General features: G+C 42.0%; 3 protein-coding genes across 8 annotated transcripts; 1 reads left to right on the forward strand and 2 right to left on the reverse strand.

Moving 5' to 3' along the window:
• The first annotated feature begins 3559 nt into the window (after positions 1–3559).
• On the forward strand, positions 3560–8168 carry LOC111975283 (mast cell protease 8). The gene is made up of 5 exons (XM_024003487.2): positions 3560–3685; positions 6302–6464; positions 7114–7243; positions 7462–7689; positions 7847–8168. Exons 1-5 carry the CDS (start codon positions 3628–3630, stop codon positions 7976–7978), a joined length of 711 nt encoding a protein of 236 aa, XP_023859255.1. The 5' UTR covers positions 3560–3627; the 3' UTR covers positions 7979–8168.
• A 7023-nt stretch (positions 8169–15191) lies between these two features.
• Positions 15192–22125, reverse strand: LOC111975812 (cold-inducible RNA-binding protein B). Of its 3 annotated transcripts, none has more exons than XM_024004417.2 (7): positions 22027–22125; positions 20980–21094; positions 20754–20860; positions 20502–20652; positions 17350–17440; positions 17070–17104; positions 15192–15729 (listed from the first exon to the last, which is right to left on the reverse strand). In XM_024004417.2, exons 2-7 carry the CDS (start codon positions 21077–21079, stop codon positions 15710–15712), a joined length of 504 nt encoding a protein of 167 aa, XP_023860185.1. In that variant the 5' UTR covers positions 21080–21094; positions 22027–22125; the 3' UTR covers positions 15192–15709. The 3 variants fall into 3 exon arrangements, with proteins under 3 accessions (XP_023860185.1, XP_070303634.1, XP_070303635.1); XM_070447533.1 differs by having other exon boundaries at positions 15331–15729; positions 17040–17104; XM_070447534.1 differs by having other exon boundaries at positions 15331–15729; positions 17040–17104; positions 22015–22097.
• Positions 22126–23525: 1400 nt separating this feature from the next.
• On the reverse strand, positions 23526–31856 carry cirbpb (cold inducible RNA binding protein b). 4 transcript variants are annotated; one of them, XM_024004741.2, is made up of 8 exons: positions 31497–31856; positions 30372–30481; positions 28054–28160; positions 27836–27971; positions 27536–27728; positions 27301–27368; positions 24764–24831; positions 23526–23766 (listed from the first exon to the last, which is right to left on the reverse strand). In XM_024004741.2, exons 2-7 carry the CDS (start codon positions 30469–30471, stop codon positions 24827–24829), a joined length of 609 nt encoding a protein of 202 aa, XP_023860509.1. In that variant the 5' UTR covers positions 30472–30481; positions 31497–31856; the 3' UTR covers positions 23526–23766; positions 24764–24826. The 4 variants fall into 4 exon arrangements, with proteins under 4 accessions (XP_023860509.1, XP_023860508.1, XP_070303636.1 ...); XM_024004740.2 differs by lacking the exons at positions 23526–23766; positions 24764–24831 and adding an exon at positions 26198–26864; XM_024004739.2 differs by lacking the exons at positions 23526–23766; positions 24764–24831 and having other exon boundaries at positions 27263–27368.
• Between the last annotated feature and the right edge of the window lie 19982 nt (positions 31857–51838).

Below are 51838 nucleotides of genomic sequence, written 5' to 3' on the forward strand. Positions count from 1 at the left end.
CAATCACGGCCGGTTGTGATACAGCCTGGAATCGAACCAGGGTGTCTGTAGTGACGCCTCTAGCACTGAGATGCAATGCCTTAGATCGCTGTGCCACTCTGGAGCCCCTACAGATTTTATGTCTATTGATTTTTACTTTCTCAACCAAGAATTCCATAGACCACTCAGCTGTCATGTGAGCCGCTTCAGAGGCCACGATGGACAAGTGGCTAAAGGATTACTTCTATAATAAACATGGCATGATATCAGTCAGAGGCTGGAGGCATTGTAGCTAGTTATCTGGACAGACAAATCAAAACTGAGCTGATGGAGGACTAGGAAGTCAGTCTTTAGTACCTCTCCATCCTATCAACACAAATCAAATCACATTTTATTCATCACATGCTTCGTAAACAACAGGTGTAGACTAACAGTGAAATGTTTACTTACGGGCCCTTCCCAACAATGCAGAGACAAATAAAATAGAGAAATAATAGAAAAGTAAAACACGTAATGATAAAAGTAGTAATAAATACACAATGAGTAACGATAACTTGGCTATATACACGGGGTACCAGTACTGAGTTGATGTGCAGGGGTACGAGGTCATTGAGGTAGATATGCAAATATAACTACGAATAAAGTAACAGATAATAAACAGTAGCAGCAGCGTATGCAATGAGTGCAAAAAAGGTCAATGCAGATGGTCCGGGTAGCTATTTGGTTAATTATTTAACTAACTATTTAGCAGTCTTATGGCTTGGGGGTAGAAGCTGTTCAGTGTCCTGTTGGTTCCAGACTTGGTGCTTCGGTACCGCTTGCCGTGCGGTAGCAAAGAAAACAGTCTATGAATTGGGTGGCTGGAGTTTTAGAAAAGGTTTAGGGCCTTCCTCTGACACCGCCTGATATAGAGGACCTGGTGTACTGGGCCGTACGCACTACCGTCTGTAGCGCCTTGTGGTCGGATGCCAAGAAGTTGCGGGGATGCAGCCAGTCAAGATGCTCTCAATGCTGTGGAACTTTTTGAGGATCTGAGGGCCAATGCCCCCCAACAAATTCCTTCTGAGAGGTAAGAGGCGTTGTCGTGCCCTCTTCACATCTGTGTTGCTGTGTGTGGACCATGTAAGAACGTAGTGATGTGGACACAGAGGAAATTGAAGCTCTCGACCCGCTCCACTACAGCCCCATGTGAACGGGAGTGGGCTCAGCCCTCCGTTTCCTGTAGTCCACGATCAGCTCCTTTGTCTTGCTGATATTGAGGGAGAGGTTGTTGTCCTGGCACCACACTGCCAGGTCTCTGACCTCCTCCCTATAGGCTATCTCATCATCTTCGGTGATCAGGCCAACCACCGTCGTGTCGTCGGCACACAGATCCAATCATGTGTTTCTGGGTGTAGCCCTCTTTATAACATGATCATACTACAGAGATAATGCCACATCCACAACTCTACAGTGGGCCAGGAATGAATCCCCTGCCTACCACATATGTGATTTCAATAAGATGGTCAAGGAATGTCCGTTTTTTGGTCCTCATTTTAGTGTTGTCGTTTTGTTTTCTTCTTAATAAACATGTAATTTGCGCCATGATTTATGGACTTTTTACGACTGTAACTACTTTCCCCGCTTTCTACCTCAATGGCCAATGGCTAAACCAGGCGGAGCTCAACCCCCGCGGTTCCAATAAAGCTGACAGACTGACGGTAAAGGCCTCTCCTGCTGGGCTGCCTCTTTGTCCAGCTCCTCTCTGCCTCCTCCTGTGATTCCCATTACGCCATCACACAGCTCCCAGAGCCCATTCACTTCTCCCTGCCACTTTTCTCCTCACAAAATTCACTGTTGCACATTAGTCCAAACAATTAAAATAAAAAGCTTGTGGCTCAGGTATGAAAGGGAGTATTATTCAGTCTAGACTCTGGAAGGTATGTAATAGACATACATGGGGCTATGCGGTCAGTTTATTTGCATACCAGAAACAAATGGGTACCCTTTTCAGCCAAGGGAAATAGGTTGTTACCAAATCACAATTTCTTATGCATTTCTGGTTGGTAGGTTTTACACATCCCGTAAAGGTATCTACAGCAGCTTAACAGGAGGGTCACTTAGGGAGAAAGGAGGTTCATGTGGTTTGAAGGTATCAGAAAGCAGACCTTTGGTTTAGATTTGCATGGCAACCAGAAGCAGCCTCAGCATCCCTGTGTGTGGGTGTGAGAGACAGTACAATAATAGATATGTTCACGTGGGTCACGGGGAGAAGAGGAGCCAACTGTTTCATTGCTTTTCTGGCAAATAGTAATACTAGTAATACCCTGCTATTATTATGTTATGAACTAAAATCAACTGAAGCAATTGGAAACAAATTGCACCATGCCAATGGGGAAAATGCAAAATGTGTAAGATTAATGGACATTCCTAAAAGTGATCTAGACTTAAATCCTTGAGGCAGCTCTGATACTTGTGTGACAGTCCATGATCCAATCATTGACCCTGAAGTTCAATTCCAATCTAAAATAATTTTTCCACTTGAATAAATGGAACATCGTTCAAATATTATTTTCAAAGCGAATAACGATGTTGAGCACTGGTATTTTACGACCGAGGGTACCCATACCTTTCAAGTCAGCTTCTCCTTTACTTTTCCCAAGATACATCATTAAGTGCATTTGATTTATGCCATCCATTAATATTTCTAATAGTGGTATAATTTTATTTGGATTTCTGGTTGGAAGTAGAATGACTGACTGTGATGCTCACTGTCATCTCTGCAGGTTAATATAATATACTGTAAGAGAGTCACTTGATCCTCTTGTTTTCTTCCCAAAGGACTCTAATGCCTTCTTCATACCAGACAAATTACTCAGATCAGAAAGCACTTGGTACAAGTAACCCTTATATCAAACCAATCCTATTTCGATACACTCTCTTTTGACTGGGGTATCGTTGAAATAGCGTTACCTCTGGAGCCCGATGGCAGACAAAGAGGCTCTTATAAGAGCCATGACTTTGAACAGGGAATGGGAATCTTCAAAGCTGTCTGCTGCTTCTACCTCAGAGACATTGAATGGTAAATTATGACGGATGTATTTGGATCACAGTCGGCCAAATGGCCTGATTTATGCTAAATGATGCACCAGTAGACTCAATTATAAGTCAGCCTTGGGTCACACACTAGAAGTGGCTTTTCATATCATATAAACCTATCAAAACATAAATCATCATCATAGGATATTTGTTCAATGTCACCCACAAGGGTCTTCTCTCGTTACAGCAGAAAATAGTTCTCAAAAATAATCCACGTGTCTGTGTTCTTTCCTTTCAGTCCCATGATGTTCCCGAAAGACCCCTATAGTCCATAACAACTAGCCTAGCTATAGTTTCACCATTTCAAATATTTATGTCTTGCCTGTAGTGGTTCAGAGGCAGTAGGCTACATCACAACCAACGTTAAATGAAAGATGCACACAACAGGAAAGGGTTTAAGCTCTGTCATTCATCACTCTCAGTGTCAATCACTCATAATATATGCATAGATGATTAGTTCCTGGTCTGTCTCCCCCAAGGCCTATTTAAAGCTGGAGTGTAGTAAGAGACTGAATGACATTTCTCACAGGTCTCCAACCACATCAATTGCTCAACTGAACTCCATTCACTATGGGCATTCCACTGAACCTGGGTACTCTGGTCCTAATGCTCATCTTCTACAGCAAAGGTAAAGAAAGCAAATACCTAGACTTTAAATGTATGTATTGATTCAGGGTCTTGATGTACTTTTGCAGTCTACTACTACCAATCCAAACTTGTACTGAAGGGAATTCAAGGAATGTACAGTAAAAAACTGTGTCTGAAAAGTGTTGATAAAAGACAGCTGACGCACTCCCCTCCATATGTATTTGGACAGAAAGCCAACATTTTAAATATGGTTCTATACTCCAGCGTTTTGGATTTGAGATCAAATGTTTCGTATGAGGTGAAAGTACAGAAATACTTTAAATAAGGGTATTTTCATACGTATCTGTTTTACCATTTAGAAAATAAATACATGTATCTACAGTTGAAGTCCGAAGTTTACATACACTTAGGTTGGAGTCATTAAAACTCGTTTTTCAACAACTCCACAAATTTCTTGTTAACAAACTATAGTTTTGACAAGTCGGTTAGGACAGCTACTTTGTGCACGACACAAGTAATTTTTCCAACAATTGTTTACAGACAGATTATTTCACTTATAGTTCACTGTATCACAATTCCAGTGGGTCATAAGTTTACATACACTAAGTAGACTGTGCCTTTAAACAACTTGGAAAATTCCAGAAAATGATGTCATGGCTTTAGAAGCTTCTGATAGGCTAAATGACATAATTTGAGTAAATTGGAGGTGTACCTGTGGATGTATTTCAAGGCCTACCTTCAAACGCAGTGCCTCTTTGCTTGATATCATGGGGAAATCAAAAGAAATCAGCCAAGACCTCAGAAAAAAATGCTAGACCTCCATAAGTCTGGTTCATCCTTGGGAGCAATTTCCAAACACCTGAAGGTACCACGTTCATCTGTACAAACAATAGTACGCAAGTATAAACACCATGGGACCATGCAGCCATCATACCACTCAGGAAGGAGACGCGTTCTGTCTCCTAGAGATGAACGTACTTTGGTGTGAAAAGTGCAAATCAATCCCAGAACAACAGCAAAGGACCTTCTGAAGATGCTGGAAGAATAAGGTACAAAAGTATCCATATCCACAGTAAAATGAGTCCTATATCGACTTAACCTGAAAGGCCGCTCAGCAAGGAAGAAGCCACTGCTCCAAAACCTCCATAAAAAAGCCAGACTACGGTTTGCAACTGCACATGGGGACAAAGATCATACTTTTTGGAGAAGTGTCCTCTGGTCTAATGAAACAAAAATAGAACTGTTGGCCATAATGACCATTGTTATGTTTGGAGGAAAAAGGGGGAGGCTTGCAATGCCCGAAGAACACCATCCCAATCGTGACACACGGGGGTGACAACATCATGTTGTGGGGGTGCTTTGCTGCACGAGGGACTGGTGCACTTCACAAAATAGATGGCATCATGAGGGAGGAAAATTGTGTGGATATATTGAAGTAACATCTCAAGACATCAGTCAGGAAGTTAAAGCTTGGTCGCAAATGGGTCTTCCAAATGGACAATGGCCCCAAGCATACTTCCAAAGTTGTGGCAAAATGGCTTAAGGACAACAAAGTCACGGTATTGGAGTGGCCATCACAAAGCCCTGACCTCAATCCTATAGATAATGTGTGGGCAGAACTGGTAAAGCGTGTGCGAGCAAGGAGGCCTACAAACCTGACTCAGTTACACCAGCTCTGTCAGGAGGAATGGGCCAAAAGTCACCCAACTTATTGTGGGAAGCTTGTGGAAGGCTACCCGAAACGTTTGACCCATGTTAAACAATTTAAAGGCATTGCTACCAAATGCTAATTGAGTGTATGTAAACTTCTGACCCACTGGGAATGTGATGAAAGAAATAAAAGCTGAAATAAATCATTCTCTCTACTATTATTCTGACATTTCACAATCTTAAAATAAAGTGGTGATACTAACTGACCTAAGACAGGGAATTTTTACTGGGATTAAATGTCAAGAATTGTGAAAAACTGAGTTTAAATGTATTTGGCAAAGGTGTATGTAAACTTCCGACTTCAACTGTGTCTAGTACCCCCATCAGTATTTGGACAAATTCACTTATAGTGTATTAAGTAGTTAAAAGTTTGGTAGGTCCCATATTCCTTGCACACAATGACTACATCAAGCTTTTGGCTTTACAAACTTTTTGGATGCTTTTACAGCTTGTTTTGGTTGTGTTTCGGATTATGTTTTGCTCAATAGGAAGTGAATAGTTAGTAATGTATTGAGTCATTTTGGAGTCACTTTTATTTTACGTAAGAATAGTTTCTGAACACATCTACATTTATGTGGATGCTACCATGATTATGAGTAATCACAAATGAATTGTGAATGATAAAAAGTTAGAAAGTTACAGAGGGACAAAGATAATGGGGGACTAGATATATAAAGTTCTTTCATTTCTAAATGGTAAAACAGATATGTATGAAAATACCCTCGAATAAAGGTGACATTCTGGACTGTCTCCTCATGTGAAACATTCTATCTTAAATCCAAAATGCTGGAGTATAGAGCCACATTTTAAATGGTAGCTTCAATGTCCAGATAGATATGGAGGGGGGTGTATTGCATCAAGTATTGCATAACCTTTATGAGGGTAAGATGAAAAATGCACATCTATCGTTAAATATTGTGGGTCCTGATTTTTGGTGCTGTCACAGTGCATGCAGGGCGCATCTATGGGGGCAAGGAGGCCGTGCCTTACAGCAGACCCTACATGGTCCTCCTGGAGAGGGCTACCACCAACATCCTGAAGCCCAAAAACTGTGCTGGCTTTCTAGTGAGAGAGGACTTTGTGATGACTGCTGCCCACTGCAATGGGAGGTCAGTAATGTTCGCTTATCTAGTGAGAGAATACCAGGGGCAAATATATGGGGAGATATAAGCCATTGTCTGCCCTATAAATCATGCAACTGTTTCTCTTTCCTACCTTATATGCAGGGAATTAGATTTCAGCCAAAACAAGTGCAAAATTATTGCTAGTCAAACACTGGTATTTATTGCAATCCCACCTATTAAAAGGACACTTGTCTCTAGGTTTTTCACACCTGAATATTTTTACGGTTTTTAGGCTAGGGCTATCCTACGCTAACCCATGTTTCACAGCTCTTCCTAATTTTGCATTTACCCATTGTGACATTATGCATTTCTAACGTACCCTTTGGAGAATTTAGATATGAAACACAGCTTAGCCCAGGGCTAAGAGCTCCAATAGCCAAACGCTGAGATAAAAGGTGCAGTATGAAAAACCTACCAATACATTGGATCACGCACCATTACGACGTATTGCAGACTGTTGAAATGTCAAGGCACATGCTGAACAAAGGGGAGTGCAAGAATAAACTGTAGATTGACATGACATAGATTAACATTATGTTTTCAATCAGCCTCTGTGATTAACCCACTACTGCCTGCTGCAGATATGTGTAAGACTACAGTATATTGTATTACATTGTGTCTGTGTATGTTACAGATCCATTAAGGTCAAGCTGGGAGTCCACAACGTGCAACAGGAAAGCGCTCAGGAAATGTTTGTGAAACAGGCATTTCCACATCCACATTATGATAATGAAGAACATGATAATGATATCATGCTACTCAAGGTAAATCCCCTAGCTAGGACCTAAAGTTACTCATACTGTTTTTTTGTGAAATTGTGCATGCATGTTGATGTGGCTACAATGTCAAAGTATGCAATTTCTTTGTATCAGACATGTCACAACAAATAATAATAATTAGTTTACCACTATTAAGGTAGGTTATAGAATATCTAAGGGTGTAAGTTGTAACATTTGACATCCCCGCTCTTTCTGCCTCCCAGCTGGAGAAGAATGTGCTTCTCACCAACCGTGTGAGACCCATTGGCCTCCCGCAGACAGAAGATGAGGAGGTGCCCAAGGACTGTCTGGTGTCAGGCTGGGGCTTCAATATCAGGGGAGTAAACAAAGGATCCTCTGTGCTACTAGACCTCAACGTGACACTGGTTGCGAGTCAAGTATGCTCAGACAACCATGCGTTCTGCTCTTCAGGACTAAATGGACCTGGTCAGGTAAGTGGCGTCTTAAAGTATGTAATTTTGCAGGGGAAAGAATATGGGAGTTAAGAAAGAAAACAATACTTTCACCTTGATGGATGGCATGAATCTTTCCAAGTGAAATGTGCCTGTTCATTTGTTCAGTATCGTGGTCTACATGTGTTATTTCCAGGGAGACTCCGGTAGTTCATTGGTCTGTAACGGTGTGGCCTATGGGGTGGTGTCCTGCTCTATAGACGAACTCTACATTTACACGCGCATCCCTGACTACCTGGACTGGATCACCAACACCATGAATAATTGATACGACACTGACCAGAAACCTCTACAGTTTGTTCATTTGGCCACCCAGCTCCCTAGAAGCATGATTATGATACTGCAGAATCTGAATGTGTTTATGATGCTTTCTGATTGATTTAACGGTGCTGGTTAATGTCTGTGTGCCTACATGCAGTAAGCCAAAGATTGTTATTATAACCTCCTTGTTCTGTGTTGAAGCTTCTGAATTCCCATCGGTCAAACAATGCTTTCAAGTCCTGTTCTGTGCTGCAGCTGTTTTAAATCTTACATTATGAATCGTGGGATTAAATAAGTAGAGATGTTGATGTTATTGAACACATTTATTTTGTGAATATCAATATGAGCAAACTGAGAAGAGGTGCTTTGATCAAGTTGTCCCTTCAACAGTGAGGCAATCACATTATTTCTGGCAGATGCTTACTGATTTGGAGTAGGCTATATTGAAAATATATGAGCAGTAAAAGACATTGAGCATACCAAAAATCTTAACAAGACTGCCCCCTTGTGCACATCTGAATAACATACAGTCCATGTAAAATACATTAAAGGCCCAGTGCAGTCCAAAACGTGATTTCCTGTGTTTTATATATATTTCCACACTATGAGATAATATATAAATATATAAATAATAGAGAGAATAATACTGTGAAATTGTGAAAATTATGATAATGCCCTTTTAGTGTGAGAGTTGTTTGAAAAGGCTGCCTGAATTTCAGCCTGCTTGGTGACATCAGTCAGTTAATAGACCCATAAGAGAGTTCCAAACCTCTCTGCCAATAACAGCTAGTTTTCCCCTCCCCACTCAGACTCCCAGACAGTCCTAGTAAAATTCTTGCTTGAGAAACTGTTATTTGCTAAGAATGCGATTTTTGTTCTTTTTTGACCATTTTAATTGAAAACAGGTACTTAAAGGGTCTCCACCCCAAACCACAAATTCCTATGATTAACAGTGTTAAATAACACTAATATGTGAAAACAATATTTTTGGTGAACAAATGTTTCGTTTTCTCATTATAATAAGCTTGGTAGCAACATGTGAAAATCGTTGTTGAAATCTGCTAAAAATTCACTACAAACCCCACAGTGCAATTTTCTCTCTGGGCTGTCTGGGTAGCTAGCTAGCAAACGTATAATACCAAAGTCAATATCAGCATGTGAATTAACTAGCTAGCTGTAAAATCGTCTAAACTGCACTATCAATTTAGGAGTCTATTTCACCCAGATCAAGGGCAGATGAAGTTGCTATGGCAACAATGGCCTTTCCCATGTTTCCCACAGACATACAAGACGCATTGCGAGATGGTAATTGAAGGAGAAACTGAGTTGAATAATTGATTGAGCACATCTAAGCGAAATATATACTTTGTTATAATGATATAAATGGATGTGTTCTAGACACATATGCCCATACTATATATTGGCTGATTTTGCGATCTGGAGTGCAGGTAATTGTTTTAAAAGCTTTATGAAATGTGATAGCATGTTATCCTCTATTTCCAGTGAAGAGAACCATGTACCTATGACGCATTCCTACACGATTTCCTGATTTCACAGTTTTTTTTATTTTTACATTTTTGTATTTATTAATATATATATATTTCGATTTTTTATTATGAACACAAAAACAGAAATATACAAATAAGAGCACATAAACATAACAGTCAAGGGTTATTACATATCGAATACATGTTCAATTTGTCAAACACTTTTATGGTGCGTATTGCTTTTTTGCTTTTACATTTACTGATCATTTCAAAATAATATTTAAATTCTATCTTAAATAATGTGAAGAGGGGTTTGTTCTCTGCCCACTTCATTTTATGGATAAAGAATCTTCCATGAAAAATAAACAAATTAACAATGAAAGTTAAATCAGGGTCCATATCATTTGGATCAAAACAAAACATAATATCAGAGTCTCTCAGATTAACATTAATAGTCGTTTATTTTCAAATAAAATCTAACTCACTCCAAAGTCTTCTGACATAAGAACAGTCCCAAAATAAATGGTCAAGAGTTTCTGGGTCACAACCACAAAATACACATTTGTTATCAATAGCTATTTTYAATCTGTGTATAATAAAGGTCTTTACAGGGTAGATTCTATGAATGAGTTTGTATGATACTTCTTTCACCTTGTAATGGATGGAATGGAATGGAATGCAGCCCTAGGACAAGTGAACTGGAACAAAGTCTTGTTGTTGTCTGGCAAATATAGTATATCTAATAAGGTGCAATTTGATACTCCTCATGAGTAAATATAACATTGTGTGTTCTCATGAATTCTGGATAATCATATAGAATAAAATCTAAATTATTCAATAATTGTTTAACCCAGATAATGCTGTCAAACGAGTTCTGGAAAAACAAAGTATTGTTTTTGATCTCTTTATTACTCCAGATTGTATAACTATGTGGGGAAAAATGGTGTTTGTACATGAGTTTCCAAGTTAGAAGTACTTGTTTATTAAAGTTAGCAAGCTTAATAGGGATTTTACCCACATCAAAGTTGCATTTGAGTAAGAATTCTAGACCACCAATCTGATGGAATATTAAATTAGGGATTATATTCCAAATGCAATCCTTATTTCTTAAATAGTTTTGTATCCATTTGATCTTAAAGATTATATTAGAGGTTTTAAAATACACCTGATTTCACAGATGGACCACAAGTTAAATCATGGGGAAAATTTGTATTTTACCCAATGATAGAACATAGGCTTTCACCAAATTGACAAGAGTTTTGTGATTTGTATTTCTGGGGGTGGATTATCCCTTTAATTGTTACCCAGAAATTATTTGATATTGAGATTTAAAAAAACGTATTGGACCTTCAAAACAGTCTGGGATGTATTCCAAGGGCAAAATTAATTGCAATAAATGAAGGAAGCAACTTCTCTCGTGACTTTACATAGGCCTAACGATAAGATCGCCAATACTGCGACAAACAGAAGAGATACAACAGAAGAAAAGTAAAATATCAATGTGGTTCAATGGAGCATGATAGCATTCCAACCAAACCTACATAATATTGTCCCCATTATCAGCCCTGGCATGCCAGGCTAGATCAGTTGAATACAGGCGAATCATTGGTTTGATCTGACCTCAGGTAGACAGAATACTCTTGAGTTCCAGGGTAGTTTTGTCTGCACATGCAATGGATTACAGGACAACAGCCCCCTCTGCTGGAATTGTTTTATACATGCATGGCTTATAAACCCTCCAACAGTGAACTGATACTTTTCACGTGACTTTCCAGAAAATAATAAACTCTTGCCTGGATGTTCCAATAGCTTGCATGACTTCTATTTATTCATTAGCATGTGAGTACCTTGAATAAATGAATATATATATATACACTGCTCAAAAAAATAAAGGGAACACTAAAATAACACATCCTAGATCTGAATGAATGAAATATTCTTATTAAATACTTTTTTCTTTACATAGTTGAATGTGCTGACAACAAAATCACACAAAAATGATCAATGTAAATCAAACGTATCAACCCATGGAGGTCTGGATTTGGAGTCACACTCAAAATTAAAGTGGAAAACCACACTACAGGCTGATCCAACTTTGATGTAATGTCCTTAAAACAAGTCAAAATGAGGCTCAGTAGTGTGTGTGGCCTCCACGTGCCTGTATGACCTCCCTACAACGCCTGGGCATGCTCCTGATGGATCTCCTCCCAGACCTGGACTAAAGCATCCGCCAACTCCTGGACAGTCTGTGGATGCAAGGTGGTCGTGGTGGAAGTGGAAGCGAGACATGATGTCCCAGATGTGCTCAATTGGATTCAGGTCTGGGGACTGGCGGGCCAGTCCATAGAATCAATAGCCTTCCTCTTGCAGGAACTGCTGACACACTCCAGCCACATGTGGTCTAGCATTGTCTTGTATTAGGAGGAACCCAGGGCCAACCGCACCAGCATATGGTCTCAACAGGGGTCTGAGGATTCTCATCTCGGTACCTAATGGCAGTCAGGCTACCTCTGGCGAGCACATGGAGGGCTGTGCGGCCCAAAGAAATGCCACCACACCATGACTGCCACCGCCAAACCGGTCATGGCTGGAGGATGTTGCGGCAGCAGAACGTTCTCCACGGCGTCTCCAGACTCTGTCACGTCTGTCACATGTGCTCAGTGTGAACCTGCTTTCATCTGTGAAGAGCACAGGGCGCCAGTGGCGAATTTGCCAATCTTGGTGTTCTCTGGGCAAATGCCTAACGTCTGCACGGTGTTGGGCTGTAAGCACACCCACCTGTGGACGTCGGGCCCTCATTACCACCCTCATGGAGTCTGTTCTCTGACCGTTTGAGCAGACACATGCCACATTTGTGGCCTGCTGGAGGTCATTTTGCAGGGCTCTGGCAGTGCTCCACTGCTCCTCCTTGACAAAGGCAGAGGTAGCGGTCCTGCTGCTGGGTTGTTGCCTCCTACGGCCTCCTCCACGTCTCTGATGGACTGGCCTGTTCCTGGTAGCGCCTCCATGCTCTGGACACTACGCTGACAGACACAGCAAACCCTTCTTGCCACAACTCGCATTGATGTGCCGATCCTGGATGAGCTGCACTACCTGAGCCACTTGTGGTGGGTTGTAGACTCCGTCTCATGCTACCACTAGAAGTGAAAGCACGCCAGGCATTCAAAAGTGACCAAAACATCAGCCAGGAAAGCATAGGAACTGAGAAGTGGTCTGTGGTCACCATGTAGAACCACTCTTTAGTGGGGGTGTTTGCTAATTGCCTATAATCTCACTTTGTATTCCATTTGCACAGATGTGAAATGTTTGTCAATCAGTGTTGCTCCTAAGTGGACAGTTTGATTTCACAGAGTGTGATTGACTTGGAGTTACATCGTGTTGTTTAAGTGTTCCCTTAATTTTTTTGAGCAGTGTATATACAGTGGGGAGAACAAGTATTTGATACACTGCCGATTTTGCAGGTTTTCCTACTTCAAAGCATAGTAGAGGTTGTAATTTTTATCATAAGGTAACTTCACACTGTGAGAGACGGAATCTAAAACAAAAATCCGAAAATCACATTGTATGATTTTTTAAGTAATTAATTTGCATTTTATTGCATGACATAAGTATTTGATACACTACCAACCAGTAAGAATTCCGGCTCTCACAGACCTGTTGTTTTTCTTTAAGAAGCCTCCTGTTCTCCACTCATTACTGTATTAACTGCACTTGTTTGAACTCGTTACCTGTATAAAAAGAACCCTGTCCACATTCAATCAAACAGACTCCAACCTCTCCACAATAGCCAAGACCAGAGAGCTGTGTAAGGACATCAGGGATACAATTGTAGACCTGCAACAGCTGGGATGGGCTACAGGACAATAGGCAAGCAGCTTGGTGAGAAGGCAACAACTGTTGGCGCAATTATAGAAAATGGAAAGTAATAGATGACGGTCAATCACCCTCGGTCTGGGGCTCCATGCAAGATGTCACCTCATGAGGAAGGTGAGGGATCAGCCAGAACTACACGGACAGGACTGGTCAATGACCTGAAGAGAGCTGGGACCCACAGTCTCAAAGAAACCATTAGTAACACTAAGCCGTCATGGATTAAAATCCTGCAGCGCACGCAAGGTCCCTGCTCAAGCCAGCGCATGTCAAGGCCGTCTGAAGTTTGCCAATGACCATCTGGATGATCCAGAGGAGGAATGGGAGAAGGTCATGTGATCTGATGAGAACAAAATAGAGCTTTTTGGTCTAAACTCCACTCGCCGTGTTTGGAGGAAAAAGAAGGATGAGTAAAACCCAAGAACATCCAACCGTGAAGCATGGAGGTGGAACCATCATTCTTTGGGATACTTTTCTGCAAAGGGAACAGGACGACTGCACGTATGAGGGGAGGATGGATGGGCAATGTATCGGGAGATCTTGGCCAACAACTCCTTCCCTCAGTAAGCATTGTAGATGGGTCGTGGCTGGGTTTCCAGCATGACAACGACCGAAACACACAGCCAGGGCAACTAAGGAGTGGTCCGTAAGAAGCATCTCAAGGTCCTGGAGTGGCCTAGCCAGTCTCCAGACCTGAACCAATAGAATCTTTGGGGGAGCTGAAGTCCGTATTGCCCAGCGACAGCCCCGAACCTGAAGGATCTGGAGGAGGTCTGTATGGAGGAGTGGGCCAAAATCCCTGCTGCAGTGTGTGCAAACCTGGTCAAGACTACAGGAAACGTATGATCTCTGTAATTGCAAACAGGTTTCTGTACCAAATATTAAGTTCTGCTTTTTCTGATGTATCAAATACTTATGTCATGCAATAAAATGCAAATGAATTACTTAAAAATCATACAATGTGATTTTCAGGATTTTTGTTTTAGATTCCGTCTCTCACAGTTGAAGTGTACCTATGATAAAAATTACAGACCTCTACATGCTTTGTAAGTAGGAAAACCTGCAAAATCGGCAGTGTATCAAATACTTGTTCCCCCCACTGTATATCTATACACATACACTTCTACCCAGATACTCCTTTCAATAGAATCTCAAGTATTCAGTGGTCAGTTTATTAGGTACAATGCCTGCTATATATAGCAAGCCGCAGCCACTTGACTCACGAAAATGGTTCGCTCTTACAGATAGTGAATGGGGTGGTTTACATAATGAACTAGCCACTGAGTGTATAGCTATTAAGTCACCTCTTTTTTTTTTAAACACTTGCAGATGACTAGAATATGGATATGCCTATGTAATGAAACCTGTCCAAACCAGCAACAGATTTATAAATGTTTTATATAGGAAAAATACAACCATGAAGATACAGAACGCTTAAAAAAATCTAATACAAAACCAATCTGATGCTATGACGAGAACAGTTGTGAAATCACTCCATTTGTATCCTCATAGAAAGTATGTTTGTTGAAAAGAGCTTGCAAGTAGTAGAACTGTCCCGCTTCACATTAATTGAACGCTGTGTGTACTTGAAACCATTGTGACTCAGATACACACAAAAAAAATTTGCTTATTTAAAAATGTGCAGCTAATAAAATAAAAACCATTCTCAGAAACCAAAATAAATTAGACAAGAACCTGCCATAGACCGGACAGTCAAGCAACAGGTCAGTGCTCCAGAAAACCAATGAGCAGGTTCTCATTTACCGGAACCCACAGCGATCCTACCCACAGCCCAGTCGATTAGAGAACGTCTCTACTCATACTCTCCTCTCTCAATCAGGAAGAACAGCGCAGACATGGTGGTGATGTTTTCAGACCTTTGTGTGCATTTACCTCATTCAGGCTCATCACCATTATTAGTTGGCAAAACAGTCAATCATAAACAAAATAAGTGCAAGCATTTTTGTACTTTGTTACAAAGCAGAGTTAAAACTACAAAAGCGTTACCATTATCTATCCAAGATATATTCCTTGTCTTTTAGGTTGTGCCTCTTTGCGTGCACGGCCCAAAGTGAGGCAACGGCATACAGCACGAGCCTTGCTCTTTCGAGCTACCCACAAAAACTGTAAATGAAAAAGTTGTTCTCTGCAGTTTTCAATAACAAATAAGGAGGATCAGAAAGTTGAAAAACAAAAACTTGGAATAGACCGGTGGTGGGTGGCTCGGCGTGCGAGCCAGCCCTCCCCGCACTTATCCAGGACTGCTCTTATCTACATGGTCGGTTTCAGAAGATTTAAAGTGTTGCGGAGCAGCAGGCCCTGGGCTGGGACCAGGCCATGCCGGGCCAGGCCCAGACGACAGGCTTCCGGTCGCCTCCGTCCTACCAGCCGCCCTCGTCACCTGTAGAGGAAGTCGGAAAACACACAGGTTACCATGATTCTGTGGAAGGTATGAGGCTTGTTTTTCGAAAGGGGCCCTGCTGCTACTGAACGCTAATCCCTTTTCAAGATACTTAAGATTTGGTAGCAATTTATGCTGGTGTGAATGGCACTGTGACAAAAACATCTGAAGGCAGGCCATCCGAGTATAAACTCATTGTTTCCATTCAGCAAACCCAGTCGCTCCACAAAAGCAATATTACCTTGGTATATTCCATGGACAGAAAAAATGTTGGAAGTACTAAACAAGAGCAGACAGATAGGACAATTGTCCTCCTACTCTTGCAAATAACAGATTACGTCAACCAGAAAGGTGACTGGCTCCACTGTGTATGCAGATCCTAGTACTGCAAGGCAAAGAAGCAAAGTAAAATATACCTCTACAAACAAGCTGCTGCAAGACAGAAAAAGTTTATGACAAGAAAAGCAGGAAGTAGAGAGCTAATGCTATAACCCCTGACAGTTTGCGCCAAGACGGTTGCAGACCGAGAGCCTACCTTGGCTTTTTGCAGTGCTAAACTGGGGCTTCAACATATTGTTTCTTCAGGTCAACATATTTCAACTACAGGAGGCAGCCTCACTGTGCACCACTGAGAACAGCACCGCCTGTTCAGAGAAGAGAAAGCCCAGTGGTTAATGACGAGGTCCCAGGCTCTCCAACAAGGAGGGAAACAAGTACACTAAGGTCCATCTGCAGACCCTCTCTTCCACTGCTGCTCCCTAAAGGAATGGATGCTGAGCTGAAGTGGCATCTTGGGTCTTTCATATACTGCATACCTTTAATGAGCACCAATGACTCATTTTACAATACTAACCAGGTAGGGCATTTGTTTGTGGGAAATGCCCAGTGAACCCACCACTGGGTTCATTTGCAACCCTTCTTTAAGATTAATTATATAGCGCATATTGTGAAAGACAAAAGTGTAACTTGGGAGGGTGTATTTCTTAATATGGTGAGGCAAGAATGGGAATAGGGAACCCGTTTCTCCATTACATATGACTAAAGGAAAGCTTCATACATTGAGAAAATTACTTATTTCATTACTTTAACAGATATTTTCATCCATCGGTTGGCACAACACCATAGAGGGGGCAAACCCAGTCTGGGTGGAGTCCATCCAGCTGCTATACAGGTCAAGGACTTGCCACGGCTCTGGTGTCGATTTGCCGAATACATATCTATGGCAGCTTGCAGTGATGTGGCTGTCCAGGCACCGGATTGGCCACCTATCCTGACTCCCTACACTTGTGTAAGCTTATAAGAAGCCTCACCATAGCTATCGTAGCTGTCTCTGTACGAACCTCCAGAACGATCTCCGTATCCTCCTCCTTGCGCTCTGTGGGCAGAAGAAATGTACATCAGTAAACAAGAAAAGGATGAGCAGTTGAGTAATATCAAATTTAAAAAACATTATTCCTAAAAGTGCTTGCTTACTATCAAAAATAGGCACATAAGCTTCTTGAAATGTGTTAAGATTAATTTATAGAATCTATCCTGTCTTTTCAAATTCTAGCGATTGTCTAACATAGATATGTATATGCAAATGTAACGTCTATGTATCCGAGGTGGTGTATCATTCACCTGTCTTTGTTGTAGTAGCCTCGGTCTGATCCGTATGAGCCGCCACTTCTGTTGTCGTAACGTCCACCGCCATACCCCCGCTCCCCACCACCTGTAATAGAACCTGTGGTCAACAGCTGCCTCAAGGTGGACTAAAAGCAGACATGTATTCATATTATGGTTCAATTAGTTGATAAGAGAATATTGGACACTTTAGTGTTCACATGCAATCACTAGGCTAAGAGATGGTTCAATCAAACCTCTATAGCTACCAGATAACTGCAACAGTCACTGCAAAACAAAAACAAGACACGAGGACATCCCACTGGGCACAGGCGTAAGTTCAACATCTAGTTTTGACTTACAGTAGGTTGAGTTGTTAACTTCTTATGGCTGCAGGGGCAGTATTGAGTAGCTTGGATGAAAGGTGCACAGAGGTGCCCAGAGTAAACGGCCTGCTCCTCAGTCATAGTTGCTAATATATGCATATTATTATTAGTATTGGATAGAAAACACTCTGAAGTTTCTAAAACTGTTTGAATTATGTCTGTGAGTATAACAGAACTCATATGGCAGGCAAAAACCTGAGAAGTTCCAACTTCCTGTTTGGATTTTTTCTGAGGCTGGTAGATTTTCAACCAAGCTCCCATTGAAATTACAGCGAGATATGGATGAGTTTTCACTTCCTACGGCTTCCACTAGATGTCAACAGTCAATAGAACTTTGTCTGATGACTCTAATGTGAAGGAGACAGGAATGATTCCCCACTGCCATGAGGTGACCACACATTGAACACGCGCGTTCACGTGAGAGGCAGCTCCGTTCCATCGCTCAACTGAAGTCAATGTAATTCTCTGGTTGGAACGTTATTCAAGATGTATGTTAACAACATTCTAAAGATTGATTCAATACATCGTTTGACATGTTTCTACTGACTGTTACGGAACTTTTGGACATTTCGTCACATTATAGTGGACGCGCTTTGTGACTTTGGAATTGTTTACCAAACGCGCTAACCAAAGTAGCTAATTGGACATAAATAACGGACATTATCGAACAAATTAAGCATTTATTGTGGACCTGGGATTCCTAGGACTGCATTCTGATGAAGTTCATCAAAGGTAAGGAAACATTTATCATGTATTTTCTGGTTTCTGTTGACTCCAACATGGCGGCTAATTTTACTATTGTTCTGAGCTCCGTCTCAGATTATTGCATGGTTTGCTTTTTCCGTAAAGTTTTTTTTAAATCTGACACAGCGGTTGCGTTAAGAAGAGGTATATCTATAATTCCATGTGTATAACTTGTATTATCATCTACATTTATGATGAATATTTCTGTTGAAACGATGTGGCTATGCACTATCACTGGATGTTTCTGGAACTTGTGAATGTAACGCGCCAATGTAAATATTTTTTTTTATATAAATATGAACTTTATCAAACAAAACATGCATGTATTGTGTAACGAAGTCCTATGAGTGTCATCTGATGAAGATCATCAAAGGTTAGTGATTAATTTGAGCCATATTTCTGCTTTTTGTGACTGCTATCTTTCGCTGGGAAATTGGCTGTGCTTATTGTGGTTTGGTGTGACCTAACATAATCGTTTGTAGTGCTTTCGCTGAAAAGCATATTTGAAATCGGACACTTTGGTGGGATTAACAACAAGATTACCTTTAAAATGGTATAAGACACATGTATGTCTGAGGAATTTTAATTATGAGATTTCTGTTTTTTTAATTTGGCGCCCTGCACTTTCACTGGCTGTTGTCATATCATCCCGTTAGCGGGATTGCAGCCATAAGAAGTTTTAACCTCTTGACGCTAGGGGTCAGATTTTTTTTATTTTAAATAACGTTCCCAAGGTAAACGGACTATTTCTCAGGTCCAGATCGTAGAATATGCATATAATTAGAAAGATAGAAAACACTCCAAAGTTTCCAAAATTGACAAAATATTGTCTGTGAGTATAACAAAACTGATTCTGCAGGCGAAAACCTGACCCGGAAGTGATTTTATTTTTTTATCTGTGTTTCCTTGCCCGTCTTTCTTCCATTTAAAGGGGTATCAACCAGGCTTTAGACATAGTTTCAGGCTTTTATTTTGAAAAATGAGCGAGATTTTTCAAAAGTAGTCAGGTGTCCTTTGATTAGTTCCTGCGCGCGAGAGGGGTAGCTCTCCATTTTCTTTCTCTCTTTTATTGAATAGGTTACGGTCGAAATATTATCGATTATGTTTGTTAAAAAACAACCTGAGGATTGATTATAAAAAACATTTGACATGTTTCTACGAACATTACGGATACTTTTTGGAATTTTCGTCAAACGGAACGAGGCTTTGGTTTTCTAAACATAACGCGCAAACCAAATGGCGTTTTGTTATAAAAGTAATATTTATCGAACAAAAAGAAAATTTATTGTGTAACTGGGAGTCTCGTGAGTGCAAACATCCGAAGATTATCAAAGGTAAGCGATTAATTGTATTGCTTTTCTGACTTTCGTGACCATGCTAATTTGGGGCTAGCTGTTCTAGCATTGATTGATACACTCACAAAAGCTTGGATTGCTTTCGCTGCAAAGCATATTTTCAAAATCTGACACGATAGGTGGATTAACAACAAGCTAAGTTGTGTTTTGGTATATTTCACTTGTGATTGCATAATTATAAATATTTTTAGTAATATTTTGCGCCCTGCAATTCAGCGGTTGTTTAGGAAAATGATCCCGCTAAAGGGATCCGTAGCGCAGAGAAGTTAACTAATATAAAATCAACAACAACAAACAATTCACCATGTCATTGGATTTAGGTTTTTAAAAAATGACAAAATCCAGGTTGATTACTTTTTTCAAATCCAATCAGTTTTCTACATTGATTCAACAATTATTATTTTATGAGGAAACAACGTTAATTCAACCCATTTTTGCCCAGTGGGATAGGAGTGGTTATTAAGGATGAGGGACCAGAGGGGAGGGTCAGAGCACGGGGTGCACGCACTGACTACTTCTGGTTAGTTCTGCAAGTCACAGAATCCCAGGCTAGCGAAGGTGTGAGGACATCTTTGTAGGGTTGGGACTGGGGTGTCTGTCAGTCACTCCAAGGCAAACATGGGAGGGAAACTGGATGCTGGAGGATAGAAAACAACAAACTTGCCACGTGAGAAGCCACGCCCACCTCTTCCACCACCACCACCTCTGCCTCCACGGAAGTATCCTCCTCCCCCTCTGCCACCCGACGAGCCCCCTCGGAATCCACCTCCGGACCTGCCACCACCACCACCAGACTTGCCAGCCTGGTCGACACGGATCTGTCTGCCGTCAAGTGACTGACACATAAGGTTGGGGGGGAAGATAATACACCATTAATATCATCATTGCACAGTCAAAGAGTTGTGTTCCAGGGCAGAGTTTAGGTTTCATTTGTCACCTTGCCGTTCATGGCCAGCATAGCATCCTTGGCCTCATCCGGGTTCTCAAAGGTGACGAAACCAAAGCCCCTGGACCTCTGAGTTTCCCTGTCTTTAATTACAACAACTAGACAGAGGATTTTTTATTTTTTAAAGTTAGACCATAGACATTCAAAGCATGTTCAAATAGCAGACCACATGCCAAAATAAAGAATTACTTGCACCCAATATCCAACAGTTAGTTACCTTCAGATATTTGCCCATATTTGGAGAACACATCTTCTAATGACTGTTCATTAGTGTCAAAGCTCAGGCCACCCACAAAAAGCTTCCCTTCGTCAGACATCCTTCCTTTTAACCACTGTAGAAGGGGATAACATGTGTATTATGGATGCAGTGGTTCAGATTGTTAACTAGTAGCAGGTTATTTTGGATTCAAACACCTGTTCATGTTCTGTTCTTGCAATGGTGCAAATACACGCAGTAATAAAATGTAATTCAAGCTAACAGTTGATGGCTTGATAAAAAAAAAGTATTTTGTATTGCGAAAAAAAAAAAAAAATCAGCGAGATCCTAGCAAAGAGTTTGAGATAGTCGAGCAAGAAGCACAAACGCGTATGGGGGTTTACGTCGGAAAGGCCCAAGATCATCCTGCCCCCGGTAACAAGCTAGTTGTGCTGTCTTCCCTTTCCAATATACCGTAGCTAAAGCGCAACCTTACGGTAGCTAGTGAGCTACCTAGCCAATGAAATGTGCGTTCTCTCAAAAAGCACGCCTCGCTGGACAAGCGGATGACCGTGGTGCGATTTTTATTTGAATCCGTAAACTAGCCAACTGGTGTATGTACACAATGCAGTTCCCCGCCCCCATGTGTACTATGCCTAGCTAGATTCAACTCCCTTTGTTCAACATTGTCCAGCTAAACCACAACGGCCTTTACAATAGTGCTATCGTAATGTAATGGGAGCCCCTGGTAGCCAGCCATCACTGCGTCATTGCATCGACTAGTGAGCGCGCTCGCAGAGTAAAATGGTTGGGATTGCCTTGCTTTAACGAGGAATGCAAGGAAGGGGGACTTTCGCATGCCACCACAATATAATTGTCCATACATTGACTTTGAATTAAATTTACAATCATGAGAATGTTATCGTAGGCTAACTGCTAGTTACATATATAGCCACGTCCAGACTTCTCGGGTGTCAGACCCTAATTTACCGCGACACCATCTTGTTACTGTCCCTAAATTAAAAGCTTAAACACAAAAGGCTATTACACTCTTACCGCCGACAAAACCGTGATACTCTTCCAACCGAACTGCAGTAGATGGGAACGAATGTGTTGCGGGGCCTCCTGGTTTATGTATTTTTGAGACCTTTGCGATTACGCCCATCTGATTAATATTAAGTAGATAAACGCTATCTGACCCAACATATCAACTCAACTCGATTTGCTTTTAATCAGTCAATGGTCGCGAACTCATGCATGTTAAGTTGTAGCATCAACTAGACTGATAAGTAAAAACAAAAGTATAACTGCCCGTGCCGTGGGCTCATTTAAGTCGATGCATTTTTTGGTTCAATGAAGGTCAAATCATTTAGTTGTTCCCAACATCAGGTCCTCAAAAAACAAGTGTTAGATCTTAGTGTCCTGTACTACAACATAGCTAAATGTTGACATTAAAGGAATGTCCTATAACAAATATACCAGAGTATCTTGTTTTGCACACTTTGTACAAAATAATAAAGACAGAGAAGCAAAACGTTCTAAAAAAAATTGTTGACCAACTAAGTTAATTTGATGACTTCAACACCAAAAAATGTCAGTTATGTATACTGGTAATACAGGTATCACATGTTGTTTCTTGTTACATACAGCCAGTAGCAGTGTGTGGTTAAAACCACAACCTGTGTTGTGATAAGTGTGTTTGCTCGATAACCTGTTAATTCATATGCCTTGCCTAAAGGCTGAGAAGACAGCTGCAGAATAAATTCAACTACATCTTTGTTTAATCACAAAACCACATAGCAACCTCTGTCCAGTGAAGTCCAGAGCATATTGCATGTACACTAACATCACCTACAGCATGGTTAAGCAACTTCATTTCAGACAACTAAAACAGATTTAGAACCCGAGTTCCTCAAGTCGCAAAGAAAACAGGCACTGCCTCCTATTCCAGCACCATTTTTTATCATCAAAGCACCTCTGCTTAGTCTAGTGACAAGACATCCCCCCAAAAATTGTCCAATCAACGTAAGCCAAATGTGGCTGTCCATGGTTCTGATTGTCCGCACGCGTGTTCATGCAAGTAAAAAACGTCAACTCACCCTACTTGTAGAGAAACGACAGGGCCACCCTTTACTATGTTGACGAAGCAGTCTCACCATGTCATGTAGTACACACTTATGTTCTGGGCTACCTGGCTAAAATTCTTACTCGCCTAGCTTCCATTCATGGGCAACGTTAGCTAGTTACAGGCAGCAACAATGTCATACTCATTTGGACCAGACAGCATCAGATAACCTACGCATAGAGAGGCGGTGTTTAGCTCGCTCGATGCTTTCTCCTGTAATACAGTCAACTTCTGGGGAATTGAAGAAACAATTTGAAACAGACTAAAATGTGTTTTTTGAATTTTATTTCTTCTGTAGCCTGGCTTCCATGAATACACGCAACTGCATACAGCATTTAATTAGCATGCAAAATGACAGTATTGTGCATGTTAGTACCAGATTTGATTTCCAATCCCATTTTAAGGCTGGTCTTAAAGTCAGGGCCACGGTCAGGTGCCAAACGTCTAACAAAGCAGATAGAAATGCCATGAATAAAGCAGACAGGATTCCTTACTATACTTGTCAGTGTAATGTTTGTTCTACATGGCATATTTCCATCGCATCATTCAAAGACGCTGCATCCTGCTGAACACGCCCCAGGTCCAGTTCAGCAGCACATCTAATTCAGCCTTCAAGATCTCTCCTGGTAGCGACCTCCCAAGGAGCAGTTTGCCATTTCAGGGCAAGCCATCCTGTGCTGAATCTGGAATAGAAGTCACAATTAGCACGAGAAGAAACAGTAAATGACAGGATTTTTGTACATAGCACTGATAGATTTGTAAACCAAGTCAGTTGTACCATGCAGAGTATATGCTACTGCTAATAATTAAGGCTGGTCCACAAAATGTCAAGTCCGTGCATCTGAACTACAACTAATGAGTAATTATCTATTATTCAAGGTGATTTGTAGACCTTGCTGCAAGGTTTCTCTCCAATGGGAGTTATCCATTGCCGGATGAATGACAAGAGACCGTGGTCTGACTTAAAGCCCCTTAAACAGTCCATCTTTCGACAGACGCAACTGCACAAAAATTTGACCTGAGGACAATGTAGGTTGTAAACGATTTAATACACGTTCATGCGTCCAAATGGCTGTAGCCTATGGTAGTGTTCCCCTGCTCAGACTACGCATGCATCAACCAATGGTTGCATGCCATGTTGTCAAGTGAGTTAACTGAAACACAAAATACCTATCCGGGCGTAATTCTGTCAGGCATTAGCCACACCTGTGCAGAGTAACACACCCTCCATACTTCAATTCATTTGTGAGGGCCATAGGGCAAAAGAGAAGTGTTTGAGTCTCCCCTGTCCATAGACTGGTCTTTATAGTTTGTAGGCCAAACCGTTCAGATGCTACAGATGTTTGCGAAAACAGATTCAGGACATCTCATGATAGCTCAACCTTCCACCAGACCCGAAAAGCAAACACCTGCTCTTTAGCTCAGATTTTGATCAGGATTTTTTTATTAGGTTACTTAGATTAATAGATTTAAGGATTGAACATGAACTGATTTAATAAATTCAAAAACCCTTTTTACAGTGATAAGCTACCTGCCTAAAGGACAGATGAAAGTAGGGTTCCACAACACTGCTTTCACCAATCCATTCAGTGATTTCATATTGAAGGGGGAACACAAAACAGGGCCTATGAATTCAGCGGCAAGGTATTCAGTACACATGCCATGCCAGAAAACACCCACCTAGAAAGCATCGGCAGGAACCAGTCGCAGTCAGGCCTCGAGTTAGTTGCTCACATCCAACGCTTAACCTGATCGTGTAACGAGAAGGGTAATTAGTTTTGAGTACAGCTTGAGGGCAACAATGACAAGGCATGCATTTGCTTATCAATATCAACCTAGCAAAGAACTAGATGTGTTGAACAGCATTAACTTTTAGCATTAGACAATATTAACCACAAGTTTTGAAAGCTAGACATTTATACTAAACTGTACATAGTGATACACTTGACAAGAAAAAGGTGAGTCTAGAATTTAAGATGAAGACAACTTTGCAATCACTGGGAGAACAGTACAAAACACTGGTTTCACAGATGGATCAAACGTAGGAGAATATTGTGTTTTACACTAGGGATACTTTAGCAATGACTGCTCATGGAATTTGCAAAAGCTCAATGTTTTTTTTCAGAGGCTCTAGTAGTCCCCTCGGTCTAATGGGGGACAGGGTGAAACGTTTCTCCAAAAACTGGATACTTTACTGGACGTTCTCATGCAACTCTGGGTATTGAACAGTAACATCTAGGGCCTGAGGAAGTGACAGCGGTGCTTGGGCAAAGTTGAAGGTAGATAAGATGGACATCAAAATGAGAACTGTTTGAGGGATGCGAACAGGAGAGCAAAAGTCGTTACCTCACATTACTGGCCTATATCCACTTATGAACTAGCCAAGAGAGCAGCATTCACCAGAGAGGATTCACATGTCGGTAGGCACAACACTTCATTCTCCAAGGACTTTGTTGATTTCCAAAACGATAGTAGAGCTCTTGGGCGCAATGAAGCGTTATAAAAGAACCAGTGCCAGCACCAGGATGACATTTCATTTCTATTCTGCTTCAATACCCCCAGCCCCCCGTACATTGACTAGCTTCAGCATCAGGGTAGACCCTTTAGCATGTTCTGAGTATTAATTCAGAGGACCTCCCAATATTCCTAAATGAGACTTACACCCAGCCACCCTTTCAAAATGAAATCCTGCTTTCCAGCAGACTATGCCATCATTTCGCTCAACCCACTTACTAAATCCCTCACTACCACTAACATTACATAACATTCAGCTGGCTTAGTGAACAGGCTATAGTTCTTTGAAGGCACAATAAATCAGAGCATTTTCAACGGAGTTGTTTAATAGGCTTCATGAAGCCAGGATATACAAAAAAATCTTAGGTGTTGGTTAACAGAACAGAGAGCACATATCCTTGAAGTAACATTGAGAGTGAACGTTCAGTCCATCAGCATATTATGCACATGTTTGCAAAGAGCAAAGTACCTTAGGCCAACTGCAGAAGGCTGCAACTAACACCTAATATACAGCTCAAAGAGCTGAAGTAGGTTCACCAGTCAAAGTAATTCACTCTTTGGATACCGAGTATTGACAAATCTTTAGCAATATCAAGGCGGTCTGCTGGAAACCAGTGCTCCCACTTAGCATTCCTACCTTGCTACACTAAAGGAATGCATTACAGAACTGAAGGAGCAAAATGTCTTTAGAGCACAATCACAGCTTTTCCAGCTTCTAGTGTAAATTTCATAGATCTAATTTTTTAAAGACCAGAATTCACTACAACTCCAGTTAAAATGAGATTAAATGGAAACATGTCGCTACTGATATTTGAGTCTTTCGATTGAGCAGGAACATCGTCAAGTTTGAATTTGTCTTAGAAGCTATCAGGCTGTGTTGAACAGGTTACGATTCAACAGTAGAAACAGGTTTAATTGCAAACAAAGGCATTTTTATAAAATTATCAAATTTGATTCTCCCAGTGCATTCTCCCTGCAACAGGAGGGCATATTGAGCTTAAGGTACTCAGACCCTTACTGAGCATCAAGGCTTACAGTAATTAAATGCTACAGGATTTCAGTTACTGCCATGAGGACAGAGATCCTGAAGAATACTTTCAACACGATAAAAAAGGACTAAAGATGCTGATTTGTTAAAGAAAACACTAGAACCAGATACCACAAACAGAAAAAAAAAAGTCTTCGAAGAGCGCATCTTTAAAAAAACAGCCAGCGATGGGACGATCTTGCAATCAGGAAGTTTGTTTTTGTTTTTACTCGTGTGTAGCTGAGGACAAGAAGTAGGCACAAGTGTAAAGGCACTGCAGCATTCTGACATTTCTCACAGTAGACTAGAGCCTATTTATATTTTGTGCCACAGTTATCATTGCAACAGGAAAGCACCAGGACAAGGGCATTGAAAGAACCTATGCCTCTTCAAAAGGAAACTGAGTGAAAAAAATCTAGGAATGTCTTTCTGCTTTTGGATAGTGTGGTAGAGGGCTGGATATCCATCGTTTCAAAGAAATATTTGATTCTTTGAGCAGACATGAGTATTTTAACATACTAATCCAAGAGGGCACAAGCTTTCGGTTTCTGAGCAACAAAGTCTTACAGGGGTCGTTCTGGGAGTCTATGCAATCATGTCCAGTTCCTCCTAAACATTTCTAGTTCGTACTAACAGTGAGATCATGGCAACAACTAGGCTACATCATTATACTTACCATAGCTGTCATAGCTGTCTCTGTAGGATCCCCCAGAGCGCCCACCATAACCACCTTCTCCTCCACTCCTAAAAAGGGGGACAAATGAAAGCCGGTTAACAGAAACCAAGGAAAATACATGTCGGCTCAGGTACACGATTATCCTAGAAATAACTTCTGTAGCTTAAATCCTATGTTATTAAAACAAGGACTGATCACTTAGTACTTAGAGAACTAAACTATGCAACATTCTTACCTGGCCTCTCTGTAACCTCCGCTGCCACCCCCAGAGGAGTATCCTCCTCCACCACCACCACCACTCCTGTAGCCACCCCCATAGCTGCGGTCCCCGCCACCCCCATAGCTGCGGTCCCCGCCATAGCTGCGGTCCCCACCATAGCTGCGGTCCCCACCATAGCTTCTTTCTCCCCCACTATAACCTCCACCACCTAGGACAAAATTAAGAGGATTTCAGTCAAAGGACCTTCACCTTGGAGCAAGTTAAACACTAAAAAGGAGGGGTGTGACATGGAGCAAATGGACGCTAACCACTTACCTCTTCCTCTGCCTCCTCTGAAGCCGCCAGATCCGCCCCTGAAGCCACCAGAACCACCCCTGAAGCCACCACCGCGGTCAGATCTTCCTCCTGACTTGCCAGCTTCATCCACACGAATCATCCTGCCATCGACCGACTAAACAGGGGNGGGGAATCTATAATACCAATGATTTACGTCAGTCAAAGATATGCATGTGTCTGGGAAACCATCCCCTCACCTTGCCATTCATTGCAGCCATTGCGTCTTTGGCATCTTCAGGGTTTTCAAAAGTCACAAAGCCGAAACCCCTGGATCTCTGCGTCTCACGGTCTCTGACAACGTCGACTGAAAAACAAAACGTCAACCACCCACTCAATATTGACAGTTTAATTTTTTTATCCGTTATTTTACCAGGTAAGTTGACTGAGAACACGTTCTCATTTACAGGAACAGCCTGGGGAATAGTTACAGGGGAGAAGGGGATGAATGAGCCAATTGTAAACTGGCCAGAGTCAGTTTACAATATGGCCAAAGTCCACTCTAGACTGCACAGGTAGAAACAGATGGGTGTTTTCTGGCTCAAAGGGGGAGCGGTCAGCGACAATTGAATTTTGTCGTTACATTTAAACCAACCATTTTTGCCACAAGCAGATTCTCAGCTTGTTTCCTGCAATTATATACATTCTGTTATGGCGCCGAGAGAATTTCTCAGGTGTAAATGTTGGGTGACGAGACACTGACGTTATGCGAGAATTCTACAAACAGCAGTAAACAAATCTAGTCTCTCTACATTCCAACGTAGGCATCAAAATGCATAAATATTTAACACATGCAGTAGTTAGCCATGTCTAAAAGTATCAATACTGTACTTCATGAAATGTATGTTATGAGCCCAAATGAACAGCAAGTGTCCTGCTAAGGTTGAACTGTGGGACAACCCTTTTTGTGAAACCTGCAAAATTGGTACTAATACTAGTGACATATTGCTAAGTAGTTTGGTCCTGAGGGCATTTCACAGTCATCCTTGGATGGAAAATATTTCAAACGTTTATTTCGGTCATTGAATTAAGTGTCTAGTGGCTATAAAATGGAACAGGAAAAACATCAATTTTCACATGCATTTATTGCTTTATTGTAGGCACTAAAATCCTTACACTTCATTTATCGTAAGACTGATAGCAGGGACTTTCAGACGAGGCTTGTGGGCACCAGAGCAAAACAGAGCACCATTGTGTTCTCGAGTGTCTCAACTTTCCAATGAGGTATATTAGTGTGCATCCAAAACCGGTGAGACGCTAAAGACGGAAGTCAGCAATAGAGGCTGTACCCACTTCAGACACCAATGTGTTCGTGACATCTTTTAATTGATTAGTCAGTAGTTTGTAGGCCAAAGCGTTTGGACACTACATACGATTGTGAGAAGACCAATTTTTAGAATCTCACGGTCTGACAAAACCAGCTCTAGCGCTGCCACCCTTCACCGCAGAAGGGCGATATCAGCAGATTGAGAAGCAGCCCATGCAAAACATATCTAGCTTAACCCATCATACTATGGCAGGGGAAAGAGTTCTAAATTATATGGAATTATTTGCAAGTCATACCAAGGATCATTTAGCCATTTGATTTAGAATAAGACGAGAAAACAAATCAATTTAATGGAAAATGCTTGACCTTACTACTATTTGCCCATACAAACACATTGAATAACAGATTCATTACATGGAACAGATGTTTCTTAAAAGGAAATGTGTTCTGGAGTGTCTCACCTATATCAGATAAGACCAGGAAACATTTGTTTTTACATGCATTTAACATCAATTATTTTTTGCATTAAACAGACATTGGTTGGATTTATTATTATTCTTTAAACAGTATACAAAGTAATTACAGAAATTGTTACAAATCATTTCACATAAAAAGCATTAAGATTTGTGATTATGGCCACCATAATTTAAAACTGAGCTTAAATTACTGTAATTCCTCATGTACTGCTAATACGCATATTAATTTCATAAGTATATTTTATTCGAATAATCTGTGTTCCATCACCCTGAATTTCATTATATGCACAACCGAATCTTAAGATATTGGACAAAATGTGATTGGGGGGGGTTGTCATTTAACTGTCCACAACCTTTTCCATCACTTGAAAATAAGATCTCAGCAATGGTAAATGCTGAACATTCTCATGAATTAAAATGTTTTGTGTTCCACGGAAGCTGTTCTATAACATTGAACACAAAGTATATATAACACCAGACCCAAAGTCATCTTTGAACCATTAACACCACATTTCCGGCTATAATGCATTTTGCCATGGCTAATGTGTCATTTTGCGCAAGTATAAAATGAATACTGAAATTCATTGGTTTTGGAATTAAATTCACTGACTAGCTATATTGGTGATTGTTATCAGATTTAAATATATATAGGTCCAGTTTAGTCATTTAATTTCACATGTTTTTTTCCATCCCGATTGTACTCGCTCTTTTTTTCTTTTTCGGCCCGCCCAAAGATGACAATGGCATAAAAATCCCCGATCTGGATCCAACATACCTTTAGCAATGTTTCCATATTTTGAAAACGCCTCTTCCAGTGAAGTTTCATCGGTGTCAAAACACAATCCTCCAACAAAAAGCTTCCCTTCGTCAGACATCTTGGATTATCTAGAAGGGAATAATTTAAGAGTAAGACCTACAAACAGTTCATAAATCTGAGCATGGCAACACATGCTCGCTGTTTGAAGAATGTGACAAAGTCCTGTAAAAAAAAAACTTAGAAAAGCACCAACTGGCTTTCACATGCGGATGGCACCACGATGCCATACATTTTAAGCGATAGAACGCCATTTTCTTCCACCCATCGGTTCGTTTTCAAATGCGTGGAGTAGCCATGTTTTAACCCGTGCAGTAAAGTTAGCTACGCATAATGTATAATTTAGCTGGCCAACTAGCTAGTTACACTGGAATGTTGGAAATTATCAAAGATGGCGATTAACTAACTAGATAGCGACGCTAGACAAACACCCACAGCTCCCAGTCCCAAACAAAGCCAGACCAGTTAGCCAACGTTAGCAGGCCAAACCAGTCAAATTAGCCATTTCAAGCCACTCGGTACACATGGCCCAGATATTGCCCATCCTGCAACGTAAACTAGCGTATTAAAGGGTAGTTAAAGTTAACTAAACAGCGGCAGTAAGTAACATTACTTGCCACGCAGTGCAAAATCTTAGCCAGCTAACGTAGGTGACGGTTTGCTAGCTAGCAGCGTGCATTAACAGTACTGTAGCGAACGGCCATTTTGTAGGGAATGTAGTAACTGACGTTGCTGGTTAACGTTGCTTTTAGATCGACTTTGAAATACCATCCAGCTGTAACGTCAAATAGTGAAAATACGAGTAAAAACTGTCATTCAAAATAGAGTAAGGTTGAAGGACAAGTTACATGCGAAATGGGGTCGAGTAACGTTAATAAAAGGCTAACGTTAATCTATTCTCCTTAATCGACGAGTAAACGTTAGCTTGTCTAAATTGCAGAGCTAGCTAACTTTGGCTAGCAAGTATTTGTCAAAGACAATAACTTCCCATAGGAACGCAAATTGCAGGGTCGAAATTAACAATGCAATTTTAGTAGGCCTATGTTTCCCCCGCTAATTATTAGAATTGGGTGGATCTCTACTCACCTCTGTGTAGTTTGGCGCCGTCTGAGAAAGATGTTAAAATGGCTCCTGTTTATGAGCTCTTCTTCTTCTTCGTGTGGTCTTCCGGTATACTAGACGCTTTGTTGCGTATCGCTGCCATTCACAGGTCAGAGTGTGAATTACACATTTTGTTCACAAAAAAGGATCTACCTGCAGACCGCTGTTATTACATGTTACATTCCGCGCCCACTGCCAAACACACCAAGACAGTTCAGGAGACTGGAAAGATTTGGTATGGGTCCCCAGATCCTCAAAAAGTTCTACAGCTGCACCATCAAGAGGTCCCGTGTGGCTCAGTTGGTAGAGCATGGCGCTTGCAACGCCAGGGTTGTGGGTTCATTCCCCACGGGGGGACCACGATGAATATGTATGAACTTTCCAATTTGTAAGTCGCTCTGGATAAGAGCGTCTGCTAAATGACTTAAATGTAAATGTAAGAGCATCCTAGTATGGCAACTGCTTGGCATCTTGACCGTATGGCCCAGTACATCACTAGGGCCAAGCTTCCTGACATCCATGACTTATATACTAGGCGGTGTCAGAGGAAGGCCCAAAAAATGATCAAAGACTCCAGTCACCCAAGTCATACTGTTCTCTCTGCTACGGCATGGCAAGCGGTAACGGAGCACCAAGTCTAGGACCAAAAGGCTCCTTAACAGGTTCTAGCCATAAGACTGTGGAACAATTAATCAAATGGGCATCCAGCCTTTTCATATTGACCTCACTTTAGTTTATTTAGTAAATATTTTCTTAACTCTATTTCTTGAACTGCATTGTTTGTGAAGGGCTTGTAAGTAAGCATTGCACGGCGCATGTGTCAAATACAATTTGATGTGCCACAGACTAGGTAGATACTGCACCGGATGTATAAATGTGAAGCATCCGTTTGGCGTTTCCACTCACTACCAAATATGGTGATGAGAGGAAGCCCATTGTCCGGAGAGAAGTGGGAGAAGACGGAGCAAGATGGATTTTGGCCGACATTTTGCACAAAAAAAATATTGATTAAACATTTGATCGCCATATAGTTTTCTTTTTCCAAAACTAGAATCTGTAACAGAGTGGACTGCGTTTTGTAGACTTTACCCTTTGCCAAAGTTGACAAAAATTGTGTTTTATTTTATTTTATAGTGCCACGAAGAGTTGGGTTGGCTACGCTAGCTAGCGACTTCCCTCGCCGTAACGTTACCAGAACTGTGGGAAAGCAGTGCTAAGCAGGCGGGGGAAAAGGACGCTAGGGTTTTCTAATTTGGAAAATGTCCATCCTCCGTCCTCGTTAGTAGGCAAACGGACGACTGTCCTCCCCTCCACGATAGCCTCATTTTGACAAGGAAGTGTCCTTTGTGGGAACGTTTTGAAGTCTGCCACACCCCCTGTGAATCAGCGATTGTTTTCTCTAAGGAGAAAAAGCATGCAAACATTTAAAAACGATTACCTTTGACCTTTTTCAAAAGGATGACGGAGGAGTTGTGAAAATACTACTGTACCGGTGTTCCCTAGCTAGCGGCCTCCTTTAATGTTTTTTTGGGGCGGTTGGCATCCAACATTGGTGCATTACCGCAACTGTGCTGTAGTGTGGGCCAAAGGAACCACATATAGTGCGCGGAGCATGTAGTAAAGGACATCTAAATTGACTGGGGGAGGGGGTCAGTGGTCCAAAATATTTTTTTTATTGGGCACAGGGAGTGTGTTTTGACCCTGGTTTACATTCACCCTTCTACTAATATTTTCCCTATAAAAAATGGCTTGACTTACTTTTTATATTACCCTAATAAAGTTTAGAAACGTTTGTGAAGGCTTGGTATGGTGTGGCTATTATTAAACTTTAGCTACTGCATGACTATGATATGAAGGCAGTGTGCCCCGGCGCTCCAACTGGCTCAACACTTGAACTTGAGGTGAGGAAGTCTGTTTCAGGCCTACTAGAGTTACTATTATAATCTAACAATATAATGCTTGTCTTTATAAAAAACATTTAGATAGAATTTTAATGAATTAGCCTCCTTCTGCACGTCTATATCTAAATCGCAGATGCTGTAGCCATCTGGCATAAAGACATCTCAGTGTTGTAGCATGCCCCTGGCATATCTCTCTGGGGTTAGGCCTAAGCTTCTCTTCCTTTATATAGGCTATATACAGTGCATTCGGAAAGTATTCAGTTTTTCCACATTTTGTTACGTTACAGCCTTATTCTAAAATTGATTCAATTGCCCCCCCTCAGCAGTCTACACACAATACCTGCAAAACATCAGTCTCAACGTCAACAGTGACTCTGGAATGCTGGCCTTCTAGGCAGAGTTGCAAAGCAAACGCCATATCTCAGACTGGCCAATGAAAAGAAAAGATTAAGATGGGAAACAGAACACAGACACTGGACAGAGGACCTCTTCCTAGAAGGCCAGCATCCCGGAGCTGACGTTGAGACTGGTGTTTTGCGGGTACTAGTTAATGAAGCTGCCAGTTGAAGACTTGTGAGGCGTCTGTTTCTCAAACTAGACACTCTCATGTACTTGTCCTCTTGCTCAGTTGTGCACTGGGGCCTCCCACTCTTCTTTCTATTCTGTTTAGAGCCACTTTGCGCTGTTCTGTGAAGGGAGTAGTACACAGCGTTGTATGGGATCTTCAGTGTCTTGGCAATTTCTCACATGTAATAGCCTTCATTTCTCAGAACAAAAATAGACTGACGGGTTTCAGAAGAAAGTCCTTTGTTTCTGGCCATTTTGAGACGTAATCAAACCCACAAATGCTGATGCTCCAGATACTCAACTCATCTAAAGAAGGCCTGTTTTATTGCTTCTTAAATCAGCACAACAGTTTTCAGCTGTGCTAACATAATTGCAAAAGGGTTTTCTAATTATCAATTAGCCTTTTAAAATTATCAACTTGGATTAGCTAACACAACGTGCCATTGGAACACAGGAGTGATGGTTGCTGATAATGGGCCTCTGTACGCCTATGTAGATATTCCATTAAAAATCAGCTGTTTCCAGCTACAATAGACATTTACAACATGAACAATGTCTACACTGTATTTCTGATCAATTTGATGTTATTTTAATGGACAAGAAATGTGGTTTTCTTTCAAAAACAAGGACATTTCTAAGTGACCCCAACATTTCTAACAGTAGTGTACATAAATAAGGTAATTTTTTAAAATTTAATTTATACATTTGCAAACATTTCTAAATCCCATGTTTTCGCTTTGTCATTATGGGGTTTTGTGTGTAGATTGATGAGGGGAAAAAATAATTGAATCAATTTTGAACAAGACTGTGACGTAACAAAATGTGAAAAAAGTCAACGGGTCTGAATGCTTTTCCGAATGCACTGTATATATATTTATTAAAATATTTATATCATACAGTGGACACCTAAGCCTATGTATCCAATGCCCTGATACATTTAGTACTCAAATCTCTGACAGCTGAACTGTGAGGTTCATTTTTCTATTTTCATTTTATTTTAAGAATAGTGTTTTTTGTCATTGTTATAGCTGTTTTTAAGGACACGTTAATGTGGCTCATTTGGCCAACATCCCTCGTTTATTGATGGAGCTGTCTGCTCCAGGTCCGATCTGAATGCATATGGATGTCCGTTAAATTTCTCAAATGTCTTGTAAATTAAAATCGGCGCTTCATTTTCCTAAATTAAACTCTGAAATGTTTTTATGAAGATTTTAGAATATTCCCATGAAAATCTGTCGCGAATTGGATGGAAACTTAGCTATAGACACCCTAAAGACTCTGGCAAGTGAACTAGTCCAATGTCACTTTGATTATGCATATCATGGTTCATCAGGAGTCCCAAACATCTAAAGAATAAGTTACCAGTCAAACAATCTTGTAAGAATTGTACTTAAACTCCCCCCTCAGACTTATCTGGAGGTTGAGCATCTTTTGTATCTATCTTTGTAATGTGTCTGTATTTATGAAATTGAATATGTATTTGTGTAAAAAATAGGTACCACAATGGAAATAAGTCCCAACTTTATTGTGCAATCCCAGTCACTTTGAAAAATCATTGTGTATAAATGTATTTTTTAAACTGATAAATAAAGTCAATCAGTTAATCCAAATTGTGCAGTGGCCAACTGATGAATGGAAAGAGACATCTGTTACAAAACACCAAAAAGTTTGACATTTGGAGATTATCAATCCAAGCCTTCGATATTGGGTAAGCCTACAAGGTAGGGAGGGATCTATTTTCTGTTTGTCGATATTGACATAGTCTCTTTATTGTGGTGTTGCAAATGCAAACTGTGATATTAATAAAGTGCCCGAAGTCGGTATGCTTTGTTTAGTGGTTATGTGGTGCATTGGCACAGAAACTTATTGGTGGAAAATGAGTTGCATATATTTTATATCATTGCAAATATTGAATCAAAATGTATAACATCTGATTCCCCCTAGCTGATCATTGTCTGCAGTCGGCTCTGATAGTGAAGTAATGAAACAGGCAGAGAGTGAGCTTGTCTGTGGAGGTCCGCAAACTCTCAATCTTCTGGCCCGTAGTCCTGTGTGGCATCGACAGTGCCACAAAAGCATACTGAAGTGACCATATCCACATTGATAAACACAGGGTCGCTACAGTTATTGTTATTTTTGGCCATAAACATAATTTTGAGTTAATTCAAAGCGGGGAGAGGATGTTCAATTTATTTTACAGTACAAGGGGAGGGTCATGTGAAAATATGTTTAATATTGGGGAATGGAATTGCATTTTGTTTTATGACACTTTGAGTTGGACCAGCGGGTTAGGAACAAAAGTTCTCACTGGATAACATATCCACGCATGAAGCGCTCATTCTTTCTGGGCGGAGGACACACAGAAAATCAACACAAGTCCACTTTTGGTTTCTTTGACTGAGTTAGAAGTACCCAGCTTCTTGTTGCTGATGACGTGGACGTTTCGAGCTTTCACTAACCAATTCCGTCTTGAGTTTTTTTTGGAGAGGAGCATGTAAACATCACTCCCATTGTTGATTCATACGTGAGATTAGTAGGCTTGTATTCGGGAGACTAAGGTTTTTTACGGTTTGCACTTGGCGCCATTCTTTCTGCATTGCGTCATCCTCCCTTCCCCTCCCTGTTTATGAGCATCTGTGTGAGTCATGAATAAATAACTCAAGTTGTGTGTGTGCATGCCTCGAGTAGTTTCTCCGCAGTCCAGTGGGTGGCGGTAAAGCAACAGTATAGTTCACATCATAACCACCCTGTTGTGGACAAGTAGGCCAAATAAAATAAAATCTTGTGGGTAGGCTAGGTCTACCGTATTTTCAATCATTCTCTTAAGACGTGTGGTATTATTGTCATGTTATTTTGACTACTCTTGGTGTAAGAGTTAGACTGACAGTTGCAGGAACCTGAGTTCGAGCAAATATTAAACTAACCCAAGAAAGGACATCTGCTTTGTTTCAAATGAGAGAAAGGACGCACTGTGGGCAGAACAAGCCAGTTTCCCCTTTAATTTATTTGTGATTTGAGCCAGGGTGCTACTTCTCAATTCGCTGCATTGGGGTCTGGGATGGCACCATGAGGTGCACATGGACATGAGAAAATGGAGGTATACCTGGGGGGCATGTTTCCTGAAGATAGGGATTTTACATTTTCACTTGTTCTCTGAAATAAGCCAAAGCTACTGTATGTAGGCTACATTAAGTCTACAAACCAAAGGCAAGGGCCCAAACAGAATAAAACATGCCAAAGATAAGCATGCCATTCAAAATACCTATTCACCAGACCTGTCTGATCAGATCGACAGTTTTGCAGCCCCTCCAATGTTGCTGTTCTTGCACTACACAAGACAGAGGAGCATATTGGTGCCGACCACAGCCAGGCTATAAATACCAGAGCTGCCGGGCCAACGTGAGTGCTGCGATCCTCTGCCTTACCTCCTACACGCTCTGCGGCTTCCTGTTCGTTACCACGGTTTTCCACCCAATGCTGACTGCCTCACCGCCTCCTCATTCTCTCTCTCTCTCAGCTATAGGCTGGTTCACAATGTCCCATTATTCACCCAGGACCCCAAAACATTAGTAATAATTCAAATAATGTGAGAGAAGAGTGATGAATGCCACAAAACGTGCACATTTAAACTTATCTATTAGTATGTGTGTCTGTGCAACCTCAATTAATGGTAGCCTATGGAATGCAGATGAGATTAACAGAATGTTTCATTCTAGTGTAGCTGCACTAACATACAGTCAGATGAAGGGGGTTGCTGTAAGTGCTAGCTGCCTGGACCAGTTCTTCCAGAAGTTTATTGACTGCAGCAGATAGTGTTGTGTCCTGGCAGTGGATTCTCTGTTAGATGTTGATTGCTATTATGTGAATGCAGCATTGCAGAGGCAGTGTGAACCTGGATGTGTTCAGGCTTGGCTGCCATACGTGTTGCTTAACTCATACTGATTATCCCAAACAACAGAACTGTCTGCTCTGGTTCTGAGCACCACTGCCATGTCAAAACGGACAACGAAAGAAAAAACAAGACCTCTGCTAAAATAGGATAGCAATGGTCATTCTTGAATTGCGGTGGCATTTGGGCAAGGCATTTTGGAAAAAATGAACATAATTTATTTAAATGTATTTGGGTACATCTTCCCATTCTAAATCAACTAATACGGCAGAATCATTTTTACCATTATGATACCATTGTGCCACCAGTAGGAGTAGTAACACCTATGATGGTAATACTAATTCAAATGTTTAGGTTATCGAGGATTTTCTTAAACGGAGGCCACATATTCTCTAATATAATGTCTTTAAACCCTTTAAAAATAATTTACTGAAGTGATATGATTAATCATTTTGCTCACAATGTAATTAACGTTCATTAAAATTGACTAACACCAAGTGACACTTTGATTTAGACACACCAATTATCAATGGAATCCTCAAATTTATGACATACTAAAAGGGTGTGATTAGCCAATAACAGTTTGCCACTGGAAGGAATGCTCAAGATCATTGTATGTCTTTGTAATGAGTGATTATCAAGGCTTTAACATTTACCTATGACATAAAACTGAGGGACAAAAATAGTTATTTTAATAGCCTCCTTTGTTTTTATAGATTCTTATAATATATTCAATATTTTTGTTCACTTTACTGCATTCAAAATAATATATCTCTTAATCCCTACAACTTGTCACTACAACTCTACACATCACTACTGGGACATGCCAATTTGCTTACCCCCAGTACTTTAATTAAACAATGAATAAACATAACATTTACAGATATGGATCTGTTGGTCACACAAAAAGGTAGGGACGTGGATCAGAAAACAAGTCAGTATCTGTTGTGACCACCATTTGCCTCATGCAGTGTGACACATCTCGTTTGCATCGAGTTGATCAGGCCATTGATTGTGACATGTTATCCCACTCTTCCTCAATGGCTGTGCGAAGTTGCTGGATATTGGCGGGAACTTGAACACTCTGTCATACACACCGATCCAGAGCATCCCAAACATGCTCAATGGATGACATGTCTGGTGGGTATGCAAGCCATGGAAGAACTTGGACATTTTCAGCTTCCAGGAAATGTGTACAGATCCTTGCAACATGGGGCTGTGCATTATCATGCTGTAACATGAGGTGATGGCGGCAAATTAATGGCAGTACAATGGGCCTCAGGATCTCGTCACGGTATCTCTTTGCATTTAAATTGCTATCGACAGAATGCAATTGTGTTGTTGTGGATAGCTTATGCCTGTCAATACCATAACCCCACCTCCACTATGGGGCACTCTGTTCACAATGTCAACATCAGCAAACTGCTCACCCACACGACGCCATCTGCCCGGTACAGTTGTAGTCGGATTCATCCGTGAGGAGCACACTTTGCCAGCGTGCCAGTGGCCATCGAATGTAAGCATTTGCCCACTGAAGTCGGTTACTACGCTGAACTGCAGTCAGGTCAAGACCCTGGTGAGGACAACAAGCACGCAGATGAGCTTTCCTAAGACGGTTTCTGACAGTTTCATCAGCTGTCCACGTGGCTGGTCTCAGACGATCCTGCAGGTGAAGAAGCCGGATGTGGAGGTCCGGGGCTGGCGTGGTTACAAATGGCCTGCGATTGTGAGGCCGGTTGGACGTACTGCCAAATTCTCTAAAACAATGTTGGAGGTCGGCTGATGGTAGAGAAATTAACATTAAATTATCTGGCAACAGCTCTGGTGGACATTCCTGCAGTCAGCATGCCAATTGCATGCTCCCTCTGTGGCAATGTGTTGTGTGACAAAACTGCACATTTTAGAGTGGCCGTTTATTGTTCTCAGCAGTTTAATCAGCTTCTTGATATGCCACACCTGTCAGGTGGATGGATTATCTTGGAAGGGGAGAAATGCTCGCTAACAGGGATGTAAACAAATTTGTGCACGAAATTTGAGAGAAATATGTTTTTTTGTGCGTATGGAACATTTCTGGAATCTTTTATTTCAGCTCATGAAACATGGGATCAACACTTTACATGTTGTGTTTATATTTTTGTTCAGTGTATTTGTCCATTTTAAAAGGTTTTCATGGTTGCAAAGGAACATTTGCCACTGCAATTCAAGAACGTTGTACAATCAGAAGTCACTGTATGTAACAAAAGTACAAGCACCAATCGCATAAATAGCATGCCTTACACATTTGCTCCCCCTTTAAGCTATATTACACTGACCACACCTCCCAGAAGAGAAGAATACATCTACCAATGTTGAAAACGTTCAGATATACAGCTGAAATAGCAGCTCCTGATGCAAACCATGGCCCTGTCTCTTTAAGAGGTAAAATAAGATCACATTGTTATTCTGGGTTTGTCCACATGCTGCTTGTGGAGGTGGACGGATAGTGGTGGTGTGGAGATGTGTAGGAGTCTCGAAACATGTGTCTCCGGGGGGCAATATGGATTAGGGAGAGAGAGGGAAGGAGAGGGGGGTGGGGGGGGTGTAGACAGCCAGAGAAAAAGAGGATAGTCCTTTCAGTGTCCTCTCTGCTTTATAGATCTTCCATGGTGGAAATTGGATAATTTCCCCAAAGATTCTCCCAAGTGGTGCTGTGCCGTGACTAGTCAAAGCTATTAGTAGACCTCTAATTCTGTCATTATGTGGAGACCACAGCTGATGCCTTGGATGCTACACTTCCCCGATTTCAGCACTGTACTGATCATTTTCACTTGTCAATATAAAGCTAACTTCAACCATTGTTTTTGAGATGTAGGCATATCCTGGAAAGGGCTTTGCATTTTTTCCCCAATCACCTTAGAAAGCCCATTCACAGCAGGCTCAATGCAATAAATCAATGTATTAAGTGTTAAGTAACATGCTGCAGTCCCTACACCTAAGCGTTAGACTAGTGATTAAAGTTAATTGTAATTATTGAAATGCTCTATGGTGGTGCTAGAGTGAATTGAAGGGCTCACACAGATGAAGGGGGGAGAGGCTGGAGAGGGTTGGCAGTACTCCAGGTGAAGAGGAGGTGAGTCATGCTTAACTCAGACAGACTATTTGTGTGTGTGTGTGTGTGTGTGTGTGTGTGTGTGTGGTGTGTGTGTGTGTGTGTGCAGTGTGTGAAATCTGTGCATGCCTCTGTGTATGTGTGTTTTTGTGCCCATTTGATGAGGATGTGTGGGTGAGCATGTGCAAGAAATAGTCATGGTCCATGTGACCTATATCAAACTGCTAAGGGACGGAGGAACCTGTAAGTACAACACACACACACACAAACACACACAAACACCACACACACACACACACACACACACACACACACACACACACACACACACACACACACACACACACACACACACACACACACCACCACACACACACACACACACACACACACACACACACACAGCTTAATAAAAACGTGTATCTGTCTGAGGGGGACAGAAAGGTGACTTGGAGTTGTGAGGCCAAATCTGTTTCTTGTCACTTATACAGATTTACCACTCACCCCCAGGTGCTGTGTAGAGAAGGTCTGTCTGGAACCTGCTACCTGGAGATAGAAAACAGCGGGGACCGTGTTTCTCTAGCTGTCTCATATAAATGGATCTGCAGGAGAGGAGAGGTTTGGAGGCAGTGATCAGTCCTGGGGTTTGGAGAGTCATTGCAGTGGCTGGGTTGTCTGGCACAATAATATGAAGACTACTGCCATAGGCCCACTTGTCTACCGCCCCTCAATAGTAGTATTGGGAGTGTACCTGGACCACAGTGCAAGAACTCTGTCCTTCTTCAACATCTGACAGAATGATCTTCCTCCACAGAGTCCAGACCCCGTTCACTGAGCCCCTCTATCCTGTGTACTTTGTCTGAGATGCATCTGTCTGTGAAGATACTGACACCCATACAGTGAGGAACTTGAATGCCGTATGACATGCTCAAACCCCTGAATCAATTGATTTGAATATTTCACAATGTTGAATTAAACGTTTACATGGATACTCAAGATTGTGTTTTGTCCTTGTGAATTATTGCAAAAAGGTTTATTTTGAAACTCCAAAGTCCACCAAGTCTTCCACGGTCAGCATCAACCCTCTATCAGAGAGGAACAAAAATGCAGGTTAAAATATTGGCCCCATGTCGGCTGCCCACATTGGGGCAATGTGCCCTACTCATCCACTCCACATTAGCGCCAAGGCATTGGCCCAGGGCAGCCCACTCTATGCCAATTCATCAGTTTTCTCTATTATTTAATAGGATTTGTATTTATCACAATTTAACTCAGTGCATAAATTGTATAATTTTCATGTCTTGACCTATTTAGCAAATGTGTTACAATGCATCAGAAAGACAACCAAGTTGTTGTTATCACATAGGTATTTTTTTATAATATTATTATATATTTTTTTAAACGTTACACAACAGAACACTTAAAGGGAAATTTCACCTTAATATGATTCTGGGATTGTTTTGATGGTGTCCGAGGCACTACTAAGTCAGTGAGATGTGTTTCACACATAATTGGCTACCAAGAAGGCGTGTCTGGGTTTGATACACCCACTGACCGCATCCGGTGTATTGACGGAGTGGACGAGATCTGAAAATGAATGTAGTCCTGCTTTGTGGCATTTCGTGAAGCCTCTATGCTATACTGATTGCAGTATATGTTAGTGTGCGTGTAGATATGCTTGTCCTTTTTCGATAGAGCAATTGGACATCTTTCAGCAATGTTAAATGTAAATGCTCCTATTCAGGGGCGCAACTTTGGTTTTAGAAGTGGGGAGGACAACTTAAAAAAATATATATAATAATAGTAATCCAGCCGGGTAAGCACTCCAAACAGCCTACCCGTCCACTCGGAGGCGTCCACATGGTCCTAAAGCACACCGTTGCCTCTTTTTGTATCACATTCCAATGATAACACTGGGGGGGACAAAAATGCAATTTCAGAATGTGGGGGGGACATGTCCCCCCAGTCCACAGTGAAAGTTGTGCCTCTGCTCCTATCGGCATATTCATTGTTAGATATACACTGCCCCACAGCTTGGTGTGGGGCGGTGCTTCCTGCTCTGGCCCCGCCGTGCATCGTGCATTCACTATGAGTGCCGGAATACACAGGAAGTTGAAACTCTTCTGGTGAAATTCAAATTCACTTGTTCTAGCTTGTGGTGTGGTGATTGTTTATGTTTATGACAAAACATAATGTTGTTAATATAGTAATGACTATATACAGTGCCAGAGCCAAGGTGAAATTTCCCTTTAAACTGGAACAACACTCTCAGTAACGGTTACACAAAAAGAACTGTATGCAATCCATGCACAAATATTCAAATGAGTCCCCGCTTCTACATTATGAAGTAGTTGACAAGCTGGGCTTGGTGTTAGCTAGCCTGTGCTGGGCTAGCCCATGTTGGTCTGGTCTAGACTAGGCTTTGTGTGAGCTAGCCAGTGTTGGGGTTCGTGTGGGCGTGCCCATGCTGGGCTAGCCCATGTTGGGCTTGTGTGGGCTTGGTGTGGGCTAGCCCACGTTGGGCTTGGTGTGGGCTTGCCCGTGCTGGGTTAGCCCATGTTGGGCTGGTGTGGGCCAAACAGTCCCAATGTGGTTTGCTGGGGTATTAGTGTTGGAAAACAAGCAGCGTGTCGGTAAGTTGGCTGACAGGGAGGGGTGTGTACAAAGAGGACATTCTGTTCTAGACAAAGCCAGCTTCCACCCCCGCCTGCCCACCCCGGCCCACCAGCCTGTCTCTCTGCCTAATATCTCTGCCAGACCCTTTCCTCTCCACCAACGCCATAGAGGAAGAGCAAATAAAAAGCTGTTGTCATGGAAACCTGCCGTGCCTTCCTCCTCATCCCTCCTATCTGCACTCAAGAGAATGGAGGACATCAAGAGGAAAAACAGTGGAAGCAAAAAGGTCTGTTTGCAGATATAGGAGAGACTGCTGCTCACAGGCAGTGAACTCCTCAAGTACAAGCACATACATTCAGGTGGCCTACTTATGTCTTATCCATTCTGATCTGCTTGGTTTCCACCTGCCTCTATTCATGCCCCTATCAAGGTGTCACAAAAGCAGCATGATCCGGATAACTGCATTTCAATACCTACTTTTCCAAACAAGGCTTTGCACAGAGACAAACATTCCTTGATAGAGGTTACAGGAAATATAATCCTCCAGCTCCAGAGGTGTCTCTCTACACAGCACAGGGAGGAGTTGCTATGTTGTTGTTGTTGTTATGTTGTCCCTACGGTGAGAACATAAGAGTCTTGTAGGAAGCCAGCCAGCCAGCGTCAACGTCACCATATCCTGGCATGGAGGATACAAACAAACAGCTCTGGTTGCCGTGGGTGTGTCCTGGCTGCCTGGCAGCCTGACGCACTACCACTCCGCCCCATACTCCTGGGGGAGGGCCCTCACATATCACTCAGGTTTCCATTCATTCAAGATGAGACACAGCTGACATGAGGGTTGCCGTGGCAACAGTTGTGGGTACAGCAGCACCGCGTGCTCTTACATGTCAGATAATGAAGTCACTCAGATCATCCCCCTTAGGCTTTTACCTCTTACCTCTTACCGGCCTTGTCTCTTGATCTTGATCCTGTTGTTGTAATTTTCCACCTTTTTGTTCTAGCATATTCAACAATTCCATGTTTGTTATTTGTAGGAGTTGTGTTGTGAGGGAGTTTGAATACATGAGGATGTGGTTCAATGCTGATCAATGTTATATGCAGTTCAATGCTGATCAATGTTATATGCAGTTCAATGCTGATCAATGTTATATGTAGTTCAATGCTGATCAATGTTATATGCAGTTAAATGCTGATCAATGTTATATGCAGTTCAATGCTGATCAATGTTATATGCAGTTAAATGCTGATCAGTGCTATATGCTGGTCAATGCTGATCAATGTTATATGCAGTTAAATGCTGATCAGTGCTATATGCTGGTCAATGCTGATCAATGTTATATGCAGTTAAATGCTGATCAATGTTATATGCAGTTAAATGCTGATCAATGTTATATGCTGGTCAATGCTGATCAGTGCTATATGCTGGTCAATGCTGATCAGTGCTATATGCTGGTCAATGCTGATCAGTGCTATATGCTGGTCAATGCTGGTCAATGCTATATGCAGTTCAATGCTGATCAAACCTATATGCTGGTCAATGCAAAAATCAACGGCATTTGTGATGATGGTTTGAGAATGCTGCTTTATTCAGCACAGTTTATTCAAAATGAGGCAGCTACACTTAAATACAGAATCATTGTCACAAACAACAGATATATTTCAATCCTGAATTTAGCTAGGGTAGATGAGGCAGCAATTCTCCACACTTCCCTCTGATGCATGGAGCAGCATGATTGGCACGTGGAAAAAAAGCTTTAAAGAAAACCAGAAGAACAAAGTGTTTGTCAAATGAGTCTATCATCCCCAACAGCTAATATATTTGATATGATAATTATGTTTGTGTTTATTTTTTTTCCTGCAACTTGTTAGACTAATTAGAGTTTAACAAGCCAATTAAGCAGAAGTTTGTGAAGGTAAAGAGAAGCATCTCTTTTTTCCAGAGTTTCCCTTTCATGGTTGGGAGGTTGGTTATTATATTCATATTTATTTGATGCCACCCACCACAGCCTTTTATGATATTAATTGATAGGCTATCCTGAAATTGCCATGGTTGATCTCAGATGTATGACTGTTGGTGATATACGTAATAGAGCATTGACTTCATGTCGGTGACAGTTGCTTTTTCAGTACTCAACATTACTTTTTTTTGGCCTGTTGAAACAAGATGAAACATGTCTCTTCAGTGCAAATTGAGCCTCTATATCAACCACCGTCTCAACCCCCTCTACTACTCTCATGTCCCAGTGTACCAACCAGTACAACACCAATGATTTTCAACACCCCTTTCTATTCCTTCCTTCTAATATATAATAATAATAATAATATTAATAACAATACTGTATGTGCCATTTAGCAGATGCTTTTATTCAAAGAAACTTACAATCATGCGTGCATACATTTTACGTATAGAGGGTCCAGGGCCTCTCTGTCTCCTTCTAAAATGGTCCTCTAATGGTGTTTTCAATAGACCCGCCACAGCCATTTAGATAAGAGGATACATTCCCTGTGACATTCAAAAGCAGTCACTACCCCTCATCCACCCTTCCATTGTGACCATCTTCTGTGCCCTATAATGAGTGTGTGCACGCCCATGCCATTATAAATAGCCAGTGTCCTGGTTAAAAGCAACACCTCTCTCTGCGTGCCGTATAATTGGCCTGTATGATTCACCATGATAAATCATGCCAGTACGTGTTCTGTTCTCTGAGCTGGACGGGGGGAGGAAGACTGTAAAATGTACTGGAACATGTGTCGTGTGTGTGTGTGTGTGGGGGGGCGGGGGTTGTTTGTGTCTGTGACTTCAGAAAGTATTCACACCCCTTGACTTTTTCCACGTTTTGTTCTGTTACAGTCTGAATTTAAAATTGATTACATTGAGATTTTTTGGGGTCACTGGCCTACACACAATACCGCATAATGTGCAAGTGGAATTATGTTTTTTAAATGTTTACCCCACACATACAATTATCTGCAAGGTCCCTCAGTTGAGCAGTGAATTTCAAGCACAGATTCAACCACAATGACTAGGAAGGTTTTCCAATGCCTCGCAAAGAAGGGCACCTACTGGTAGATGAGTAAAAATGAAAAAGTCTGACATTGAATATCCGTTTGAGCATGGGGAAGTAATTAATTACACTTTGGACGGTGTATCAATACACCCAGTCACTACAAAGATACAGGTGTCCTTCCTAACTCAGTTGCCGGAGAGGAAGGAACCCGCTCAGGGATTTCACCATGAGGTGAAAAAAAATGTGAATATGTTGCACAATCCAGGTGTGGAAAGCTCTTAGAAACCCAGAAAGACTCACAGCTGTATTCGCTGTCAAAGGTGCTTCTACAAAGTATTGACTTAGGGGTATGAATACTTATGTAAATTAGATATTTCTGTATTTCATTTTCTGTATTTCATTTTCTGTATTTCATTTTCAACAAATGTGCAAATATTTCTAAAAACATGTTTTCACTTTGTCATTATGGGGTATAGTGTGTGTTTAATCAATTTAGAATGCAGGTTGTAACACAGCAAAATGTGTATTAAGTAATGGAGTATGAATAATTATACGACACCAGGTCTTTTTGTGCAGACATAGTTCTATGACTAGACGTAACAATAGTAAAAGAAAACAACCAGAGAGCGTCTGAAAGTTAGTGTGAGATTTACATTTGGTATGTTACATAGACAGAATGTTCCAAGCTGTAAGCCCATTTAGAAATGTGTCAAAGAAAATTGTTGTGAAAAAAAATACCGCTTTAACGTGGAAATCACAAATATATAATAGATATCGATTTCTATATATATGGGTGCGGGAATAAAAACATTGAACTCTTGAGGCACAATGTACTACAATGCTGATCTAGCCATGTGAGTAATCGGCTTTGAATTAAGAAACAAGGATTCGCGACTTGATACTGGATTGTACAACAGACACGAGTGGCACATACGGAGAAAGTGTTCTAGAGTATGTGCTTTAGGTTCATATAGGCTGAAAAGAGGATAAGAACAGATCAGGATACATCAAGAATATATCATTTTACACACAACACATGAATATTTTAATCCCCGTTATTTTATCCCCTTATCTCCATATAGTACTTACGCATTCCACTCAGTTCTTTTTTAACTGGTACCTGCCTGTGAAGACCTTCAGAACCTGATCAGTACAGAAGGTTGGCCAAAGAGGTTGCAAACGCAACGTCAGAGGATTCTTGTGAGAGCTTGTGGAGCCGCCTTTAGAAAGCAATAAACGGAGAGAATCACATCGTTGTTCGTTGGGAGTTATAGATACATATCTGAAAAACAATAGATGCATAGGAAACCTGGTTGGAGATACATAACATTACGCACTTCTGTGAAGGATAAGACAGATTTTGGGTGAACTGTCCATGGGTCAAATGGTATACAAAACAACTCCCTCGCACAATGCTCGATGCTCTGCTCCACCGATTCACACCCCATGTGATGCGGACAGAAATTTGGCCGTGCGACTATTCGCGCTGGAATGCGGCCGCGTGAGAATGTGCAGCATGCTCGAGTCGCAGATGCAAACCAGAAAACTGTTATTGTCCTTCTAGCTTTAAGAGCAAGACCATAGATTTGACGCAGAGATGGCTGCTACAATTGGCTCTATGATAAGCTTAGAGTCTGAGTTTAGCCTGCCAGAGGCATCGGTGGACCATATGGGACTAGGAAGCATAGAGGGTAAATACACGGAATAATCCCACCCTAGCACATTGAACTGCTTTGCAACCATGGTAGTTTTAAAGAAAGTGATTTATCTGGCAGCGTTCATGGAACTTTGAAGGACCAATTTGAACAAAATAGTATACTTTGGGGTGGCTATGATGAATTATACTGTAGACAAGTCATGCCTAGTATCCAATATCTGATTGTCTGGGAGTACAGGTAAATGAAATCGCGTATATTATAACTTTTCAATAATGATGTAATCAAGTCATATTGTCTATGGTCTAGGGTGGATTATTCCTTTAACCTTAGATCTACAGGTATTGGTCACCTCGAGCGCTAAACTCTTAATTTACAATAATAAAAACATTGCCGTCATACATCAGTCCCTTGTTTTAAGCTAGAGATATCAGTTTTTTTTGCATGGGTGCAAAGTCTCAACCCAGCCCATCCCGCCAATTTCCGCCCTTGCGCAAATGCTTGCGGGTGGAATGGTGGCACAGAAGCCTCGAGGCGCGGTGTTTGGTCAGAACGCATGAGACATCGAATCTGTCTTCTCCACAGATCGGTAATCGTAGTATCAACCTGATCATTTATTTGAAGATGAAATTCAAACGAACACGATGGTGTTCTCCGTTTTTGGCCTTTAAGCTCCGCAAGCCTCACAAGACTCCTCTGAAGTGTGGTGGCAGCCTCTTTTGGCAAACCTTCTGTCTGTAGGTCTGAGGTTGGGTTAGCCGAGTTAAAAAAAACGAAATGTAAGTATATTGGAGGATAAGGGGATAAATAAGGGATAAAATACAGTGTAAAATATATACATTGGTTGGTGTTTCGCTGGATCTTTCTTATCTTCAGCTATAGAACAAACACTTCAGAAACACTTTTTGTTTGACTGTCGCCCTGTTGTTCGCATGTAGTGAATCTGTTATTCAAATGCTTTCTAGTTGCTATGAGCAAGTAAGATGGCAATTCAATGTGTTTAAATCCTCCACAAAATAATATATAATATTTTTATTACACTTATAAGGGTCTTGAACTTTCTAAAATGGGTAAGTACTTTCTGTCTGATGTTAACCATAACAAATGTAATTCAACCTATTTCAGCGTCGGGTTTTCGTTTACTATGTTTAGCGTCTAGTCTAAGCAACTAGTCTGGCACCAAAAGACTGTGTGTCAAACCAATACCGCAACAATATTCAATAGCGCTCCTCTACATTATGAAGTAGGTGGACTTGGTATGGCCTAGCCCATGCTGGAGCTTCGTGTGGCTTAGCCGTGGCTGGCGTTGGTGTGGGCTAGTCTGTGTTATAGGGATCCGTGTGGGCGTGCTGTGCTGGCTGAGCGCGCACTGTTGTGTCACGTTTCCTGACCTAGTTTTCATCCTTGTTTTTGTTTATTTAGTATGGTAGGCGGTGAGTTGGTGGGTTGTCGATGTGTGATTTTTTAATGTTGGGTTTTGTGTGTTGGCCTGGTATGATCCTCAATCAATGGCAGCCTGTCAATCTTGTCCTGAGTTGAGAATCATACTTAGGCAAGCCAGGGTTTCACGTTTTGTTTTTTTGTGGGTGTTTGGTTCTTGTGTCAGTGTTTGCGCCACACGGACTGTCATCGGTAGTTTATTTTGTATCGCATATTGTTTTTTTTGTTATCATATTAAAATCACTATGGAAAGCTAACTCTGCGTATTGGTACCGATCGTCTCCGCCGTCTCCTCGTCGCGAGGAGGAGGAGAAAATGACTATCGCTTTACAGAAAGACACCCAGCCACACAAGGAGACCAAGCGGAGTGAACAGGGCAGCGACAGGCAGGCAGCTAGCCAGAAACAGACGGAGCAGGACTCCTGGACTTGGAGGAGAATCCCTGGACCGGCAATGGACTGGCTCAGGGCCAGGGGAACTCGCCCGTCCAAAGCGGTAGTTGTAGGCAAGCGAGCAAGTAGGGCGCTGGGGTATGAGGAGGCAGCGCGGCGAAGGCGGTTGGGAAGCCGGGAGTCCAGAACCCCAACATTTTCTTGGGGGGGGGGCACACGCGAGTGTGGGCAGCCGGGTAGGAGACGCTTGAGCCAACTCCCCGTGGCGTTCGTGGAGTGAGAGGGCGTCGGTACTGGGTCCGCACCCGTGTTTTTATGCGGTTGGGAGCGCCGGTTCCCAGTACGCTGTGGCCTTTAGCCCCAGTGCGGGCTAATTTCACTCGCCGGACTGGTAGGGCTTTAGGTTGAACATCGAGCCGGGTGTCCCAGTGAAAGCCCGGGCCCAACGCTATGCTGGTCTGCGGCAGTGCATCTCCTGTCGGGCGCGGCGTCATGGCAACCAGCTTCAATGGTGTCCGGTTTCGCTCAGCACATAGCGCGCATGGCGGGCCTATTTCCACCTCGCCTGCAACTGGCAGGGCTACGGGGACGATTAACCTGGTAAGGTTGGGCAGGCTCGGTGCTTCAAGAGCGGTGGTACTGCCTTCACGGTCCGGTATGATCCGGTGGCCCGTCCCCCAAATACCAGTCCCTCCGGTGGGCAGCCCCCCGCACCAGGCCTGTCTCTCCGTCCTCCTCCTACAGGTGTACTGGCCTGCCCCAGTGCTGTCTGACAAACTGCCCCTGCCTGCCCCAAGCGTGTCTTGAGAATGCCTGCCCTGCCGAGCCGCTGGTCTTGAGAATTTCCTGCCTGCCCAAGCGTCATCTGAGCGCCCGTTCTGTCGCCGAGCCGTCAAGAGCCGCCCGTTGGTCCCGAGCCAAGCAGAGCTGTGCCGTCAGTCCCCAGGCTCGAAGATGTTCGCTCTGTCCCCCGAAGCCGTCAGAGCTGCCGGTCGTGTCCGAGCCGCTAGAGCGGTCCGGCCAGACAGGAGCAGCCCGCGCGTTCCGCCAGACAGGAGCAGGCCGAGCCGCCAGCACAGCCAGGAGCTGCCATGAGCGCTGCAGCCGCAGCCAGGACTGCAGAGCCTAGGCAGCATGGAGCTTGCAGCGCCAGCAGCCAGATCTGCCAGAGCCGCCCGCAGCAGGATCTGCAGCAACTGCCCGCATGCCTGAGGAATCTGCCTGCAGTCCGGTGCTACCCTGTGGTTGTGTGGTTGGATATGGGAGGGTGGTTGGTGGTTAGGAGGCCACGGGGGGATTAGAGGCGGAGAAAAAAATTGTTTGAAGTGGGGTCCACGTCCCCGCCGCCAGAAGCCCGCCACCTGCGGAAGATGCCCACCAGAACCGCTCCTGCTGAAGAGTTTAGGAGGTGCGCGCTCGGAGTTCGCCGACTTTAAGGGGGTGTTTCTGTCGTTCCTGAAACCTGTTTTTCGTGCCTTGTTTTGTGATTTATTTAGTATGGTCAGTGCGTGAGTTTGGGGTGGGTGTTGCGATGTGGTGAATTTTTTATGTTGGCGAATTTTTGTGTGTTGGCGAGGGTATGAATTCTCAATCAGATTGGCTTAGCTCGTCAATCGTGTGTCCCTGATTGGAGAATGCAGTACTTGTAGGCAGGCCAGGGTCTAGACAGTGTGTTTTGTGGTTGTTTGGTGTCTTGTGTCGTGGTTTTCGCCAACGGACTGGTCACGGTTAAGTTATTTTGTTATCGCAATATTGTTTTTTGTTAGTATAG

This window comes from Salvelinus sp. IW2-2015, linkage group LG16 (assembly GCF_002910315.2).
Source record: "Salvelinus sp. IW2-2015 linkage group LG16, ASM291031v2, whole genome shotgun sequence".
Taxonomy (NCBI): Eukaryota; Metazoa; Chordata; class Actinopteri; order Salmoniformes; family Salmonidae; genus Salvelinus; species Salvelinus sp. IW2-2015.

What these genes read in the sequence shown, in the direction of transcription:
- cirbpb (XM_070447535.1), bottom strand. Translation starts at nt 30,471, where the DNA reads ATGTCTGACGAAGGGAAGCTTTTTGTTGGAGGATTGTGTTTTGACACC. An exon ending in CAGAGGAGGCAGAGGAAGAG is followed by an intron (nt 27,729 to 27,835) that starts GTAAGTGGTTAG and finishes ATTTTGTCCTAG; the next exon opens with GTGGTGGAGGTTATAGTGGG. An exon ending in GGAGGTTACAGAGAGGCCAG is followed by an intron (nt 27,369 to 27,535) that starts GTAAGAATGTTG and finishes CCCCCTTTTTAG; the next exon opens with GAGTGGAGGAGAAGGTGGTT.
- LOC111975812 (XM_070447533.1), bottom strand. Translation starts at nt 21,079, where the DNA reads ATGTCTGACGAAGGGAAGCTTTTTGTGGGTGGCCTGAGCTTTGACACT. An exon ending in ATATGGGCAAATATCTGAAG is followed by an intron (nt 20,861 to 20,979) that starts GTAACTAACTGT and finishes TCCTCTGTCTAG; the next exon opens with TTGTTGTAATTAAAGACAGG. An exon ending in GGCTACTACAACAAAGACAG is followed by an intron (nt 17,105 to 17,349) that starts GTGAATGATACA and finishes TTCTGCCCACAG; the next exon opens with AGCGCAAGGAGGAGGATACG.
- LOC111975283 (XM_024003487.2), top strand. Translation starts at nt 3,628, where the DNA reads ATGGGCATTCCACTGAACCTGGGTACTCTGGTCCTAATGCTCATCTTC. An exon ending in GCTGCCCACTGCAATGGGAG is followed by an intron (nt 6,465 to 7,113) that starts GTCAGTAATGTT and finishes TGTATGTTACAG; the next exon opens with ATCCATTAAGGTCAAGCTGG. An exon ending in GACTAAATGGACCTGGTCAG is followed by an intron (nt 7,690 to 7,846) that starts GTAAGTGGCGTC and finishes TGTTATTTCCAG; the next exon opens with GGAGACTCCGGTAGTTCATT.